Genomic DNA, 72089 nt, shown 5'->3' with positions numbered 1-72089 from the left:
TTCAGGCCTCAGTTCATATGAAGGTGGCCTTTGAAATTGAAGTCATCAAAATGTTTGTTATAATACAGAAATGGTTAAGTTATCTTACTGAAAGGGAAGTGCTTAGGAAAAAGAAATATGGATCACAATATGTTTAATGCTGAAACAATTTTGAGAACTAAAATATATTTATAAAAAAGTTGTTTAACTTCATCATTTGGCAATGTATGATTCTTTTTTTTTAATTGTCTTAGATTTGTTTTCTACCGTTAGATTTAAGAGCTATATGATTTCTTATGGTGGAAACAACTTCAAGAGAATTTAATGATTTCTTATGGTGGAAACAACTTCAAGAGAATTTAAATTTCGAATCTATTTACACAGTTGACGTCGAATATTGAGATCATTCGATGCAAAAGAAACCATTTTGCAAGACCAGCATCTACAAGCCATTCTTGAAAAAGAAACCCTTCACTTCTGAATAATTCTAGATCTAAGAACTTGTGAGGGACCACCTCGAAGAGTTTGCTGTAACATCCAAGTTTGTATCGTGCTTCATCATCACTTATCCAACCATTTGGACTAGCATTTCTTACAACCTGTACAGCCTTCTTTCCACGCGGTGAAGATGAAGAAGCCATTTGAGAATAGGATTTAGAGATTTATAGGAAGGATACGGTTTCAATATAAGTTCAGTAATAGATTTAGTTTCAATATAAATAAGCGCACCATTCTTCTATTCTTTTTTTTATTTTAAACAACTAATATTATGTCGGTTCTAAAGCCACTTGACGTGTTATTGTAAGCCAGAAACAAAAGAGTTACTCTCTTTTTAATTATTTTTTCTTTTTGGTTTTAAACCACCAAGAGTATGTTGAACTCTAAGAGATTTGACGTAATATTTGAAACAAAGAGATCAACGTCCAATATTGATACCACACAACGATGATTGAATGAATTTATTTACAACAATTCCACCGGTTATTGTTAACGTTGGTTGTTTTGTTATTTGACGTTGAACGCCTGACGTTGCGCACCCTTATATACATTGAATTTGAAAATCTTATGTACACTAAGTTGTTTCTATATTGCACGAGTGACTTAAGATTTCTGGAAGAAATCATATCCACTGATTCATTGTTCTGTAAGTACAAAGATACTAAACCCTAATACTGAGGAAAATTATTTGGTATCCAAATTCAAATGGCTTTTTCATCACATCCTTCAAGAGACAGAGGAAAGGTTATTGTGGCTGCAAGAAATGCTGATCTCTTCGGGTGGATCAGTCATGAGGAGACTCGTCTAGAGTTTTTGAGCTGGACGAAGTTTAAACATATTTTTCCTCGCAAATATCTGAACCTCGACTTATTTGAAAAAGAGGGATTTCACTTCCAGGAATGGATTGAAACTCAAGGTCTCTCTACACTTGTCCAGATGAAGGGTAATTGGTACCCTGACTTAGTAAGGGTCTTCTAACACAATATGAGAAACATAGATGGTGTCCTTCATTCTCAAGTAAAAGGAGTAAATGTTCACATTGATAAAGAGGTCTGGTTCCAAGTTGCAAGATTAAAAGCTAAAGGGTTATTCTCTCACTTACGGTACTAAAATATAAACAGATGGCTGAAGAAAAAAGACGTGTACAGTAACTGGTTAAGGTTTCCTGGGAGATACACAATTGAAAGATTATATGTGCATGAGGGACTGAATAAAGAATAAAAGATAACAACACACATTCTTGCTTGGGTGATTTTACTTGCTAGACTTCTACAAGACAGAATGACAACTGAAGATGTTTTTCTGCTATATGCCATCAAGAATGATGTTCCTACCAATTGGGTGGAAGTAATAAAAGATCATATGATTGATGTGATGACAAATTTATGAACACCGAAAAACGGCGCCACAAACTTGTTTTTCAATCGGCAAGTGTGACCGAATCGTATCAAGTAATAAAACAAGGTAAGACCAAGTATCGTTTTCCCAAAGGATTCACGGCCTAGTTTAGCTATGTGATTTGTTGATTATTTAAGACTTAAGAACAAATTGATTGTAGGTTTAAATGCAAGAGACAGTAATTAAATATGTATGCATGAATTTGATCAATGGAGAAAAACAGAATACAAACACTTCAATGAATTAGATGGATGAGTATGTTGTTGGGGTTATCAATTTCATCTTATCCACTCTCATATATTTTTAGGAATTCATCATTCTTATCATCAATGCTAATGCCACTCTCTAAATCACCTTGCAAGAAGGCCTATCCTTAATTACGAGTTCATACAATTCCTAGCATTCCTAGTAATTAGTTCTTAAAGTGTAGGAGCTTAAAGGCAACCAATATGCTATTGGGAGAAATTCCCCGGATCTAGACTTCCCCGTACGTTCCCGTATCGACAAAATCAATAATCATGGCAATGAATGAGTTAAACAAAGCAAGCAATAAGCAAAGAGGAAAAACCCTAGCTAAAGATGAAATAAAGCATATATCTTAATATAAGACGTTAAAATAAATTCCATATATGAGAGTTTCACAAGACTACATTGATTCCCCAACAACAATACAAGGTTTAGTTCACCATATTCATGGTGAAACTAGATGAACAATAATGAAAGAATGAAAGATAGAACCCTAGAAAGAGGAGGAGGTAGCCTGAGCATCCAAGATCTTCCTTCAAGGGGTGGAAAAGAGAGTGTTTGCTTCGTCTCTGCCAAAGATACAAACCCTAAGACATCTAGGTCTTTAATAGGACATAAAAATAATATAAAACGGGTCCAGGCCCAAACAGATCATAAAATCGTAGAAAACTGGCCCAAAACTCGTCTGGTTGACTTTTTTCGTATTCTGGTTGACTTTTCAGCATTCTGGTTGACTGTTGACTTTTCTGGTTGACTGGTTGACTTTTCTGGTTTTTGGTTGACTTTTCAGCATTCCAATCATTCGGTACTTCAATTCTTCTTTCAAATCATTCAATTAGCCTACAAAATCAAGGGAATCTTGCACAAAACCATTAAATTCACTTTCAACTCTCTTATTCACAAAACTAACGTAAAAATATGAGTTCAAGCTAGTTTCTAAGTCTTAAAGGTTGCTTTTGGTATCAATTTTAAGCATAAAAATAACGGTTTTTCAACCGTTATCATGATGCAAGAACCAAACATTCACGACATCTACCATATGCTCTATTTATCAGCAAAATCCTTACCCTTCAAGGTGTGGATGTTAGTGGTGAAAAGAAATGCTCTTGTAATTGCTCAAATGTGATAAATCAAAACACCTTGGCTTCCATTGGCCTTGTGAAGACCACAAAGGGATGGTGCTTCAAGGATGAAGATAATATGTTTCAAAGTTCTGGAAGCACACCTGCACTAAATGGAGACCGCACCTACTTCTTCCTTGAAACCAATTTTGAAAGATTTGTTGTTGAAAAACTCAGGAGACTCGAACAGAGGATAGACGCTCTACATCAGAAAAAGAATAAAAATGATTCTCCAACTGAAGATTCAAGTGAAGAGTCTAGTGAGGAGGATTCAATGGAAATTTTCTGAATCAGAATAGAGGCTTAGAATTTTAGTTTGGAGTCTGTTTTGTGTTTCTGTTCTGTGTCTGTTTTGGTTTATTATGTGTTTTGTGTTTGTTTTGTTATTGGCATTATATGCCACATCTTTTTGCTTCTATCTGATTGTAATCATTATGAATATGAATGAAATCCGATTTCCCTTTTAAATCAATGAGTGTGAATGGCTATTTTTTATTGTTGACTTAATTTGATTGCTAAGGGGATTTGATGAAGAAGCTATTTGAGAATAGGATTTAGAGAATAGATTTAGTTTCAATATAACTTTATAATAGCACGTCCAATACCATGACAACTTGACATAGTTGTAAAACTCAAACATCGAAGCCCCAAAAAATTTGACGTTCTATAGTTGTAATACTTGGACGTATTATTGTCAGACATAAGCCTTTGGCTTACTTCAATCACTGTTGGGAGCAATTGACGTCCAATCCCCAAAGAGTTTGACGTGATATGGGTGACCCTTTGGCTTCAACAACATAGTAAAACGTCGAACCCTTTAGAAATTCGACGTTGATGAAATTATATTATTGGGCTCCTTGTTTTTGAAAATTTTAATTGGGCCTAAAACTAATAAGATTTGATGCACAACTTTATATACTAGATTTGAAAACTTATTGTGCACTCGGTATTTTCTAAACTGAAGAGTTACAAACCCTAGAACTGTGGAAGACGTTCTAGAATCTGATCAGAAATGGCCTCTTCATCATCATCAAGAAGAAAAGGGAAGGTTGCCCGGATTGCAAGGAATGCTAATCCTATAGGGACTATTAGTGATGAAGACATTCGAGGGAAGCTTTTAAGTCTAAGGAAGATTAAAACTGTGGTTTCTCAAAGATATCTGAAACTAGGAAGGGTGTTATACTCCAACTTAAAGATGAGTGATGAAACATTTTGTTCCATAGTCAAGGGGGTTGATATAAAGGTTTGGATTGGTTATCAGTAAGTCTATCCCATCTCTAAATCTTGGAGTGTAAACAAAACAAATTTGACAAAAACTGAAGAAGATGAGTGGGCTAAATGGTATGCGGTGAAAATAAATTGTATGTTAGAATCGCTAAAAAGATTCTTCGGGCTCAAGTAAATTGAAAGTTGACTACAACAGAAGAATATGGATTTTCGTTGTTTGATTTTAATTTTCTAATCAGTGGCTTCTTAGGCCCTCTTTTGTTTTGCTGGTTGTAATCATCTTTTGTATGCCAGAATCGCTAAAAAGATTCTTGGGGCTCAAGTAAATTGAAAGTTGACACAATCATTGACAAAAGACTCTAAGGATTGAAAAATCACCGATCAAAATGGAAAGGAAGGTGATGTGAACAACCATAAAGGGATCAACAATATTTCTGCAACAGAAGAATATGGATTTTCGTTGTTTGATTTTAATTTTGTAATTAGTGGCTTGTTAAGCCATCTTTTGTTTTGCTGGTTGTAATCATCTTTTGAATATTAATGAAATTCTCTTTTGGCAAACATTAGTGAATGGTGATTGAATTGTTTAAATTGATTAAATCTGATTAAATTACTTTTATGATTGCAATTGTCCATTTTAATGTTACATCATTACAATGCATACAGTATAATCAATTTGGGATAATGGTTATTGCAAAATATACCATTGCTCCCTTTTCTGTTCTTGTTTTCTTTTAAAACACCAATATTACGTTGTTTGATAAAGCTACTCGATGTAATATTAAGATATGAATGTCAAACAAAGGGAAGTTCGACGTATTATTGGTGACCAGAGTATTAATATTACGCCAAAGGTCGCTCCTTTGTTTTTATTTTTATCCTTTTTTCTTTTTCCTTTTTAACCTTCAATAACACGTCGATTTTGAAAATATTTAAATTCCTCTGTTGGGTCTATTTTTGAAATTCTTTGAAGGAGTTTATGAATTTTATGAATGGAAGTTGTAGCATTTTGAAAGGCCTTGGAGTTGTTACAAGTTAACACAAAGAAACCTTGGAGTTGTTACAAGAAATTTTATAAATGGATTTCTACATAAATAATTACTGTTGGGAAAGGCCTGATATGAGCCTAATATGGGCTTCAATAATAAAAGGCAGCCTACTTAAATGATATATGGGAAAATGCAGTTTGCTGCTAGAAACGAAGAGGTTCGCATCAATTTCTTCAAACTTCCAAAGTGTCTTTTTGGTTTAATTCTTTTTTCTTTTAATCCAACAATAATTGTCGAATTCCTTGGGCATCTGACGTATTATTCGTTATCCAAAGGCAAAGGTCGCTCTTTTTTTCCTTTTTCCTTTTTAAATTCCCATAGAACGTGTAACTCTAGAGGGCTTCGACGTGAAAGGCATTGGAGTGGTTGTGAGCATTAATGTTGTGCTATTACCAGAGGTTTTGAATTGACTCTATAAATATAATGCTTAACTCTATACAAGTGCACAGTTTGATCATTTTTGAATGATTCATTTTTTAAAGTTTCTTGGAGTTGTTTTCTCCGAAATCAGATCCACTAATTCTGTAGAAAATAACTTCAAGAAAATTAAAAATTGAATCATATAAACAAGAAACTTCAAGTTATAAAAGTATTTTTGCCCCTCCAAGGGTTCTACAGATTTGAAAAATCACTTATCTTTGTACTATTTTTCTTTCCTCCAGATTTCTGTTGTTCAAATTCTTCTTCCCATCAAATATGTTGATCATATTTGGATGGTCAACAGGATGACAACAGAAGATGTTTTTCTATTGTATGCAATAAAACGAAAGTGGATGTGCTCTATCAGAAGGAGATTCATAACAATCCAGAAATAGAGGATTCTGATGAAGAGTCTACTGAAGAAGATTCTAGGAAGACGTCTGAATCAGAATAACGTCTTAGAGTCATAGTATTAAGTTGTGATGTCCTTGTTTTATTATGTGTTCTTTTTTTTATGGCGTTTTATTCATTGGTTTAAAAGACAAAAAATTATTTCTGCCAAAACAACATCTAATTCGTAAAAGAGTTCGACGTTCTTTAGTTGGTTTAAAAGAAAAAAAGAGGGACTAAGGTTATTGTTAGCGTTGTTTGTTCTGTTATGGGATGTTGAACTTTGATGTTATACGCGAGTACGGCACGTCAAAGCCAAATCCCCACATAATTTGACTTGATATGTGGCTTCATCCGCTTAATAAAACGTTGAGGCCACGAGTACAAGGACGTTTTTTCGTTTGATATAGAAGAAAAAATTAAAAGCATAATTTCTAGAAAATAAAACATCGAACACAAAGAAGAATTGACGTTCTGTGGTTGGTTTAAAAGAAAACGAAAAAATAATAAAAAAGGAACAAAATAGAAAAACGTCTAAGCTAGTATAAAACTGACAGTTGATTTAAATGAAAAATAAACAAATAACTGCTAGCTGTAATATACAACGTCCTTCTTTTGTTACGGTTGATGTCATATTAATTAAATCAATATTTAGTATTTATTTATTTTGTATTGGACGTCGGCTGTTTCCTTAGGGATGTTATGTGATTACGACCATCACGTCCAACCCCAACTTCTTCTACGTTCTATATTGTGTTAAAAGTCGACCCCATAAAGTTTGTGACGTTCTGTTTGGTTTATAAGAGAAAAGAAATAAAGAATAAAAAAGGTATTCACTCTTTGGCTTTATGCTGGCATATAAAAGGTCAAATATTTGTCATGGTTGACGTCAAATGTGGGTAGGAGAAAATTGTTGGAAGCAAACCCCTATTTCATTATTTTTTTATTTTAAATTGAACGTGAGATGTTTCTTAAGTTGACGTTATGTGATTCTAAGGTCATTGTTTTACGTCAATTTGGGCCTTATTTGACGTTAATACATTTTAGATTACGTCGATATGCTCCTTGTTTGACGTTAATACATTTTAGACGGCGAACTATTTTAGTAAATGACGTCGAGCGATTGATTTATTTACGAAAATTCCACCAGTCATTTTTAACGTTGGATATTGACTGCTTCGACGTTGACCGCGTGACGATTGAATGCACCTTCCTATCTAGAACGATCAGACTTTGTATATTGTTAAGACATCGACAAGTGTACTGAATCGTATCAAGTAATATAAAATGGTAAAACCAAGTATCGTATACTAGAGGACTCACAGCACTAAAGAGTTGTGTAATTGGTTACCTAATTAAGACTTCAAAATAATTTTTGGGGTTTTGAATGCAAATGCTATAAAAATAAACATGAATGTAATTTGATCAATTGAGGCTAAACACTAGAATGAATGGATGAAGTTGATAATATGAGATGATAATGTTGTTGGGGTTTAGATTTCACCTAATCACTCTCATGCATATATGAATTCTTCTTCTTCATTAAATTGTTAACGTCACCCTTTAAATTACTTAAAACCCGATCCCTCGACGAAGAAAGCCTATCCTTAATTACTAGACCACAATCCCTTGCATCCCTAATAATTAATTATGCATTACGATTAGGAGCTTAAGACAACCAAAACTCATATCCCCATCCCTAAGAAATACTACTTTTGGGAGAAATTCTCCAGATCATGATTCGTAAGATATCTCCCGATACTCAGACAAATCATAAAATATAATGGGATCTAAGCATATTTAGCAAGTTGTGGATTATGTAAGTTTATGACAACTTTTTAATATAAAATTTATCTATTAGATCATTTCTTCATTTCAGGTATATGTTTGGTATCAGTAAGAAAATGGGGTTCAATGATGTATATGGTTTCATTAACCCCTATATGACTCACGAAGGAAATAAATTTGATGAAATCCAATCATACATCACCACCTACTTTGCAATGGGGAAGGATATATATTTTCTCCCTTTTATAATTGGGTAAGTGATGTTTGTTAACTTTAAAGTTTCATTTATAAATTTTTGTATATGACAATTAAGTTATTACCAATTTCAGGCGTCATTGGCAGCTACTTGTGATCTCCTTACCGAAGAGCACTACTGTTTGGTTTTATTCATTGTAGAAGTCTCCTCCCAGCCCTCTTAAACTAGTAGTAGATTGTAAGAACCTTAATGTTTCAAATTTCTTTGTTATATAAATGTATGCTAAAGCAATTTTTTTTAATAGTTCCCTTGCAGCACATATGATGTTGTCTGGGAGATATACTGCTACAGCTAAAAAGCTTGCATGGATGACCCTTAAGGTTTGATATATTAGTCCATACGTTGTTATATTTTGTACCATTGCAATGATGTTACTTAACATTTTATAATTATGATGATATATTGTAGTGTAATAGACAAAATAGGTCATATGAGTGTGGTTACTACGTCATGTATTGGATGATGACCATTATTCGTGCATATATTACTAGTGAACGGAAAACAATAATATTTAGGTTTGAATTTTTTTTCTATAGTTTAGATTTCATATACACTAATTAAAATCATTGTGTTTTATGCAGAGATTCAATTCGACTACTTCAATTCTAAAGAAGCAACTTAAACTCGTGAGGAAAGCACTTGCTAAATATCTAATTCAACTATATAATAGTATTTAGTAGATATTAGGATATAATAAGTTCTAAGTTTATGTTTCTAAGTTGATTTATGTTTTTGTACATTATTATTAGTTTAACTTTGTACATTGGATTGATTTTGCTTCAAAGTTGATTTATGATTACCTTGAATTGATTTATGCTTCTAAGAAGTTGATTTATGATTACATTGAATGCATTTATGTTTTAATATAATTTTATTGAAAATATCTGCTTTCGAATTGTTCTGGACTATTTTGGTTGTAAAATATATGGAGGTCTGTTTCTACAGTTGGGAATGTTGCAGAAACAGACCTATTCTTAAAAAAACAGGAGAATATGCCTCGGTTGTGATCATAACCGAGGCAGAAAATCTTTTATGGCATCGGTTCAAGCCACAATCGAGGCATAAAAGCTGGCGAAAAAGCAAAAAAAAATTAAAAAAACACCCTAGTGCCTCGGTTCACTACCCAACTGAGGCAGTAGAGGCCTCTTGTGAAAAAGAAAATAAAAAAGAAAAAGAAAAAACATTACTGCTACGATTACCTTTAAACCGAGGCAAAATCCTACCCTTTTATGTCTCGGTTGTTAACCGAGACAAAAAGCGTTGGACTTCTTACCTCACATGGATATACCTCAGTTCAGAAATCGGTGCCTATGAACGAAAATAACCGCTATCGTTTCGCCTGTCTGACCTAGTGTCAAGATATACTCATATTTTAATATTTTATGATTCTTATAAAACAACAAAAATATTTTAAATTAAAAAAAAAAGGTACGTAGTGCCTAAGATTAATTAAAACTATATAAACGTGATCTAAAACCATAAAACAAGTAACATATAGTTTTCTTTTATTCTAGATTGGATATTACTTAAGGATGTATCACGTTTATTAGGTTTGTGAAGTATTCCTTTTAAGTTTTGTAAAGTGGGAAGGCAAAGAGTGGTATTTTCTTGTGTTTTTTTTATATATATTGGAGTTGCACTACCAGAAACACATTAATTACCGAAGGATTCATACCGACGGCCTTTTGGTCATCGGTAAAGATGTATTACCGAAGGATTTATCGACGGTCAATTAAGATACTTGGGCAACGAACTTACCGAAGGCTTTTGGCCTTCGGTATAGACATAGACTTAATGAAATCAGGAATTGGAAATTCCCTCCTCTGTTCTCCCAAAATCCCTTTTCGCAAAAGTAAGCTTCCCCTTTCTCTCGTTCACTGCTCCGCCCTCTCCCCTCTACCCACGTCTACCTTTCTCGTTCAGACTTCGAAAACACCATTGCCATTGTTTCCCACTCGTCTATTACGGTTTCGCCATCACCATTGACCGTTCTCGAGCTCCTCTCCATTGTTCAAAAGCGTGTGTGGTTGAAGGACGAAGGCATTGACGTGACGCCTTCCATTATGGACGATGCTTCTCTTAGGGTTTGTTAATGACGATCCTCTAGCGGTGTGAGGAGGTGTGTCTCCGACTCAGTGGGTGGTGTTGCGGCGTGCACACAGCTTCGAGTTCGCGAAGGAGGCTAATCCAGGGGCTGCGTGACGATTTGGCTTTCTATGCGTGAGAAGGGCTTCGCAAGAGAGGCTATTGGAGGTGCTAATACACCTAGGGTTGTTGCTGCCGTAGAGGTAAGTTATTGCTTCAAATTATGTACCTTTTGGTGGCTGCCCTGTTTGTTAATATGATTTTTTTCCCTATGTGATGTTTTAACATTTCTGAACTGGAATTGTTGTATGAGTCCGGAACGAGTGGGTATAGTAATATTGATTGAATAGTCGTAGAATAATGAAAAGAAGTGGGACTGTTTTGATCAGTTCTTGTTTGGATGTTAACTAAAAAAAATTGGGTTGGAAAGTAAACTGAAGAAGATAATGTTATGTTCGGTGGAAATGAAATTAAGTTGTTGATGTTTTGCGTTGATATGAGAGGGGTTGTGGAGTTTTGGAAAGGATATATGTGTTGGATGCTTTGTTCAGTTAATAAATCTGATATAGAGATTAGGAGTTCTTGTTGTATGGAATTAGTGTATTATTGTTTGATTCAACATGATTATATTGGATTGAATGTGATAGTTTTTGTAAATGTTTCTGGCTAGTCTGGGTTGCCACGATGAGGACTACCTGCAACTGAAGTTCCTCTGCTCCGAACATAGGAAGTGTGAGTTTTGAAAATATCTCCTAATTATAGAAGATTTTGATGAGTTGGAAAAATTATGAAACCTTTTTTAATTTTATGGGAATGAAAGGTGAATAGGAAAAATAGGTAGCATGATAAGTGTGTGGAGGATTGAGTGGAGCCACAAGCAAAGAGTGAAGGAACAAGAATGCTTTATGTAGTGGTTGCTATTGAAAAATGAAGGGTACAAGTCCATACTAGTGTGAATATTTTTCAAACCCACTCACTTTCCTATGTACTTTTGGAAGGAGTTTACACCATTTTCTAGATTATTTCAAGTTGATATAAGCATGTACAGAATAGTTGCTGCTGAGATATTGCTTCCTTTAAAATTAGGTAAGTTCATTGTGGTTTGAATTCTAAGTCTTGGCATCTCCATTGTAGACTTATAGTTGCAGTAAAACTTTCTCTTAAATTTGTTGTTGTTATATTAGATTGTAAATACTAAATACATTTAGTAAATAAATAAGGAAAATTATTATCTACTTTTTACTACAAAGATTATACAAGTGCTTGTAGACTATAAATGTTCATTAGATACAATATATACTCAATTTTTTACTAAAATTAAAAGGTTAAAACCATTAGACTTCAAATGAAAAATAGAAATTCTCAAATTCTATGATCATATATATATAACTAAAAAACCAGTAGAACTAGACTATGTTCTAGTAACTATAAGTTACCAATAACTATTTTAGGGGTTTTTCACATAGGCATTAAAGTATGTATGAATATCTATTATAAGGACAGAAAGTTGCTCCATATTTGGACAAATTAAAAGAACGTTGCAATATCACTAAAAGCTAAAAATAGTAGACAGTAGACTAGATTAGACCAGACACAAGTTTGAAAGATCAGGGACAAGTTAAAATGAGCACATACTGTAACATTAATTGACCATAGATTGACCTGTCTTTCATAATGTCTAAGAATCCAAAGTGCATGAAAGGAGCATATCACAAGTCCAAATCCACTTCATCCCAAAAGCCACAGTATATATCTACAAAAGAAACATCTAGCTAGAAAACAACACACATTCCAGTGGTTCCAATTCTGAAACATATTCAGTCATTATTAATGCCATATGCCATTCACCATTAAGCTTTCAATTTCACAATCCAAACATTAAAACAAATCAAACTTCCAAAGGGTGAGTGTTCACATCATAGAAAGCATCTGCAACATGCAATTAAAGATCCCCGACAATAACAACAGAGCTACTCATTCTTTTGTATATTAAATTAGTGTTTATAGACTAAAAACTTGTAGTAAATAATGGTTTTTTAGTTATACAAGTGGTTCTCATTCTTTTGTATATTTAAGCACATCTTCCTGTGGAACTATATATATAATTTTGTATCAAATAACGTTATTATAGCCAAATTATAAAAATATGGAACAAAATAAGAGAGAAATTTTTTTGTTAGAGGGAACACAGAGGTATGACCTCCTAAGATGAACTGAGAATGGATTTTTGAGATGTGAAAATGCACACAAGTTGCTCTAAGGTCAATTAATCAATTCCAGCAACTTTATATTATGAAATTAGATTTGTTTAAGCTGGGAATTGGTACAGAAACAACATAGATCATAATTATATAGATATAGATATAGATATAGAAATTATATAGATATAGATATATTCAAGCTGGAAAATATCAACTAGGTGAAATTAAACTGGAATTAGTGATTCAAAGCAAAGCTAGCATGGTGATAAGTTGAAAACTGTGCAGTCATATGGTTTAAGCAGTCAAGCTGTGGAAATGCACTTCATAGCTTATTCGATGTGCTTTCCTTGATGCAAAAGTATCCACAACTGATTTGGAATAGCAAGGGTTGATTTTGGGTTTATGCTTTCTAAACCATCACTTTTTGAGTTATAATAGAAGTGCTTTTCTCTAGTTGCAGTGCATTTGTCTAGTTTAGAACTTCCTGCTGGACATCTTTTAATTCATTCCTAGAGTCTTGTTCAACTTTTAATCATTGTCCTAGAGTCATATTAATAGTTTCCAAATCAGTTTGATTCATCTATTGAATTTTGGTTGGTGAATTAGCTTGAATTTTGGTGTTAAGAGCAACTCAAACAGTGAAATTCTGATTTGTAAGTATTTAGCCTCTGATGGCAGCTTAAACAAGTCTTACTTGGTAAAACAAAGTTGCTCAAATCATAAAATTAAGTGTCCAAATTCGTTTGAGCAAAATTGTCATTCAAACCATCAAGTTTTCAACACTTTTCTGATATGAGTTGCAGAATTTTTTGAATCTGTGTTGCTGTGATTATTGCACTGAATTTCATCTTAAATTAGTAGCAAAAGCTTGGTTCAATTGATTAAAAAGAAGTGCACAATTCAAAATTAACAAACAGCCTGCATTGTAAAAAGCGAGTGAACTAGTGCTAAGCTAAATTTTCAAAATCTGATGCACATTTTACAGTAGTTCTCTTAGGCATTTCATCAAACACTTTTGCCTATTTTAAAATTGAGTTCAAATTAGCTATATCTGCAACTTATAATTGTTTCTTGCTTTTTAAATCCACTTTAGAGTCTCTCCTAAGTTCATTTTGAGTGCCACCTTTTGTTGCAAGCCTATTAATTGCTTTATTTAATTTGTTGGAAAATCCTGCAACTAAATTGTTTGATGAAAGTCCAGTGGTGCATGACAGGACTAGGTTCAGAATGTCCTTTGGTTATTACCGAAGGCTTTTGGCCCTCGGTAATTACCGAAGGCTTTTGGCCCTCGGTAATTACCGAAGGGCAAAAGCCCTCGGTAAATGTTAGCGACAAGGGATTTACCGAGGGCTCTTTGGCCGTCGATAAGCCTTCGGTAATTACCTTTTACCGACGGTTTTTGGCTGTTTCCGAGGGCTTCTGGCCTTCGGTAATGCCCTTCTTTTTGGTAGTGTTGGAATAATCTCATAATTTTTTTATCAATATATATTGTTATCAATAAAAGGAAAAGTTACATATCTTTAATTCATTGTACTTTTTTCAAATAAGTATGAATTATACGCACTCGTAAAAAGAAATATATAAGCCGAACTAGATTGATTTTCAAAATTAAATTCAATCAATCCAGTGAAAAACTTTCTTTTTTCCAATTTTCAATTTATTTGAAACCTCACTATATTTATCTTTTTGGTTTTCTAGAATATTTTCATTTTTTTTATTAAAGGGATTAGGTTAAACAACTGCCACATATTGTTTGTATGGCCATAAAATACATACATCGTATTATATATATATATATATATATATATATATATATATATATATATATATATATTATCTTTATTTTATATCCACCTCTTTTCTCTTTTTTATCCCTCAATTTTAGTCACAATTACAATTTCTTTTTTCTTTTCCGTAGTTCATAAGGTATGTTGGAGTGTTGGACCGGGAATTAAATGTTTATATCCATCAATAATTAAAGATAAGATTTTCAACTTGCTTTTCCATATATTGTTAATATTATCAGTTTGTTGTATGTCATATTTCTCTGTCTTTTTTAACTTAATTATTAGACATAAAACTGCATCTCGACCTTGTCTACACTAGATTTTGGCTCAAGTGAGAAAACAAATTTGTGAAAGCTAGTTTTTCTTTCTTGTAGTATTTTAATGAATTGGATGTGAATAAAAAATAAACATTAATTTATATATTTAATTAATTTATGAGTTTTTTTTTAAATAAGTTTTGTGTGATACTGATTTTTTAGCATGATTAAAATTTTATAGGGTCACAGATCTAGGATGATATGCGAATCATCTAAGAGATGTGTATGATTCAAAGAAACTTATGTTGCAATAAAGATCTTATATTCCATGCTATATGTATATGTTGATGTGTAGACTTAGGTTCTTATGAACTTACATTGATCTATTATTCTTAAGTTTGCTTGCAAATCTAAATTTTAATTATTGGGTCTTTAACAATGTATATAAAATATATATTATATATTCAAATAGTTATATCACTACAGGAAAAACGTTCATTATCAAAGGATTATTTTCGAAGGCCTTTGGGCCGTCGGTATTGGCTTTGGTGAATTAACTTACTGAAGGATATATGACCTTCGGTAAGGTGTTGGTGTAATTAACCCCAACAGACTTGGGTTTCCCTCTACCAACTTTCATTTTTCGAGCCAAAGTTCCCCTTTCTTTCTTCGAACCCTCACCAACATTCCCCCTTTCTTCGAGCCATCGAACCTTCACCAACATTCCCCAAATCTGCGAGGTTTCATTCACGGACGTCGTCTCCCTCCTTTGTGCAAGCATTCTTCGGTGGCGGTTCGTTATGTGGTTGCAGGGGCTGTGTGACAAATTGGTTGTCGCTACGTCAGGAGGGCTTCGTGGAGGAGGCGACAACGATGACGAGGGGCTTCCAGGGGCTGCGTGACAAATTGGTTGTCGCTGCGTCAGGAGGGCTTCGTGGAGGAGGCGACAATAGTGACGAGGGACTTCCAGGGGCTGCGTGACAAATTGGTTGTCGCTGGTTAGGAGGGCTTCGTGGAGGAGTCGACAACAGTGACAAGGGGCTTCCTGGTGTGTTGAGAGCGGTGTGGGGTTCGTGGAGGAGGCTACAATCGAAGACAACACACCTGCTCGACTTCTCTCGGTCGATATGTAAGTCTCTTCACTCCTCATTTTTCCTATTTTTCATCTTCTTTTCACTATTTTGCTTTAATTTTTAGCTTTTATAATTTGTTCTGAACTTGTTCTAAACCATTTTACCATGGAAAATATTAGTGGAGCATTTTGAGTAAAGCTCCTTTATTAGTTGATTGTGTGGCCTGCCCAAAATGACAAACTATCTTCACCTTAGCTCCTTGATTAGTTGATTTTGTTTTGGAAAAGTGATTATATATATCTTAAGGATGACAACTCCTAGCTTCCTGCCAGTGTCTGTAAATTAAGAGTAGTCCCTTGATAACAGTTGAAAAACTGTTATTTTCATGATTAAAATTGACACTAAAAGCAACCTTTACACTTAGAAACTAGCTTGAAATCATGTTTTTCCTCATGTTTTTAGAAATAAGAGAGTTGGACAGGTTTATGCTTGATTTCAGTGTTTTTGTGCAGGTTTTAAGGTGAATTTGGTGAAAGAAGTGAAGAAGGAGAGAGATGAAATCAGAAAAGACAATAAAAAGTGCAAAAAGAGAAGCCGAAGTTACCGCTCAGCGGCAGTTTACCGCTGAGCGGCACTCAGGAGCTTGCGGGAGGTCCGCTGAGGGGCAAAATGGCCGCTGAGGGGAGCAAACAAGTCACGCACTCACCGCTGAGCGGCAGTTTACCGCTGAGCGGCACTCTGGAAGTCACGTAAGGTCCGCTGAGGGGCAAATGGCCGCTGAGGGGAGAAATCAAGTCACGTACTCACCGCTGAGCGGTATTTTACCGCTGAGCGGCACTTTAATGGGCTTGGACTTGACTTTTTGTAATTTACGAATGATATATAAGCTTTAGGGTTTCCTAGGGTTAGGCATCTCTGGCTGGAACAAAGCAAACACTCTCTCTTCCACCCCTTCGAAGGAGGATCTTGGATGCTGAGGCTTCCTCTTCACCTTTTTAGGGTTTATTCTTTCATTCTTTCATTGTAATTCATCTAGGTTCACCATGAATATGGTGAACTAAACTCTGTATGTTTGTTGGGGAATCAATGTAATCTTGTGAAACTCTCATATATGGAATCTGTTTTTACATCTTTTAATTAAGACTTATGCTTTCTTTTCATCATTAGTTAGGGTTTTTCCTCTTTGCTTAATGCTTGCATTGTTTAACTCATTCGATGCATGATTATTGGTTTTGTCGATACGGGCACGTACGGGGAAGTCTAGATCCGGGGAATTTCTCCCAATTTTATATTGGTTGTCGTTAAGCTCCTGCACTTATGAACTGATCATTAGGAATGCTAGGAATTGTATGAACTCGTGATTAGGGAGAAGCCTTCTGGAAAGGTACATTAGAGAGTGGCATTAACAATGATGATTTGATTGTTGAATTCCTAAAATATATGAGAGTGGATAAGATGAAATTGATCCCCAACAACATATCCATACATAAATTTCATTGAAAGTGTTTATCTTTTGCTTTTTGCCATTGATCAAAATTCATGCATACATATTTATTTTCTGTCTTGCATTTTAAACCCCAATTAATTAGTTTGTAAGTCTTAGTTAATTAAGAAATCACATAACTAAACTAGGCCGTGAGTCCTTTGGGAAGAACGATACTTGGTCTTACCAAGTTTATTACTTGAACGATTCGGTCATACTTGCCGATTGAAAAACAAGTTTGTGACATCATAAATTGGTGTTCATAAATTTGTCCATCAAGTTTTTGGCGCCGTTGCCGGGGACTCGTGGTTTAACTGGTTAATTTGTGTGATTATTGATTATCTTTGACTTATTTTTTTATTTTATTTTTAAATTTCGAATTTTTATTTTATTTTTCTGTTTTTTTATTTTTTTTTATTTTCTGAATATTATATCTTCTCTTATATCTTTTTGTGCTAACCAAATCTTTTCTAGGGTTTTGTGTTCTTGTGTATGCAGGAGGCAATTCGAACTAGGAGCAAGAAAACAACAGAACCTCTGCTTGAAGGATTAGAAGACAGTAGACGGAGGAGAAGAATCAGAACAACTAGAGAACTTTTCCCTCCTCCGGAAACTCTGTTGCAACCATCACCACAAGGTTCTGATAATAGCACAGAAAATATGGAGAATAATAATATCAGAAGAACTCTTGCTGATTACACCAATGTAGCTGGACCTCAACACTTTAACAGCATAGCTAGACCTAGAGTCAATGCAGCCAATATGGAGGTCAAACCAGCACTGATCCAACTGGTGAAGAGTAATCAATTTAATGGGTTATCTCATGAAAGCCCATATGAGCACCTTACTACATTTAATGAAATTTGCAACACAGTGAAAATCAATGGGGTGCCAGACGAAGCAATCAAACTTAGTTTGTTTCCTTTCTCATTAAGAGGCAATGCTAAGCTTTGGTTGAACTCTTTTCCAGAAGGAAGTTTCACAGAGTGGGAAGCAGTGGTAACAAAGTTTTTGAACAAGTACTTTCCACAATCAAAGGTGACAAAAGGCAAGCAAGAGATATCTTCATTTAAGCAGGGCATGGAAGAATCACTGGGGCATGCATGGGATAGATACAAAAGTCTGCTAAGGAAAACACCCACGCATGGCTTCAAAGAAGAAGAAGTAGTCCTAACTTTCCTTGGAGGTCTTGGTTCACAAGCTAAGATGATGCTTCATGCCTCAGCAGGAGGAAACATTAAATGGAAAACTCCAGAGGAAGCAACTGAAATTATTGAAAATATGGCTACTAATGAAAATGAACTCAACATTGAAAAAGGAGATTTTAGTCAGAAGGAGTTGTTACAATTAAATGAGGCTTTGCTTACTCAAAATAGAATTATCTCTCAACAGCTTGAAGAAGTAACTATGAAACTTTCTCAAATACCACAGGAAATACAACAGGTCTCAATGGTTCAAGTGCAACAACCAAAATGGCAGATGCAATTTACTCCAGTTGAGAAAACAACAAAGCTTGAAGAGACTTTCCAAAGATTCTTGAAGACAAATGCGTCTTATTGTCATAATGTGGATGTTGCATTTAAAAAAATGGAGGTTTATGTTGAGAGAATAGTTGACGAGATGAAACATGATAATCTTGGAAAGGAGTGTAAAACTATTGTGACTAGAAGTGGTAGAGTGTTAGAGGAGAGACAAAAAGAAAGAGAAGAGAAAGAAAATGAGAGTGAGAGTGAAAAAGAAACATGTGAGTGGAAAGAAAGAGTTGAGAGAGAGAAAAAGGAAAAAGAAGAAGAGGAGAGGAGAGAAAAAAAAAGAGAGAGAAGAGAGAGAGGAGAGACAGAAAGAAAAAGAGTATGAAAAGCCACTTCCTTATCCAAAGAGTTATTCAAGGAAGGAGAAAGAAAAGCAGTTGGAAAGATTCATGGAATTGTTTAAGAAGTTGGAGATCACTATACCATTCTCTGAAGCATTGCAACAGATGCCAGCATATGCGAAATTTTTGAAGGAACTCCTCACAAAGAAACACAAGTATATTGAGAAGGAAACTATCAATATACAGGGCAACTGCAGTGCAATCATACAGAAACTACCTCCTAAACTTAAAGATCCAGGAAGCTTCACTATTCCATGCACCATAGGAGATGTGAAAGTTGGAAGAGCATTGATTGATTTGGGAGCTAGCATTAATCTAATGCCGCTATCCATGTGCAGAACAATTCAGGGGCTGGAAATTAAACCAACCAGAATGGCTCTTCAATTGGCGGATAGGTCTCTTAAGTATCCATATGGAGTGGTTGAAGATGTTCTAGTGAAGGTTGACAAATTTGTATTCCCAGTGGATTTTATTGTGATGGAGATGGAAGGAACTAGTGATGTTCCTCTTATTCTTGGGAGACCTTTTATGAAGACTGCTAGAGTTTTGATTGATGTAGAGAATGGTAAGCTTAAATTGAGAGTTGACGATGAAGAAGTCACTTTTGACGTATCCAAGGCCATGACATATCCAAATGATGACAGGAAGCTGAATAAAGCTACTAGGAAAGATCATTTTCCTCTTCCTTTCATGGATCAGATGCTAGAAAGGTTATCAGGGCAGGCTTTCTATTGTTTTCTAGATGGATATTCTGGATATAATCAAATTGTGGTGGATCCAAAAGACCAGGAGAAGACGGCTTTTACTTGTCCTTTTGGTATCTTTGCGTATAGAAAGATGCCTTTTGGATTATGTAATGCTCCAGCTACGTTTCAGAGGTGTATGCAGGCAATTTTTGCGGATCTTTTAGAAAAATGCATTGAAGTATTCATGGATGATTTCTCAGTTTTTGGAAATTCTTTCCAAAGATGTTTGGCTAATTTGAACACTGTCCTCAAAAGATGTGTTCAGACAAATCTTGTTTTGAATTGGGAAAAATGTCATTTCATGGTAACTGAAGGAATTGTATTGGGGCATAAAATCTCTGCTAAAGGAATTGAGGTAGACAAAGCTAAAGTAGAAGTCATTGAGAAACTACCTCCACTAACAAATGTAAAGGGGATTAGAAGTTTTCTTGGTCATGCTGGGTTTTATAGAAGATTCATCAAGGATTTCTCAAAAATTGCTAAACCATTGAGTAATCTTTTGATGAAGGATGCACCTTTTGTGATGAATGAAGATTGTTTGAAAGCTTTTGACACATTGAAGAAGAAGTTAGTGTCAGCTCCAGTAATTGTAGCACCAGATTGGAATCAAAACTTTGAATTAATGTGTGATGCAAGTGATTATGCAATAGGAGTTGTCCTTGGCCAGCGGAAAGAACAAAAGTTTCATCCAATTTATTATGCTAGCAAGGTTCTGAATGATGCTCAATTGAATTATGCTACAACCGAGAAAGAATTTCTTGCTATTGTGTATGCTCTAGAGAAATTTAGACCTTATCTTATTGGGTCCAAGGTAACTGTCTATACAGATCATGCAGCTATCAAATATTTGTTGACAAAACCAGATTCTAAGCCACGTCTGATTAGATGGGTTTTACTATTGCAAGAATTTGATGTAGACATCCGTGATAAGAAAGGAAGTGAAAACTTAATTGCTGATCATTTGTCACGGTTAGTCAATAATGAAGTCACTAGCAAGGAGTCTGAAATCTGGGAATCTTTTTCAGATGAATCACTCATGTATATTCAGCAGAGACCCTGGTTTGCTGATATGGCTAATTTCAAAGCTGCAAGGGTCATGCCGGAAGACTTAACTTGGCAACAAAGAAAGAAATTTTTGCATGATGCCAAGCAGTTTGTTTGGGATGATCCTTATTTGTTCAAAATTGGAGCAGATAATCTTCTGAGGAGATGTGTTACAAATGAAGAAGCAGAAGGAATTCTCTGGCATTGTCATGATTCACCTTATGGAGGACATTTTAATGGAGAAAGAACAGCAGCAAAAGTCCTTCAATCAGGATTTTATTGGCCAACTTTGTTTAAAGATGCTCATAATCATGCTAAAAATTGTGACAAATGTCAAAGAGCAGGGACAATCACTAAACGTCATGAGATGCCTTTATAAGGTATTTTAGAGGTTGAGGTTTTTGATTGTTGGGGTATTGACTTTGTTGGACCCTTCCCTCCATCTTTCAACAATGAATATATTCTGGTAGCAGTGGATTATGTGAGTAAATGGGTGGAAGCATTAGCTTGTCCTAAAAATGATGCTAGCACGGTAATTAAATTCCTGAAGAGGCAGATATTCTCACGTTTTGGCACTCCAAGAGTGTTGATCAGTGATGGAGGATCTCATTTTTGTAATTATCAGCTAGAGAAAGTACTCAAACACTATGGAGTAAAACATAAGGTAGCTGCACCTTATCATCCACAAACCAATGGACAAGCTGAGGTATCTAACAGGGAGATAAAACGGATCCTGGAAAAAACAGTGACTTCATCAAGAAAGGATTGGTCTCTCAAATTGGATGATGCTCTTTGGGCTTATAGGACAGCAATGAAGACGTCTATGGGATTATCACCATTTCAATTAGTCTATGGGAAAGCATGCCATTTGCCTGTAGAATTGGAGCATAAAGCATTATGGGCTTTGAAATTCTTGAATTTCGATCCTTATGAAACTAAATGCACACGCAGACGGCAGATTTTGGAGCTTGAAGAAATGCGATTACATGCATATGATTCATCCAAGGCTTACAAAGACAAAATCAAATTTTATCATGACAGAAAGTTGGTGAATAGAGTTTCCAATCCAGGACAACAGGTATTATTGTTCAATTCAAGATTGAAGATATTTCCTGGGAAGCTGAAGTCAAAATGGTCAGGACCATATGTGATAAAAGAAGTGCATCCGCATGGAGCAATTGAAATATTTAATCCAGTTGCTGTTGATCCACAAAGAAGTTGGGTGGTGAATGGTCAACGTCTCAAACCTTATCTAGGGGGAGAGGTGCAACAATTTTCCACAATGATGTTGTTGGTTGATCCTTGAAAGTTTGGGTCAGGCTCGTGACGTTAAACAAGCGCTCACTGGGAGGCAACCCAGTGTTTTGTAAGTATTTTCTGTTTTTAGATTAGGGTTTGATGTACTTTATTTGAAACCTGGTTTGTTATGATGGTTTGCTATTAACTGTGATTTTGTGATAATTAATTCTGAATGATGCTTATGATTGATTGATGTTGAGATGATGTGCACATTAAAATGCTTATATAGGTGATTCACAAGCTTTGTGAACAAATGCATGATATCATGATTGTGATTGTGAAATTAAGCAGGATGTGTATGTCAAATGTGAATGAGCTTATATGTGAGATTTTGAGCTCCAGAGTTGTTATTGTTGAATGCTATTACTTTGAAAGCATGAATGATTTTGCCCAAGTTTTCTATGATTGAATTAATTGCTTGTTTTGCATCATATGATCAAGGCTGTTTGTTGAAACCCTTTTTATTGGCCAAATTTGTAAAAATTAGCCCACTAAAAGAGAACACTGTGTGTTATATCCTTTGAACCCTTAGCCTTGAATATACACTGAAACCTTTGATAAATCTTTACCTTGAGTTAAGTAGAAGATCTTGTGTGGTATTGTTAAATATTCAAGTTTGGGGTTGTTGGGAAAGCATGAAAAGCATTGAGCTAAGAGCTAAAAAGTAAGAATATGCAAAGAAAAAGAAAGAAGCAAAGCTCAATGCAAAGGCAAAAGAAAGTTGGGAAAGAATAAGATGATTGTGTTATTATGATTCTCTTAACTCAAGGATTTTGTGATCCAGAAAAACCAATTTTCTTGTTAGCCCAGCCACATTATAAGCCATAGAAAAGTCCTTGTGATGATGCATGCTTGTGAATGTTTTTGATTGTGGTAAAATGAAAAGCAAAGTTGATTCATGTAACATTGTGATAGTAGAGTGAATGAGTGATCATCTCTTATACACTTGAGTGTGAGTGAAACACTTGACTTAGTGAGGAAATATCACATGAACACATGAACATCCATGCTTAATTGATTGATCATTCATGAAAATAGCATTTGTTGGAATTTAAATGACTTTGTGAACACTAAAGCATGTGCACATCTTGATTGAACTCTTGGTCATAAGTTTGAGTGAAGTTTTTACTTATCTTGAAAAGAAGATTTTTGAATGAAGTGAACCATCATATGAATTGGTTTAAAGATGGAGTTACATCTTATTTGCTTGAGGACAAGCAAAGTTTTAAGTTTGGGGTTGTGATAACAGTTGAAAAACTGTTATTTTCATGATTAAAATTGACACTAAAAGCAACCTTTACACTTAGAAACTAGCTTGAAATCATGTTTTTCCTCATGTTTTTAGAAATAAGAGAGTTGGACAGGTTTATGCTTGATTTCAGTGTTTTTGTGTAGGTTTTAAGGTGAATTTGGTGAAAGAAGTGAAGAAGGAGAGAGATGAAATCAGAAAAGACAATAAAAAGTGCAAAAAGAGAAGCCGAAGTTACCGCTCAGCGGCAGTTTACCGCTGAGCGGCACTCAGGAGCTTGCGGGAGGTCCGCTGAGGGGCAAAATGGCCGCTGAGGGGAGCAAACAAGTCACGCACTCACCGCTGAGCGGCAGTTTACCGCTGAGCGGCACTCTGGAAGTCACGTAAGGTCCGCTGAGGGGCAAATGGCCGCTGAGGGGAGAAATCAAGTCACGTACTCACCGCTGAGCGGTATTTTACCGCTGAGCGGCACTTTAATGGGCTTGGACTTGACTTTTTGTAATTTACGAATGATATATAAGCTTTAGGGTTTCCTAGGGTTAGGCATCTCTGGCTGGAACAAAGCAAACACTCTCTCTTCCACCCCTTCGAAGGAGGATCTTGGATGCTGAGGCTTCCTCTTCACCTTTTTAGGGTTTATTCTTTCATTCTTTCATTGTAATTCATCTAGGTTCACCATGAATATGGTGAACTAAACTCTGTATGTTTGTTGGGGAATCAATGTAATCTTGTGAAACTCTCATATATGGAATCTGTTTTTACATCTTTTAATTAAGACTTATGCTTTCTTTTCATCATTAGTTAGGGTTTTTCCTCTTTGCTTAATGCTTGCATTGTTTAACTCATTCGATGCATGATTATTGGTTTTGTTGATACGGGCACGTACGGGGAAGTCTAGATCCGGGGAATTTCTCCCAATTTTATATTGGTTGTTGTTAAGCTCCTGCACTTATGAACTGATCATTAGGAATGCTAGGAATTGTATGAACTCGTGATTAGGGAGAAGCCTTCTGGAAAGGTACATTAGAGAGTGGCATTAACAATGATGATTTGATTGTTGAATTCCTAAAATATATGAGAGTGGATAAGATGAAATTGACCCCCAACAACATATCCATACATAAATTTCATTGAAAGTGTTTATCTTTTGCTTTTTGCCATTGATCAAAATTCATGCATACATATTTATTTTCTGTCTTGCATTTTAAACCCCAATTAATTTGTTTGTAAGTCTTAGTTAATTAAGAAATCACATAACTAAACTAGGCCGTGAGTCCTTTGGGAAGAACGATACTTGGTCTTACCAAGTTTATTACTTGAACGATTCGGTCATACTTGCCGATTGAAAGACAAGTTTGTGACATCATAAATTGGTGTTCATAAATTTGTCCATCATCCCTCATAACCTAAATTTTATTTTCAAGTTGTGATGGCAAAGATTCAATTTTTGTGACAATGGTATATTGTCACTTTCTCATATATAGTATATTGCTTGGAGAGTTCGTAAATATCATGCAGATTAACGTTGGCCTCTTGGGAGGGATTTGCTTTCTCTGTTTGTGTCTTTTTTAAAAGCAATAAGCTTTGCTTTAAATGAATGATGGAACGAGTTGTTTGTTATTAGTTTGTAGAAAATTACTGATACCCCTTTTGTTTATGTTACACTTCTATCTGATATGCAGCAATCAAAATATATTTAGTTATGTGAGAACATGAAGATCTTCTGGAACTGGAGAATTGTTACTGATTTATAGAACTGCACTTGTAAAAGGATGTCCTCTAAAGGGAGGGAACACTTTTCAGGGTAAAATACAGTAATTACTGTTGATTTAAAATCAACAGTTAAGATTATAATAAAATGTATGCACAAAATTTAAAATTTACCATGAAGTTCTTAGTATTTCAACCATGGCATTTCTCACCAAATTATTTGAACAAGGTATTTTCTGAGAATTCAGTAACATTGGAGCTATAGAAACAACACACGTTTTTTTCCCCTCATTTACTTCTTTTCCTTTTGAGAACTTCTAGGACAGATTATGCTACGCAGTAAGCAATAGCTTGAACAGTGACCATTGGATTCACTCGCAAAGCTATGGGAAAGACACTTGTATCAGCCACATAAAGGCCTTCCATTTCCCATGTTTCTCCTGTCTGATTCATCATTGATTGCTTTGGATTAGAACCCATCCTATAACTCCCCATTTGATGTGCTGAACACAATGGTGTTGAAATGTCTGCCAGTGGCCTTGAACTTTCTTCCTTAACGAACTTCTCAAACTCATGATAGCTCACTTGCTTTACATTTAAGGTCACTTCCTTAATGTCAGACAGGTTTATTATGTGTCATATCAACCATTCCGCAATATTGACAAGCGTGGTTGGGCTGTAGCAATACAAACCAAGCCTAGAGGTCGCATTGACTCAAATGAGGTTGAGGAAGATGTTGCCTACCAACTTGACCAAATGTCACAACCACAAGAAATTATTGAAGTTGAACGTATAACCGCATTGGTCGACCCTGATGGTGATGGAGATGAATTAGGAGCAGCAATACAAGGTGATGAAGAACAAGAAGAAGAAGAAGAAGAAGAAGAAGAAGAAGATGATGATGATGATGATGATGATGATGATGATGAAGAAGAAGAAGAAGAAGAAGATGATGATGATGACGATGATGAAGAAGAAGAAGATGAAGATGAAGATCATGATGACGACGATTGAATGTTGGACATCTATTGTAGCAAATTGAACTATCATTTCAATAGAGTTATCTAAAATACCATCTTAAAAGTTGTATGCAATTATTTTACATTCACTTTAATTTGTATTGATCCTTCCTTATTCATTTCTATTGTTTCGTTTTATTTGTAACCATTTCAATGCACTAATGATAGGACAAGGTTCAGAACGTCCTGATAAAGGAAAGGGGGTAGCAAGGCCTAAAAAGAGGCAACGGCAGGCACCAAAGTATTACTTAGGGTGCTTGCTAAACTACCTACCACTACTGCCCCAGTCCATCATCTGTGGGGCCTCCTCCTACCCCTACAATATAGCCTCCTACCCCTGCAGTAGACCCTACTCCTACCTCTGCAATACACCCTTATCCTACCCCTGCAGTACACCATTCTCCTACCCTTGCAGCACACCCTTCTCCTACCTCTACAGCTGACCCTCTTCCTCCTCTTGTGATTATAACCCCCACTCCTCCCCCTGTGCTTATTACCCCCACTCCTCCCTTGACCCTACTTTTATACCTTACTCATCTTGTATACCGCCTTCTGAGACTGTCACACCATCTGCTGATCCAGATTCAACTGGTGATGGTGAAGGTCTTGACTCGGTCCTCCATGATCGACCATGGATTGAGCCGTATGGTAAAGGGTAAGATTTTAATCCCTTATTTAACCATTTTGATGTTTAAAGATTGCATTAATTCAAATGACTTTTATTATGCAGGTTTATTCCATCCGCAGTTGCTTCCCAGACCACCACACGTTCAATTAAGCAACAATTTTTAAGTCCATGGCCTACTTGGGGAGCAATACCTGATGACAACAAAAAGCCATTCTGGGAGCGTTTTCAGGTGAACAATCCATTAAACTAATTGTCATTATTATTTTAGTATGTTCATTAATCAATGTTTGTTCTGTTTAATGTTACAGATGAAGGTGCAGTGGAAACCTGAACATGAAACACATATACAAAGAAATTTCCACATGAAAGCATCTCATCGGCTGTCAAAGATGTTTAGGGATGCCCGCAATGCAGGAGAGCGCCCTTACTGGTTGGGCGAGCAAATTTGGAACTCTTTACTGGCTTATTGGAATTCAGTAGAGTTTCCCAATAAGTGTGCCAAAGGCCACAGGAATAGAGCTTCTGAAAAGGGTGGCACCCTGCATACTGGTGGGTCGATCACGATTCATGAGCATGTCATTCGTATGGTAAACTTTCATTACTTTTCTGTTTCTTTCATATATAAGTTATGTATTTTCTATTTCATATGTACACTTGTAACTCTAAATTATGTTACAGGCACAAGCTCTAGGACGGGCGGTCCATGTTGATGAGGTCTTTGCGCAGGCTCATGTTCAGAAGGGCACTAATGAATTCGTTGATGAAAGATCTCGAAAGACTCATGTAATCAAATAACACTATTACTATTAGTAATTTTTCATTTATGTTATTCTATCATTCCCTAACATTGCTTTTAATGTTTGAACAGGAAGAATTTTCTGTGAGACTTTCACAAGTTAGATCTGAACATGGGTCAGCTCCTACACCAGATGATGTGAGTAATGCAGAAGACGACATCCATAGGACACAATGCTGGGTCGACATCCTTGGTGGCAAGAAAAAGGGACGAGTGTACGGTGCAGGACAACTTGCTGCAAACTATACAACATCGAGAGGAGGTACTCTGAAGCACCAACCTTCTTCTTCCACCACGACTACTGACGAGGCCGTTGTCCGCCTCACGCAGGCACTAGAGCAACGTGACCAGGAAATCACTACTTTGAGAGTAAAGTTTAGAAACTTTAAGGCCCTGATCATGAGAGTGTTGCCTGAAACTTCACAAGATCAATTCAATATCCCTCCGACCCAACCACGACCCTCCCCGTCACCCGCTGGCCCTCAGCAGCCCACATCAGTCCAACCCTCATCAGTCCAGCCGACATCAATCCAACCCACTGATAACGGTTGAAAAACCGTTATTTTTATGCTTAAATTTGATACCAAAAGCAACCTTTAAGACTTAGAAACTAGCTTGAATTCATATTTTTTCTTTAGTTTTGAGAATAAGAGAGTTGAAAGTGAATTTAATGGTTTTGTGCAAGATTCCCTTGATTTTGTAGGCTAATTGAATGATTTGAAAGAAGAATTGAAATACCGAAAGATTGGAGTGCTGAAAAGTCAACAAGAAACCAGAAAAGTCAACCAGTCAACCAGAAAAGTCAACCAGTCAACCAGAAAAGTCAACCAGTCAACCAGAATGCTGAAAAACCAACCAGAACGCAGAAAAAGTCTGACCGAGTGGCGCTGAGCGGAAAAATACCGCTGAGCGGCACTTTTCGGGTGCCGAAATCACCGCTGAGGGGCAAACCAGCAGCTGGGGGGCAAAATGGATCATGCGCTAGTACCGCTCAGCGGTAAAATACCGCTGAGCGGCATTCTAAGTGGGCTTGGACCGGTTTTCTTTTGTTTTTATGGGCTTGGACTTGTTTTATGTTATTTTTATGCCCTATTTAAGGACTTGCACGTCCTAGGGTTTGTATCTTTGGCAGAAACGAAGCAAACACTCTCTCTACCACCCCTTTGAAGGAGGATCTTGGATGCTGAGGCTTCCGCTTCACCTTTTTAGGGTTTATTCTTTCATTCTTTCATTGTAATTCATTTAGGTTCACCATGAATATGGTGAACTAACCTCTTTATGTTTGTTGGGGAATCAATGTAGTCTTGTGAAACTCTCATATATGGAATCTGTTTTTACATCTTTTAATTAAGACTTATGCTTTCTTTCATCATTAGTTAGGGTTTTTCCTCTTTGTTTAATGCTTGCATGGTTTAACTCATTCGATGCATGATTATTGGTTTTGTCGATACGGGAACGTACGGGGAAGTCTAGATCCGGGGAATTTCTCCCAATTTTATATTGGTTGTCGTTAAGCTCCTGAACTTATGAACTAATCATTAGGAATGCTAGGAATTGTATGAACTCGTGATTAGGGAGAAGCCTTCTGGAAAGGTACATTAGAGAGTGGCATTAACAATGGTGATTTGATCGTTGAATTCCTAAAATATATGAGAGTGGATAAGATGAAATTGAACCCCAACAATATATCCATACATAAATTTCATTGAAAGTGTTTATCTTTTGCTTCTTGCCATTGATCACAATTCATGCATACATGTTTATTTTCTGTTTTGCATTTTAAACCCCAATTAATTCGTTTGTAAGTCTTAGTTAATTAAGAAATCACATAACTAAACTAGGCCGTGAGTCCTTTGGGAAGAACGATACTTGGTCTTACCAAGTTTTATTACTTGAACGATTCGGTCATACTTGCCGATTGAAAACAAGTTTGTGACATCATAATTTGGTGTTCATAAATTTGTCCATCAAGTTTTTGGCGTCGTTGCCGGGGACTCGTGGTTTAACTGGTTAATTTGTGTGATTATTGATTATCTTTGACTTATTTTTTTTTTATTTTATTTTTAAATTTCGAATTTTTTTTATTTTATTTTATTTTTCTGTTTTCTATTTTTCTGTTTTCTGTTTTTATTCTGTTTTTTTTTTATTTTATTTTATTTTTATTTGATTTCATTTTATTTGATTTTATTTTATTTTGATTTTATTTTATTTTATTTTATTTTATTTTATTTTCTGTTTTTATTTTTTGGTTATTATTTTTTTTTCTATTTTTTTTTGTTTTTACTTTCATTTTTTTTTGTTTTGTTATATTTTTTTCGTTTTCTGTTTTTAATTTTTTCGTTTTCTGTTTTTATTTATTTATTTTTTTTTTTTTTCTGTTTTCTATTTTCATTTTTCTATTTTATGTTTTTATCTTCTATCTTGCTATCTTTTATCTTCTTATCATTTATTCTTTGTATCTTCTCTATCTTTTTGTGCTAACAAATATTTTCTAGAGTTTTGTGCCTAATGCTTGCAGGATGCAATTCGGACAAGAATTTAACTATATGGGCACTCAATTCTTCAAGGTCAACAAAGGAAAGCAAGATATTTCTTCATTCAGGCAGGGCATGGAAGAATCACTGGGTCATGCATGGGATAGATACAAAAGCTTGCTACGAAAAACACCCACGCATGGATTCGATGAAGTGGAAGTAGTCCTAATCTTCCTTGGAGGTCTTGGTTCACAAACCAAGATGATGCTTGACGCCTCAGTTGGAGGAAATATCAAATGGAAAACTCCAGAGGAAGCTACAGAAATCATTGAAAATATGGCTACAAATGATAATGAACTAAACAGTGAAAGAGGAGCTCCTATTCAACAAAAAGGAGTTCTACAATTACAAACCAATGATGCCTTGCTTGCACAGAACAAGATACTAACTCAACAATTGGAGAATCTCACAAAGATACTTGCACAACTGCCAAAAGAGTTAAAGACTGTTGCACAGGTTCAACCACAGATGTGTGAATTATGTGATGGAGACCATATAAATGGTCAATGCGCCTTTCCAGTGGAAGCTTTAGAGGATGTTAACTTCATGGCCAATCAATTTCCATACTGTCAGGGGAACTTCAATCAAGGGTGGAAACCACACCCAAGTATTGGTCAAGGACAAAGTGGGCAAGCTGGACAATCAGGGCCATTTCACAAACAACAACAGCAACAACCAACCTTATGGCAACAAATGTCTACACTTAATGAAAGATCAACAAGGTTGGAAGAAACTCTTCAGCAATTCATACAGAAAACTGAATCTTCTCAAAAGAGCACTGAAGCTGCTATCAAGAACTTGGAGATTCAAATGGGTCAGATTACTAAGCAGTTGGAAGAAAGGCCTGACAAGAATTATGGGGCTAATACTGAGGTTAACCCCGGGGAAGAGTGTGAAATGCTAGTGAGTGTAAATGTTGAAAAAGTTGAGTTGGAAAAAGAAGAGAGAGAAGAGAGAAAAGAGAGAAAAGAGAGAGAAGAGAAAGAAGAGAAAATTTGTGTGAAGATTGAGAAAGTGAGTAGAAAAAGAAAAGAAAAAAAGAAAGTGAGAGAAAAGAAAAAGAGGACGAGAGAAAAAAAGAAAGAATCATATGAAAAACCTCTTCCTCATACAAAGAAGTATCATAGGAAGGAAAAGAAATTTAAGTGGTTCATGGAAATCTTCAAGAAATTGGAGATTAAAGTTCCTATGATTGAGACACTACAACAGGTTCCTGGTTTGATCAAATTTCTGAAGAAGTTCAGTAGAAAGAAGAAAAAGAAGATGGAACATGAGCTTTATTGGGTCAAGCTAGTGACGTTAAAAGAGCGCTTGCTGGGAGGCAACCCAGTGATTTAAGAATTTTTAATTTTTGGTTTGGTGATGTAATTTTGAACTTTTGGGTATTTTTGTTTTTGTTATAAGTTTGTTACAGGGTTTACATCTACTGATGGATGTTAGGCGGAAGAGTATATACTGAAGGATACTATGTTTGTATACACCTACTGATGGGTGTTGGTAAGAAAGATTTGCATCTACTGAAGGGTGCTGGAGGATTTTGGGTCAGGCTCGTGACGTTAAACAAGCGCTACCTGGGAGGCAACCCAGTTGATTGATTTTATCTGTATTGTTTGTTTTGATTCTGCTTTAGTTGCATGATAGGGTTTGAATGTTTGAGTGATTTGAGAAATTAATTGCAGGGAGCAAGTGAGGGGCATGAGTAGAAGGCACCTAGGGTAAGCTAGGAAGAAGAAAAGCACAGCACGAAAGTGCTGCTGAGCGGTACTATCGTAAAAGGGGCTTAGGTTGCCCCTTAGCGGAACCCGAGCCCATTAGGGTATTTTTATACCCTAAGTCACGCTTTGGCCTTTATTTTTAGATTCTTCTCTGCACACACACTCTTAAACATTTTTCCAAAGGTTCTCTACATTTTTCCTTTCATTCCTCTTTAGAAAATCTCCCTTCCACTCACTTTCTCACTAGTTTTCCATCTAAGTTTGGGTTTGGGAGAGAGCATCATTGATGGGGCTGAGTTTTTCAAAGCACTAAAGTAGGATTTGTTTTATCAATCACTTTTGTTTTTAGAATAGGATTTGATGTACTCAATTGGAAACTTTGTCTGTCATGATGGTTTGCTTAGGATTGTTGTTTGATAAGTAATGCCTGATGATGCTTTGATATTGATTGATGTTGAGAATGTGCACATTATATGCTTATACAGGTGGTTCACAAGCATTGTGAACAAATGCAAGATGTTATAATTGTGATTATGATTCTAAGCAGGATGTTATATGTGGAATGTGAATGAGCTTATATGTGAGGTTTTGAGCTCCAGAGTTGTTATTGTTGAATACTATTACTGTGAAAGCATGAATGACTTTGCCCAGGTTTTCTATGATTGAATTACTTTCTTGTTTGCATCATATGATCAAGGCCATTTGTTGATAACCCTTCTATTAGCCAAATTCATAAATTGAGCCCACTAAAAGAGAACACTATGTGTTATATCCTTTGAACCTCTAGCCTTGAACATGATTTGAAAACCCTTGTTGAAAAGCTTTACCTTGAGTTAAGTAGAAAATATTTTGTGGTATTAACAAATGTTCAAGTTTGGGGTTGTTGGAAAATAGAAAGGGAAATTGAAAGCATTGAGCTAAGAGCTAAGAATTAAGTATGTGAAAAGAAAAAGAAAAAGAGAAAGAAAAGAAAAGAAAAAGCAAAGCTCAATGCAAAAGAAAGTTGGGAATAAATAAGAATGATTGTGTTTATATGTTTCTCTTAACTCAAGGGTTTTGTGATCTAGAAAAACCAATTTTCTTGTTAGCCCAGCCACGTTATAAGCCATAGAAAAGTCCTTGTGATGATGCTTGCTGATAAGTGTTTTTGATTGTGGTTAAATGAAAGGCAAAGTTGATTCATGTGATATTGTAATAGTAGAGTGAATGAGTGAATATCTCCTATACACTTGTGTGTTTGAGTGAAACACTTTATCTAGTGAGGATACATTCCATGAACACATAAGAACATCTTTTCTTAGTTAATTGATCATTCATGAAAATAGCATTTGTTGGATAGTATGTGTTGAGTGATCACTAAAAGCATGTGCACATCTTGATTGAAGTCTTGATGATGAGCTAAATTGAGTATTTACTTGTCTTGAAAGAAGGATTTTTGAATGTGGTGAACCATTATATGGATTGATGGAAGATTGAGTTACATCTTGTTTGCTTGAGGACAAGCAAAGTTTTAAGTTTGGGGTTGTGATAACGGTTGAAAAACCGTTATTTTTATGCTTAAATTTGATACCAAAAGCAACCTTTAAGACTTAGAAACTAGCTTGAATTCATATTTTTTCTTTAGTTTTGAGAATAAGAGAGTTGAAAGTGAATTTAATGGTTTTGTGCAAGATTCCCTTGATTTTGTAGGCTAATTGAATGATTTGAAAGAAGAATTGAAATACCGAAAGATTGGAGTGCTGAAAAGTCAACAAGAAACCAGAAAAGTCAACCAGTCAACCAGAAAAGTCAACCAGTCAACCAGAAAAGTCAACCAGTCAACCAGAATGCTGAAAAACCAACCAGAACGCAGAAAAAGTCTGACCGAGTGGCGCTGAGCGGAAACATACCGCTGAGCGGCACTTTTCGGGTGCCGAAATCACCGCTGAGGGGCAAAACAGCAGCTGGGGGGCAAAATGGATCATGCGCTAGTACCGCTCAGCGGTAAAATACCGCTGAGCGGCATTCTAAGTGGGCTTGGACCGGTTTTCTTTTGTTTTTATGGGCTTGGACTTGTTTTATGTTATTTTTATGCCCTATTTAAGGACTTGCACGTCCTAGGGTTTGTATCTTTGGCAGAAACGAAGCAAACACTCTCTCTACCACCCCTTTGAAGGAGGATCTTGGATGCTGAGGCTTCCGCTTCACCTTTTTAGGGTTTATTCTTTCATTCTTTCATTGTAATTCATTTAGGTTCACCATGAATATGGTGAACTAACCTCTTTATGTTTGTTGGGGAATCAATGTAGTCTTGTGAAACTCTCATATATGGAATCTGCTTTTACATCTTTTAATTAAGACTTATGCTTTCTTTCATCATTAGTTAGGGTTTTTCCTCTTTGTTTAATGCTTGCATGGTTTAACTCATTCGATGCATGATTATTGGTTTTGTCGATACGGGAACGTACGGGGAAGTCTAGATCTGGGGAATTTCTCCCAATTTTATATTGGTTGTCGTTAAGCTCCTGAACTTATGAACTAATCATTAGGAATGCTAGGAATTGTATGAACTCGTGATTAGGGAGAAGCCTTCTGGAAAGGTACATTAGAGAGTGGCATTAACAATGGTGATTTGATCGTTGAATTCCTAAAATATATGAGAGTGGATAAGATGAAATTGAACCCCAACAACATATCCATACATAAATTTCATTGAAAGTGTTTATCTTTTGCTTCTTGCCATTGATCACAATTCATGCATACATGTTTATTTTCTGTTTTGCATTTTAAACCCCAATTAATTCGTTTGTAAGTCTTAGTTAATTAAGAAATCACATAACTAAACTAGGCCGTGAGTCCTTTGGGAAGAACGATACTTGGTCTTACCAAGTTTTATTACTTGAACGATTCGGTCATACTTGCCGATTGAAAACAAGTTTGTGACATCATAATTTGGTGTTCATAAATTTGTCCATCACCCACACCAGTCCAGCCATCTATAGACGAGCAGGATGATGAAGATCATTTTGATGATAACTATGTACATTATTAGTTTTATTTTGTTATTAGTTGTTATAGAAACATTTGGATATTAGAACATTTCGAGTTTAGATCATTTGGATGTTAGATCAATTAGATGATTTGGATGTTAGAACATCATTATGTTACATTGTTTTATGTTTTATTTATAAATACATGTTTTATGGATGATTGGATGATACAGATGTTATATTGTTTTTCTGATCAATCATTGCATTATTGAGATGCACATTATGCAAGTCTGTATGTGATTGGAAAATGTTATGTAGGTCTGTTTGTGTTGTGAACAATTTATACAAGTTTGTTTGGTTTCATAAGAAATACAATTGTGCCTTAGATCTGCCTCGAACTTACCGAAGGCTTATGCCCTTCGGTAATTACCCACGTTAGGTAATTACCGAAGGCTTCTACCCTTCGGTAATTACCGAGGGCTTCCATCCTTCAGTAATTACCGAAGGCTTATGCCCTTCGGTAATTTTCGACGGTTTCGGGCTGTTTTTGAGGGTTTTTGGCCTTCGGTAATGCCCTTCTTTTTTATGTATTTGTGTATTATATGGTCGTATGATCATATGCACGTGATGAATCATATGGTCATCGATTCATCACTTGACTAGCTGAACAACCAAGTTGTCACCAGATTAACACTAACATTAGCTTAAAGCAAAACACGGATATTAACAATTGGGTTGTAATTAAGATGTCGTTAATTCAAAGTCTACCTGAAAACTATAAATATAGGTTTAAGGTAAAAAGGTAGATGATTGCGTTTATTACATATTAATTATTGTAACTACCGAAAGAATACTTATCACTGATTTTGGTATTAAAGTACCTTCTGCAAGTAATCACTTGCTTAACTTAATGAAGATCGAAGATGAGCAGTAAAAAAAGGACAAAACCTTAATGGAAAGACACACATAATACAATTATAGATAACTTTGATTGACCCATAATCGAAATATTTCATGTCTCCATAAATAAATCCTCCAATCACACTATTATTCTTATGTCATTAAGAGAAACAAAATTATTAAAGTATATTCTTTCAATAAGTATATGTTGATATGGATGGCTAAACCACTCATATCTCTTATCATATATAAGGTTATCATTAGTACTTTTTATTTATGTGTTGAAGTGTTATGATTATACTATGGGAATGAATAGATAAAGGCATAGGTGCAAGAGTTGTATCTAAAAGAGAATAGACATCCATTTATACTCTTTCTTTTAAAACAATTATATATATATTGTCATGTTTATGCTGGAAATCCCACATCGACTAGAGATAAGGACAAATTATAATATATAAGTGGGGTGTAAACCTCACCATACAAGCCAGTTTTGTGGGATTGAGTTAGGCTTAAAAACCACTTTCTAATATGGTATCAGAGTCATGGTTGGAGCCTATGCTAACAAGATCTATGTGGGCATTTTGTTCCACCTGATGTCGGGCCACTATTAGACCACCCATTAATTCTACTCTTACACTCGAGATGTCTATACCTCAGCGTGGAGTTCAAACCTCACCATACAAACCAGTTTTGTGGGGTTGAGTTGGGCTAAAAGTCATTTTCTAATATTTTAAGTACTATTATTTTAAATAATTTTTTATTTGTAATCTTATTTGGATTATGCTATATGTTTTTATGTTACAATTATTCTCTAAACCAAAGGTTTTACAAGTACAAAATAATGACATTGTTATAAGGATAAAATATTGTAGTCGAAATTTGTAACACTTTCAAGAGTGGTGTCTGTAATGATTTTTGTAGCTTCATTCTTTTCTTGTTCAAAATTATACTTACATGTCTTTTCATTATGTTTTAATAAGAGAACACATTTCTAGAATTTACGGATAAAATTTGTAATGAAATATCTTTAATAAATATCCACGGTTAAAAAGTATAAATATTTAATTAAATTCACTTTTTTTATGCTTTTTATATTTTTAATTTATATGATAAGACATGTCAATCAAAAGTGAAAAAAATATATAAATGTTAAACAATAATATTTTGACACCAAAATAACCTTTACACTACAAAAATATCCAATTTTACCAGTGTTTTTTTAAGTTACTGAGGGTTTTAACCCCCTTAAATACGTTTCCCGTGATTACAAAAATCATTGGGAAAAACAACATCATAGTTACCGACGATTTTTGAAGCGATTTTGGGGGGTTTTCAAAACTACCGGTACTAACAGAGGGGCTTTCATAAAAATCGTCGATAATTACTAGGGGTTTCAAAAACCGCCGATACTTGCAAGAGTTTTCACAAAACCGCCGGTAATTATTAGGGTTCTCCAAAACCGCCGAAAAATCATTTTTTTTAACCTTTAATCAATTTTCCTGTATTATGATCTCATCCAATCAATTTATAATCAATATACTCTATTAATCAACATATTCAATTAAACAAACAAAATAAAATTCATTTCATACATTAAATTGTGTAATAATATTTAATACATTATTTATACATAAAACTATATATTCAAGCCAAATATTACATTATCCTACATATACTTGAAGTGGTTGGGAAGGTGTTGTGGTATGGTTCTAATAGTGGAAGGTGCAGTGGTATGGTTGGGGGCGAACTCATCTTGATATACTCACTACTGGAAAAGCGCGATTTACAGACGACATTTTACCGAAAGCTTTGAAGCCCTCGGTATTGAGATGATTACCGAAGGCTTGTAAGCGTCGGTAACGTCCTGACTAATTTAAGTCCCAAATTGGGTTTTTCGTTCCCCAATTTGATTTTCTTCAGCTTCGTCGCTTTCGTCCATCTCATCCCTTTCTTCACACACTTCCCTCTCTTTCTTCACCCTCCGTCAGTTTCTCGGTTAGTCACCGGTGGTGGTCCGTCACGGTGGTGAGTGGTGCGTTGATCGCTCTTCGTTCACGGTGCGTGGTGGTTTTGGGAGTCTTGGGCTAGGGTTCGTCGTGGGTTGGTTGCTTCGTTGAGGGTTGGTGGTGTGGAGGTTGAGGGACTTTGTTGGAGGGGCCGTTGTGGGCTTCTGTTGCTGTCGTGCTCGTGAAGCGGTATCTTGGTAGAGGTAAGTTCCATAGAATTTCATTCACACTGTCATGTTCATATTGCTGAAGCCTAGAGTGTTGCTGCCTTCATCTACTTTTCATTCACTTGTTAGTATATGATTGAAGGAACTTGGTTGAGGGACTTGGCTGGAGTGGTTGTTGTGTGGTTGCGTCGTTGTCGTGGTGTACAAAGGTTGCCATCGTCAAGGGCTATCTCGGTTGAGGTAAGTTGTACATTTAAAAATTCATTATGAGTTACAATGTTCTTGAATCTGTTTGATGTTGTTGTGGCAGTAGTGTATGATGTTGTTTGATTGAGAAAGATTAGTTTTTAATTGGAATGAGGGGCAAGGAATTGGCATGGCAGTGAGAAGGTTTAAATAACCTTAACCGTAGTTTAGGGAAAATAAAAGCAAATGAGGTGGTGAAGATTGAGCAACAGTGCGAATTGTTGTAACTGTTGTGTTTGCTTCTAATGCCTGCAAGTGTGTGCTCTAAGTACGCAAAACTTCAACTATGAACCTTTCAACCTCTAACTTCCCCTTGATTTGCTTCCAATCAACGTACACATGCTTAGCTTCTCCCTTGTGATTCTGCACAAGATTTTGTATATCAAAGTACCAACATGTCTCCCAATTGTGATGAACATGATCTCAGAGATGAGGATATCCTTGGTACAAGTATTTCAATGGATTGAAAACAGGAACTTCTCTCTCAACTTTATGCAGAAATCTGCTTCCATGTCTGTAATATGCAGGATTGTACAGTGGAGACTCTTTCTTTGACATCAAATTTGCTCGGAGACACTTCTCTATAACCTTAGCCTCCTCCTTCAACATTTCTCCATCTCTTTAATATTTCTCTGAACTTTGTAACATCGTGTCGACCCATTGGAATTTCCAGGAACAAGGACTTTTTTAGATGTATATGGAATTTTATTGCTCTCAAAGCAGAAATTTTTAGATCTTTTTGAGTCAAAACCTTTCCTTTTTTTCAGCATCAGACAGACACATATATGCCTACAGAAATTATCCAATCAGCGTTTAATTAACTTCTTTACTCAAGAACACTGTGTATCAGAAACTCACCTCAGATATAAGTTTGAAAGCAATTTCAGCCTTTGGATGTTTGTTCTTGTCCGGATGAAGTTGTAGGGCTGAATCAAAAGCATCAGTTCTTGTTATACAGGAGAAAGAAACCATGAAAAAAAGAAGAAAAAAAGGAGTTAAGCCTACCAAGTTTATGGTATTGCTGGCGGATGGTGAGCAACCTTGCATTTTCTTCCACCTATGAGAACCCAATATGGAGAGATTAATTAGCATGATCATATAAAAGAAGAGAGAAAAGTGGTAGTATAATATGTATGAAATACTCACTCCAAGAATGCAATACCAATCTATGAAAGGTGGCTTAGCAGGGTTTGAGAGAAGTGTATGAATACAACCAAGTGAACGTGTGGAAATGGAGAAATCTCCAACACTAACTGGGTTTTGTGATGTGATTCTTGTCCCATTATGCTGTGATCTAAAGTGTAGAGGAAGAAAGGTGTTAGATATAGAGAAAGATGATGTTTGTTTTCAATGTCAGTAATAAGTAACTAACAACGAATGGAGTCATTTGAAATAAAGAGCATGCATTACGAAGTAGATTATTTTGAAGTAGATCAGTTGGTGGGAACAACAAATAGGTAGAAAGAGATGGAGAGATTAACGTTAATCTCTCCAAATGGCACAATTTCACACATCAAGACCTATTTTATTATTTGTTGCGAGTTTCAACCAATAACACATCCTGTATATGAAAATACATTAACACCAATCAAGTAACTGATATTGTTAAATTCTACTTTGATTAAGCATGCAATATGAATAAACGTATTGTTTTATCACCATACTCATGGTGTAATGCAAAATTTGTGGTTTAGATTAATGTAAATATACGTTTAATGAATTGATTTTATAACTAACAGAAAGGTTTTAAGTTTTAATTTTACAAAATTAGGTCAAAGGCTAAAGCAATATAGCAATGATGAAAACTTATATAGGTCCCTACCCTTATATGAAACTTCTGGTTGTAGGTAGATGTCTATATTGCTTTTTACTGTTTGATTAATTTGAGAAATGACACTTACTAAATGAAAAATAAAAACCCTATTCAAGAGATTTATAAATTTTTAAATTTGTAACTTAAACTAGCAATAACAAAAATTTATAATATAGACTACCTATGATTAACTGTTGAAGAAGGCGTGGGTCTGATTTGGTAATATAAGATATTAGATATAATGGTTGGTAGCATCCTAAGGTAAAAAAGAGAGAGGTATGTATGTATTATTGGTACCTATGCAAACAACTATGAAGATACAAAAGAGCAAAAGTTTGACCTACACCTTGAATGCATTAAGAATGGTTTGTTCAACACTTTATGACATTTTTAAAAGTTGATATCGGTATCCAAGGTGAATTTAATGAAAAGGAAAATGTTTTGAGTGTAAAAATCGAAACTATACGTTTTTTTTTTGGACTTTGCTTGCATCAATCTATGTTATCTAATTCTGGCCTCCATCTTTCTCAAATTACTCTTTCATCCACTCCCACACTTTTGTACTGTACTTTATTTATTTTTTTGTAATTTCTCATCTAAGTTCATATTTATGTTTTTATTAGCATCTTTTTATATCTTATAAATTCAAATGTCAATGTGTTTAGTGTGTTAAAAAGGTATTGATGGATATGTTGGTAGGCTGTTTTGAACTCATTTTAGAGTTTAAAGACAATGAAAATCATCAAACAAAGTTGCTTGAACATTCATTTGTGTTTAAATCACTTTATATATGGTTTTTAGTATGAAACCAGCAAACTAGGGACTTTATGTAGTGCAGAATTAGTTTTCCAGCTAAGGTTTGATTCTTTTGTGTAGTTGGAACATGTTTAATATCATTAAATTGAAGCCATTAGCCACATGGCTACCTCCTCTCATAAAGCATAAAAATGGTAGCTCAAATCTAATGATTTTCATTATGCTTAGTGTCCTGTGTGAGTCCACCAATGGTAAGAATTGAAAATCAAAAACATCAACTCCTTTCCACTGATCCCCAAAGCTATTAGGTGAAATGACTTTATTTGTTGTTAGGTGAGAGGTGAGACACAGAATGGCAAAAGGGCAGTGAATCAGTATAAGGCAAAAGCAGTTAAATTCCATAGACTGACACCATAGGCCAGTCATGCCAGTTTTAAAGAGACCAAACCAAACCTAAACTAATTAGTTTTGTGTTGCAGAATGGACTTTGATCAGTTCATGAGCAGAAAGGGTAGTACTACATTTGAGAGTGGGTAATACCAGTTTTAAGAACTGTTATTGAATGGTACTACATTTCTTAGAGGTTCTTGACTGTTATGATAAACTTTGGACTCAAAACTACAAATTAAAGTAAAACATCTTCATGAATGAGAACTCAAAACTACAAGCAAAACTGAAACAATTCGATATAAAAAAAAGGTAGAGTTAAGTTAATCATCACATTACCTTCGAAGGTCACAGCTAAAGTTTGTTTAATGATATTAAACATGTTCCAAGTAGTAGCAACCTGTATTAATCACTCCATCTTCTAACACTTGGACTGTTGAAATGGTCATTTTTATGCATATACGCATAATCATCTCTTAAACTAATCAGTCCAGCAACTTGATTTAGTGTTTTTAAAGTTGTTCAAACTTTGAATTGGCTCACATCCAAACTGTTACTGAAAAACACCTTGCCACTTCCCAATTTTGACTGAAAATTGATGGTTTAGTATACTATTATGCACTTAGACCATTATATCAGTAATTGAACTCTGTGATGCGTCCATCACTCTGCTACCAACTTTTAAAGATCACTTTAGACTTGCTAAAACTATGACACAACATACAAATGGTAGACTTCGAAATCTGACTTTGTTATGGCCAAAACTGCAGAATAATCACTCCCTCACACCACCAAAAGTGAGTTTATAACATTCAATTAACTAGGCAATGTTAAAAGTGACTGTAGAATGTGTAACTACACAAGACCAACCTGGAAAACAGCAACAAGGTGGAGTTAAACAGAAATTAGATGGAATAGCTAAAAATCACTACTCAAACCTCAAAAATATTGTGCTAATTTTGCAAACTGCACTAAACTAGGAAAATATACTACAAATAAACTATCCTAACAAGTTAAGAATGGTAGAACCTAGCTATTTAAGCACTCACACTACATAAAATACCTAAAACTCAAAATTTGTCAACTTAGAAACCTAAAAGTAGTACCTAAAATACACTAAGAGTGCAAAGTATATTAAAGTACTCACGAAAACAGTAAACTAACTATCTACACCACTTTTAAAAGATAAAAGAAAGATAAAATTGAAGTGTCAATTGAAAAATAAAAAGAAAAACAGAATTTGACTATTGAACACCTATAAATAGACTAAAGTAGATGAGAATTTTATTTCCTTGGACAAATTTGTTATCAAACCTGCATTTAGACCACCAGTGAATGTTCATCTATATGTTGTATGTTGATGTATATATTGTATGTTCCTGTATATTGTATGTTCATTTATTAGGCTACAACTTGATTAAGTTAAGTAGTCATTTAAATTCCTATGGTACTAAAAAGATTCCCAATAGAATGAGAAGGGTAATAGTACCTTAAACACTTACAATGTACAAAATATGTGAAAGTACTCTATAAAAGAGAACTTTAGTAATGTCAGATTATTGACTCCCCCAAATTTTATACACAACCACTTAGGATGTCAAAGGCATTTAAATACTGAGGACTTCTCTTTGGATGTCCTTATTGAATGCCTATGACAATAGTGTTGAAATTGCCTTCCATGTTTGACTTGAGTAGTAATAGGTTTATTACTTATGTCACATGGAGTGTTGTTGTTTTGGCTAAGTTTTTATTTGTTTGGCTTGTCACAGAACATGGCCCATTTTCCCAACCATCATGGATGGATGTACGACCGTTGTTATAGTGGAGGGAGAGGTTTGAAGGAAACTTTTGTCATCGAAGTTGAAGAGTTTGTGGAGACGGCCCGACGATATCACTATTATGCTGTTGATGGAGGGATTCGATGTCCATGCATCAAGTGCGAATGTACAAGGATTTTGAAAGATGAAGTCGTCAAACTTCACCTATACCAAAAAGGGTTCATGCCTAATTACACGGTTTGGACATTTCATGGTGAAGAAATTCCTTCGACCTCCACTGCAGCTGAAAAGCGGCTTGCATCAGGTTCGAATACTATTGTACACACATCTGAGATAGATCAATTTGTCGATATGCAAGAGATAGTCGACAATGCTCTTCGTCGCCTTCTGAACAAGAAGGAAACAATAGTCATTATGAAGAGCCTCCAAATGAAACCACTCAAAGGTTTTACAATTTACTGACATAGGCAAATCTACCTGTATTTGAAGGTTCAACTGAGTCTAAATTATCAGTGTGCATTAGACTCATGGCTGGCAAATCTAATTGGAACGTGCCCATTCAAGTAGTGGACTTTTATACAAAATTGATGTTAGATTTGACACCACCAAACAATTTATGCCGAAGAATTATTACCAAGCCAAAAAATGTGTTTCAAAGTTGGGACTGGAAGTCAAGAAGATTGATTGTTATGTTAATGGATGTATGTTATTCTACGACAATGACAATGGCAAACATGATGCATTGTTGGTTGAATGCAAGTTTTTTGGTTCACCTCGATATCATACGATGCATGCTGGACAGAGGCAAAAAAAACCCATTCCCTTAAAGTCCATGTTCTACTTGCCTATAATTCCAAGATTAATAAGAATGTTTACTTCAATGCAAACATCAGAACACATGACATGGCATGATGGTAACAAAACTGAAGGATTTTTGTGTCATCCTTCTGATGGTGAAGCTTCAAAGCACTTCAATCGTAAACATTCATCCTTTGCTAGTGAACCGCGTAACGTCAGACTTGGTCTATGCTCTGATCGGTTTACCTCGTACATTCAGGCCTTTGCATCACCATATTCATGTTGGCCCATGATAGTTACCCCATACAATTTACCACCTGAGATGTATGACAAAGCCTTACATGTTTTTATCGTGTATAATACCAGGTCCATCTAATCCCAAATCATTGATTGATGTTTATTTGGAGCCTTTGATTGATGATTTAAAGAAGTTATGGAATGGTGTTTGAATGTATGATGTTTCAAGGAAGCAAAATTTCCTTATGAGGGCAGCCTCGATATGGACTATTAATGACTTCCCAGCGTACGACATGTTATCTGGTTGGAGCACGCATGGTCAGTTAGCTTGTCCACATTGCATGGAACATACAAATTCATTCCAATTGAGTTATGGTCGGAAAAGTAGTTGGTTTGACTGCCATCGACGGTTCTTGCCCATTGATCACCCCTTTAGAAGAAACAAAAAGGCATTTCGCAAAGGGCAAGTTGAAACGGATTTGCCCCTGCCGAAGTTGATTGGATCACACATTTGGAGAAGAGTTAAAGACTATCCAAAAGTTACTGAATCTGGTCAGAATAAGATAAAAGGGTTTGAAGAATGACATAATTGGACTAAAAGAAGCATATTCTGGGAACTTCCCTATTGGAAAGACAACTTGCTAAGACACAACCTCGATGTCATGCACAGAGAAAAAAATTTCTTTGACAATGTCTTCAACACAGTTATGAATGTTATAGGTAAGAAAAAAGATAATGAGAAAGCAAGAAAAGATATACCTTTGTATTGTGGACGAAAAGACTTAGAGTTGAAGGCGCAAGGTAACAGCCGATTAGGGATGTGCCAATGTTCAGAACGGTACTATTCAAGGGTTGAAGAGTCATGATTGTCATGTATTCATGGAGACTTTCATCCCTCTTGCGTTCAGTTCTTTGCCAATGCATGTGTTAAATCCCCTGATAGAAATTAGTAACTTCTTTAAAGATTTGTGTTGCACGACACTAAAGGAGAATTCCCTTAAAAAGATGGATGAAAATATCCCAATTATTCTCTGCAAATTAGAAAGAATATTCCCTCCTGCATTCTTTGATTCAATGGAGCATATTCCAATTCATCTTGCATATGAAGCTTGGCTTGGGGGACCTGTGCAATACAGGTGGATGTATCCATTTGAAAGGTTTATGGGAGAATCCAAACGTTCAGTTAAAAATAAAGCTAGAGTAGAAGGCTCAATTTGTGCAGCTTACTTGCACAGAGAGACAAGGTATTTTGGTTCACATTATTTCAAAAACTTCATGTTCTCCCCCACTCATGTCAGAAATGAAATGCAATGGAAAGTTGAACCACGTGAAGGTGCATTATCAGTTTTCCGACAATCAGGTCGTCACGCAGAGAAAGAATTCACACATTGGTTAACTGATGCTGAATTCAATTCTGCTCATGTCCATGTCTTAATTAATTGCAATGAAGTTAAGCCGTACCTTGAGTATGTCGTCACCCATCTTTTATCTTTCCAAAGACACAATTGTTATACACTAATGAATTTCATTTCATTTCTTGATCCTTCCTTATTCATTTCTTTTTTTTCGCTTCTTTTGTAACCATAAAATGCAGTAATGACAGGACAAGGTTCAGAACGTCCTAATAAAGGAAAGGGGGTAGCAAGGCGTAAAAAGAGGCAACGGCAGGCACCAAAGTATGTACTTAGGGTGCCTGCTAATCTACCTACCATTGCTGCCCCCGGTACATCATCTGTGGGGCCTCCTCCTACCCCTACAATACAGCCTCCTACCCCTGCAGTAGACCCTACTCCTACCTCTACAATACACCGTTATCCTACCCCTGCAGTACACCCTTCTCCTACCCTTGCAGCACACCCTTCTACTACCCCTACAACAGACCCTCTTCCTCCTCCTGTGATTATAACCCTCACTCCTCCCCCTGTGGTTATTACCCCCACTCCTCTCCCTGACCCTACTTCTATACCTTCCTCATCTTGTACACCGCCTTCTGAGACTGTCACACCATCTGCTGATCCAGATTCAAGTGGTGATGGTGAAGGTCTTGAACCGTCCCTCCATGATCGACCATGGATTGAGCCGTATGGTAAAGGGTAAGATTTTAATCTCTTGATATAATTTGATGTTTAAACCCTACTGTAATTGAAATGACTTTTATTATGCAAGTTTATTCCATCTAGGGTTGCTTCCCAGTGATGGACGAGCGCCCGAGAAGATGACGATAGAAGTTGTGCCAGCACGATTCGGACTCCTCGAGGATTCGGACGCAGCGGAAATGGAAACGAAGCTCTAGATTGAGAGATGACTCGAAGGAAACTGAGAGAATTGAAATCGATTGCAGAAAACCCTAAAATCATGAACGAACCCTAGAAAAGAGGGAAACTCAAAATGAACCGATTAATCGGTTCAAACTCAAGATTGAACATTGGGAAAGATAGATTGTTCGGTGGAAAGTGGATTAAACAGTAGAAAGGGGAAAATAATCGGTGAAATCGAAAGGCAAAGTGAGAATGATGAAGGAACCCTAAGTTTGGATGTAGATGTTCGGTGGAAAGGTTTGTAATGGCTGAGACGAATCAAAGAAATGAAGGAAGAAGGAGATTCTAGGAAGACAATTGGCTTACTGTGAAGAACCCTCGAGAGGAAGAATGAGATATGGTTCTGCGAGATGGAGAAACGAGAGAGAGAATGTGGATGTGCGTGTCTGATGCGCGAGAGGTGAAATGCGAAATGAAGTGGCGTTTCTGTGCGTGAGAGGAAAAGCCAATGACGTGGAATGGAGGAGTTGACGCATGCGCTAACGAGGTGGCAGCAAAGGAGAAGTAGCGTGGAGGAGAGAAGCACCGTGAAATTTGGAAAATGAAAGTGATAGAGGTGCTTGGAAGGTGGCTAGAGGGAGTCTTTTGACTCTCTAGCCTATGACTTTCAAGAGAAAATAGTTTCTGATTCAGAAAAGTCAATTCTCATTAATCTCAAAATTCCCAATACAAGAGAGGAGAGCTGGGTATTTATAGTAACCCATGCTCCTCACAAGCTAAAATACGTGCACAATAAAATGTGAAAACCACAAAAAGAGGACACTAAGAAACACATCAGGCAGGATTCCATCATACCCTCTCTCTTAAAAAAAGATTTGTCCTCAAATCTGGCAATCGCCTTATGAAGAAGCTCCTCACAATCTTTGGGAGCATGGCCATCTTGGAGTGGCCTTATTCTTTTAGATCCACTTTTTCTTCCTCCTGGATCAAACACAAATCTACAATAAACATCAAATATATTTTCAATTAATATCAATCCAAGAAAAAAATTTTCTATAAAATCAAGGAAATAAGGACTTCTAATATTTTGTTTTATCACATTTGGAAATTCTAGAAGTCCAAATTCACTTTTGTCTTGAGTTATTTCTTTCCTAAAAGATAAGAATAATTCAAGATTTGAATTGTCATATTTTGAAAAAGTTTGCATAGAACATGAGATGACAATTTGTTTGAAAGAGAAGTCCATATTTGAAGAATAAAACATGATTGGAAAAGAAATAAAGATTTGGAAACCTTCCCTTTTTAGGTTCCATAGTCTTGGAAAGAATAAAATTTGTCATCAGCAACAATTTCTCCTTTTCTTTCTTCTCTCTTTCTTGCCTTTCTCTCTTTTCTTCTTTTCTCTCTTCTTCCTTTCTTTCTTCTTCTTTTCTTTTATCTTCTTCTCTTCTTAATTCCTCTCTTCTTCTCTTCTTAATTCCTCTCTTCTTTTCTCTTCTTCTCTTCTTAATTCCTCTCTTCTTCTCTCTTCTCTTTTCTCGTTTTCTTTTCTCTCTTTCTTCTCTTCTTCTTTCCTTTCTTCCTCTTCTTTTCTCTCAATCTCTCTTTCTCTTTTCTTATTCTTGAGCTCTTTAATTCTTTCCCCAAATTCTAATTCTCTACGAAGAAACCCATGATCATTTAAACACTCAAGAAATAATTTTCCATCATCAATGCAATCCCTAATTAGTTCTAGGTTTCTTTTAATGCTTGAAGGCACAAACTTTCTTCTCATGCAAGCTTTTAAATCATGCCAATTACGTATGAAAGACTTTCTACCTTTCCTAACATGATATTGTCTTTCATCCCACCACTCACTTGCATGCTCTTCTAACTTAGAGAGATATATGCTAATCATAATATTCACTCTCTCCATAAAACCAAGGATTTATTTTATCAATTTATTTTTCCCAAGCTAGGTATGTTAATGCTCCTATGTCTTCACCAAAGGATGGAAGATTCCTAGCTTGTTTAAACATTTCATCAACATTATCTAACCTAGAAGACCTATATGAACTACAAGAAGACATCTTTGTTTTTAAAAGTTTTCTTTGTGTGAAAGGTATACAAGATTCACACTTAGACAAGTCCCAAGTAAGAGAGGTGAGTCATGAAGACTGCTTAAGTACCAAGTCTTACCTTGCTAGAAATGTCTTAGGTTACTACTAGTTACCCTTTAAACAAAAATCACTTTAAAATCAAAGAACACAACTCACAAACAATCACAAACAATTAAGCACAATTAAAAGACTAGACTCTCGGACTCTAATGTGATAAGGCTTAGAGTTTAATCCCTTTTATCCTAAATCACCCCTAAACGTGAAACACAAAGCAAATCAATATTAAAGTCTACTCCTATGGTGAGGCTTGTTGCTTTGGCTAACAAGACACACTCACCTATCTAGTTATGCTAAAATTAAAGCAAGTAAAGTTGCCAAGAGTTTGAAAGAGCACCAAGGACCCTTCCAAAGCACTTGGACTTTATAAAAGGCCTTTTTACAAAACAAGCTAAAGCTAACAGTAGGCTAACACAAGCCTATTACAAACAAATTGAAAAAAACAATTACAAAAGAAAACAACTATGCTAGGTTGCTACGGTCCTAGTCCACTTCATTCAGCTTTGTTGCTCAACTTTGTTGTTGCTGGAATCAATTTTCTTGAATCTCCTTGCCAGTCTCATCCTACAATCAATTGCACAAAGTTTCTGTCACTTAAAAACCCTTAGCTAAGCAGATTGCACAAAAAGATATAGGGCAGTAAGAACTTCCCTTTCTCTTGGCTGCACAAGCTTTCCAAACTTTCTAATGAAATTCTGTTGCTGCTCAATTAAACTCGTACACAAATTGAATTCCAATGAAAGCAACTCTGCACAAATAATTCACACCAATTTAGCAGATCATGCAATCCAACAATGAACAATTTAAATCCAAAACAGTTTAAACAGTCAGAAGTAATTAAACTAAATAACTCCCTTTAGTTCAAAGCTTCCACATTAAGTGCTTAGGTTGCTGTTTTCCCAGTAAATTTCTGCTCAAGCTAAACTCTCAAGTATCAGCTCTGCACACATCAAAATCAAACCAGATTCCACTAGACACATGCAAATGGTCATTATACCAGATTCAAAGGGATGTAATTCTAAGCTGAAACCAAACTAATTAAACAACCATCCAGACTAATCAAAACCTGACCAATCCAATGCAATGTAGAAACAATTCCAATTCAGAATGGCTAATCCTAGTCTCCAAAAACTATCATACCAGATTAACCTTCAAATAATACTAAGCAATAGCAAGCTATAACAGGAATAGTTTAGCCAAAACAGAAGCAATTTAAGGTGAAAGAAACTCCCTTTAGTTCAACACTCCCACGTGAATTGTTTCTGCTTCTGGTTGCTTAAGCTAAACTCTGTTGAAGTTCTACAACTGTATCAGTGAAGGTTCTGGTCTGCACTCCCAAAGCCCATTCAGTTCAAGTTTCATGAGACTCCTTGTTCAACTTCTTCATTGTTGCAGCTTTTTGTAATTCACTCTTTACACAACACCACCTATTAATGACAATCAAAACAAAAACTGCACAAATCTAATTGATGAGCACAATTCAGATTCAAAACTTAAGTAAGAACACGCTCTCAACAAGGATATTTGGCTTTAGATGTAGCCACACAAAACTCACAAAAATCAGGTCTATCTTTGGAAGCTTAAAGCACTAAAAAATGAAAGGTTTGGAAGGGAGATTCTCCCTTGATAGTACAAAGTTGGAGAATCTTTCAAACCACCACCACCTAAGATGCTACCAAGCACACAAACCTTCTTTCAGATTCCAGAAACCAGAGTGTAACAGCTTCTCAAACAAGAATGGCTAGGCTAAGGCAAAGTGATATGCAGAACAGAGCATGACAGCCACAAAACAATGACAGCACAACAGATCTATTGCTTAAGACAACTCTAGACCAGATTACAAAAGCAAACAAAAGCTCAATTAAAGAACAGCAGATCAGAGTTTACACGTGCACTAAGACAAAACTTGAACATTCAACAATGACAATCAAGAAACAAAGCTTTTGATCAAAGTGAGCACTCAAACTGAACCTAACAATAGCTCTAGAAAAGATTTTAAGAGCAAATAAAACCAAACAAGAAGCTGCTGAAATGTTTAAGAGAAATCCAGTTTCTAACAATAATTTCTGATTTTGGTATTTCAAAAAATTACACACACTAGACTGCACTGACCTAATTGGTTTTTAAAATTGTTCAATGACTATTTTTATTGATTGTTCTCAATTTTTTTTATGGTCAAATCTGTTGCTACAGTCCAAATACAAGATTACAGAAATCAGAATTTAGCACACAAAAATTATGTAGCAACTTGTGAAGGAAAATGGTCAAAACTTGGTGGTCTCAAGAGTGTAAATATGTATGGCAGCTAGAACTTATAATACTTTTGCATCAACAATTTTAGAGCATGAATTAAAACTGGTTTAAACAATTTAAAGATGCAGAAACAAAGTCTTTCAAAAATTGCAATACAATTACATGTAATGGTTAGCATCAAAAAACTCAAGACAGCTTCAGATAAATGAAATGACATTAAAACTACTGTGAAGTCTGCATCAAGCTCATTCAATTGAATGTCACTGCTTATGACGATGGACAGATCTTACTCAAAGCAAAAACTCAATTGAATCAGTTAAACTCAGATTTAATTGACAATTAAAACAAAGTAACATGACATAGACAAAACAGAAATGGATTTAGAAATTAAAAGACTCAAACAAATTGGATTCACCGAATAAAATGATAAAAACACTGACTCAAGGTAAAGACTCAAACACAGAAAAAGCAACCTTATCATAATTTGGAAACCTAAACACATGAACACAAATTTCACTGAATGAAGATGCACGAACAAAAGTTAAACACAAGATAGTAAAGAAATTAACTAACAACGCGAAAATGAAAGAAATTAAACGCACACCGTTAAACCAGAACATGAATCAAGCAGCGGAATGGAAGAACAAACTCAGGATCAAGACAAAATCAAAACACAAAACTAGAACAAAGACAGAGACGCGAATCAAACTGAAACAAGAATCGAAACAGAGATACTTACCTTTGACGCGTGAAGCACGGACGAAACCTAAGCTCTGGTGCCAACTGATGGACGAGCGCCCGAGAAGATGACGATAAAAGTTGTGCGAGCACGATTTGGACTCCTTGAGGCTTCCTCCGATGAGTAATACGCAGCAGAAATGGAAACGAAGCTCTAGATTTGAGAGCTGACTCGAAGGAAACTGAGAGAATTGAAATCGATTGTAGAAAACCCTAAAATCATGAACGAACCCCAGAAAAGAGGGAAACCTCAAAATGAACCGATTAATCGGTTCAAACTCAAGATTGAACAATGGGAAAGATAGATTGTTCGGTGGAAAGTGGATTAAACGGTAGAAAGGGGAAAATAATCGGTGAAATCGAAAGGCAAAGTGACAATGATGAAGGAACCCTAAGTTTGGATGCAGATGTTCGGTGGAAAGGTTTGTAATGGCTGAGACGAATCAAAGAAATGAAGGAAGAAGGAGATTCTAGGAAGAAAATTGGCTTTCTGTGAAGAACCCTCGAGAGGAAGAATGAGATGTGATTCTGCAAGATGGAGAAACGAGAGAGAGAATGTGGATGTGCGTGTCTGATGCACGAGAGGTGAAATGCGAAATGAAGTGGTGTTTCTATGCGTGAGAGGAAAAGCCAATGACGTGGAATGGAGGAGTTGACGCATGCGCTAATGAGGTGGCAGCGAAGGAGAGGTAGCGTGGAGGAGAGAAGCACCGTGAAATTTGGAAAATGAAAGTGAGAGAGGTGCTTAGAAGGTGGCTAGAGGGAGTCTTTGGACTCTCTAGCCTATGACTTTCAAGAGAGAATAGTTTCTGATTCAGAAAACTCAATTCTCACTAATCTCAAAAGTCCCAATATAGGAAAGGAGAGCTGGGTATTTATAGTAACCCATGCTCCTTAGAAGCTAAAATACGTGCACAATAAAATGTGAAAACTACAAAAAGAGGACACTGAGAAACACATCAGGCAGGATTCCATCACCAAGGCCATCACACGTTCAATTAAGCAACAGTTTTTAAGTCCATGACCTACTTGGGGAGCAATACCTTATGACGACAAAAAGTCATTCTAGGAGCGATTTCAGGTGAACAATCCATTAAACTAATTGTCCCTCTTATTTTAGTATGTTCATTAATCAATATTTGTTCTGTTTAGTGTTATAGATGAAGGTGCAGTGGAAACCTGAACATGAAACACAGATACAAAGAAATTTCCACATGAAAGCATCTCATCGGCTGTCAGAGATGTTTAGGGATGCCCGCAATGCAGGAGAGCGCCCATACTGGCTGGGCGAACAAATTTGGAACTCTTTACTGACTCATTGGAATATAGTAGAGTTTCGCAATAAGTATGCCAAGGTGCAGAGAAACAGAGCATCTGAAAAGGGTGGCACCCTGCATACTAGTGGGTCGATAACCATTCATGAGCATGCCATTCGTATGGTAAAATTTCATTACATAACTTTTTCTTTCATATGTACACTTCTAAATGTAAATTATCTTACAGGCACAAGCTCTGGGACGGGCGGTCCATGTTGATGAGGTCTTTGCACAGACTCATGTAAGGAAGGGCACTAATCAATTCGTTGATGAAAGATCTCGGAAGACTCATGTAAGCAAATAACACTATTACTACTACTAATTTTTCATTTATGTTATTCTATCTTTCCTTGACATTGCTTTTAATGTTTCAACAGGAAGAATTTTTTACGAGATTTTCACAGGTTAGATCTGAACATGAGTCAGCTCCTACACCGGATGATGGCAGTAATGCGGAAGACGACATACGTAGGACACAATGCTGGGTCGATATCGTTGGTGGGAAGAAAAAGGGCCGAGTGTACGGTGCAGGACAATTTGCTGCAAACTATACAACATCGAGAGGAGGTACTCTAAAGCACCAACCTTCTTCTTCCACCACTACTCCTGACGAGGTCGTTCTCCGCCTCACGCAAGCACTGGAGCAGAGTTTACAAACTTTAAGGCCTTCGTTGATGAGTGCATATTTATGCCCACATTTATGCTTTAAAATTCAAATTTTTGATGGAATAATTGTGCTTAAATGGTTGATTTTAAGTGAATTTGTGATGATTGGAATTGTTGGGTTTGGGAAATAAAGAGACGTAAAAAGTGAGTTTTAGCGCATAAATTATTCTTGGATGTTCTAATGTTTATTTGTGCAGCTGAGAATATAAGTTTTATTGGTCCAAATGGCAATTCAAGGCCCAAAATCAGATTTTATTTGGAAAATTCAGAACCGGCTAAAGTGCAGATAGAAGAAATGTCAGGACATTTGTGCAATTTTGGAAAGTCAGAAAATCTAAAAGATAAAATTCAGTTGTTGAATTTAATTTGGGAATATCAACAGAAAATATCTTCCAAATAATTTTATCATTATCTAAATCTTTTAGTTATTTGGAAGATATAGGATATAAGATAATTAAGTTAATATCTATCAAATATTCTTTAAAACTGATTTAATCTAATGAATATTTGAAAGATATAATATATCAACAGAAAATATCTTATCAACAAACTATTCAAAGTCCAAGCCCAATCAAGCCTATATAAAGAGACCCAAGGGAGGCAGAAAGGGGGACTTCACTTCATATTTTCATTCTCTCATACTCCTTTCACTTTTCTTTCATCTTGTATTCAACTCCATTCATGGAGAGCTAAGCATCTAGGGCTATTCTGTTGTAATTCCATGACGGATTCTGAGGTTACGTTCAGTTAGTGCAATTGTTTACTTTGATTATTGATTTAAGTTGTTCTCTCTATGTCTTTCATCTCTCTATCTTGTTAAAAGCAAAGATTTTTGCATCATAATATGTTTGAATCTACATGCATATTGATTATATGAGTTTTAGGGTTTCTAGGTTTAAATTGAGAATCTACTTTGATTTAATTTAGGAACTTTCATATGATTAAATGGTTTTTACTATCAATTGAGAATGTACTTTGATTGACTAGTAATAATTTCAAGGGTTAAATATGTTTTTAGTCCCTAAACTATTGGCCGTTTTTGGTTTTCGTCCCTCTTTCAAAGTAAGGTACAATTTGGTCCTCATTCTTTTCGAAACGTTCGTTTTAGTCCTCAAAAACTAAACACTGTTTAAAAATTTGGTCCTCATTTAGCAACAAATGAGGACTAAAACCAAAATTCCGAGGACTAAAACGAACGTTTCGAAAAGAATGAGGACCAAATTGTACCTTACTTTGAAAGAGGGACGAAAACCAGAAACGGCCAATAGTTTAGGGACTAAAAACATATTTAACCCTAATTTCAATTATAATCAATTGAGAATTTACTTTGATTGATTAGCTTTTAATTTGGTTAGGAGATTTAAGAATAGACATGATTAAACACAATAGAATTTGATTGAGAATGTACTTTGGTTGAAATTATTATGAATAATCTAGAAAGGTTTTGCATTTGATTGAGAATTTACTTTGGTTAAATGCATGATCGCCCTCGAATTAATTAAGAATGTACTTTAATTAATTTGAAACTTAAACAATAATCAATTGAACAATTATCCGTGAATAACCGATGATGAATCTATCTTGGAAAAGCAGTAGAATTAGCCTATTTCATCGTAACTGTTTTTAAGTTTCTTATTTTCTTTAAACATTCTCCAAACATTACTTTTATTCATAAGCATTGCATAACATTCATAAGAGTCAGATATTTGAAAGCAATTCCGTGTTCGTTGGGAGACGACTCAGGGTTACGTTAACCCTATCTACTTTCTTAAATACTACTTGGCAATACTGAAGTTGCCTTGAAAAGTAATATTAATTTGATAGCCTCAACGACAGCCTATCAATGGTCATGGGAGTGTTGCCTGAAATTCACAGGGTGAATTCAATATCCCTCCGACCCCGCCACAACCCTCCACGTCACTCGCTGCCCCTCAGCAGCCCACATCAGTCCAACCCTCATCAGTTCAACCCACACTAGTCCAACCATCAATAGAGGAGCAGAATGATGAAGATCATTCGGATGATAACTATGTACATTATTAGTTTCATTTTGTTATTACTTGTTGTAGAAACATTTGGAGTTTAGATCATTTCGATGTTAGATCAATTGGATGATTTGGATGTTAGAACATCATTATGTTACATTGTTTTATATTTTAACTATAAATACATGTTCTATGGATTTTGATCAATGATTGCATCTTTGAGATGCACATTATGCAGGTCTGTATGTGCTTGAAAACTGTTATGCAGGTCTGTTTGTGCTTGAAAACTGTTATGCAGGTTTGTTTGTGTTGTGAACAGTTTGGTTTCATAAGAAATACAATTGTCCCTTAGATTTGCCTCCAACTTACCGAAGGCTTTTGCCCTCCGGTAACTAGCCACGTTAGGTAATTACCGAAGGCTTTTGCCCTTCGAAAAATACCGAAGGATTCTGGCCCTCGGTAATAATCGAAGGCTTTTGCCCTTCGGAAATTACCGAAGGCTTTTGCCCTTCGGAAAATACCGAAGGCTTCTGGCCCTCGGTAATTACCGAAGGGCGGAAGCCCTCGGTAAATGTTAGCGACAAGGTATTTACCGAGGGCTCTTTGACCGTCGATAAGCCATCTGTAAATACCCTTTTCCGACGGCTTCTGGCTGTTTCTGAGGGCTTATTATGACCTTCGGTAATGCCCTTCTTTTTTGTATTGACTTACATCAACATCTGAAGGGACAATCTTCATCATGCCACCAGCAAACTCTTGTGAAGCATTTATATCGGAGTATACATGAGAAGACAGCTGAGTTTGAGGTTCAAATTCTTTTCCGCTGCATTCGGCAGGAACCATTTCAGTCATTACTTGTTCGTTGGACTTAGAACTGGAAGCAAGTGGGATCGTGGGGTGCTCAACACCGTTAATCTCTTCAAATTGACTGAAAAGAGTTCAAAAGTTCCAAGAAATAAACAAACAATGCATAATTAAATTAGATAGATTCCGCGGCAAGCGTTAAGTAGACCATCCCTAGCATGAGGGTTAGTCTTAAAAAAATGTCGTGGGAATATCTTGTCAACACCAAAGATGAATTTAACATTGGATAGGAAATACGGACTAATGTGATTTCTGGATGCACAGTTTAAGAACAAAAAACCAAAAAAGTTCAGTAAATAAAACTAGCCAAGAAAAGTACCTGATGAGGTAGACATCAATGGGACCCATTGTGCTTCTAAGAATGATTCTATATCTCCTCTGAGGATAGTCTACAGCCTGATGCATATAGAAGCAATAATTCTCCATCAAGCATCAGAACATCAGTTTTATAACATGAACCTTGCATCAATTAATGCACTAAACTTACTTCTCAGGATCAGGGACTTCCAGGGTAGTTCCATGCGGAGCTTTAATTGCTATTAAAGTTTCATTCTGCTTACAGGAATATGCCAATATTAATAAAAGGAAAACCTTAACAATAATCAGAATATACATGAGAATACAGCTAAAGCAATGTTTATAAGCTGGGAGTGCTACGCAAGAAAAAAATGACTTGGAAGCAAGGTAGGCTCTTATAATGTCATCCTCGGTCACGAAAAGGCACCTAAAAAGATATGAAATTGGTATAAATTTATAATACAGTGACAACATTTTGTTATTTCTTTTCAAAAGGAGAACAAAGGGAAAACAAATCTAAGAAACGAATGAGTATGGAGAGTAGATTACTTCCGGTTTTCTTCATTTTCACTCAGCTTTCTCAATCTTTCTTGCATTTCCCTGCCAAAAATTTAGAAAAATAAGCATTGGCCAACAGTTTTGAAATAGCAAATTTGTGCTCTTTTTCAAAAAGCAAGCATATAAAAACCTTATTTGATCATCTAATCCCTGCTCCTCCAAAGAAAGTTTCTCAACTTCTTCCTACAAGACATAGCCACAAGGACAGTTACTTAGTCATTTAATCCTTTTAAATATCTTCATATGGTGAATCGTGAAATATAAGTTCTGGATCCAATAAATTTTGCTTGCCACACAAACAAAGGTACACGAGAAATGTTTGTGACACTAATTCTATAACAGTTAGCTACTTGGGTGTCAATAGGTCATTCGAAAATATACAACACCTACATTACTTACCTTAAGCACAGATATATCGCCATCCACCTCACCAGACGTGGAAGATTCAATTCCCTAGGACCTCACCAGACGTGGAAGATTCAATTCCCTAGGATCCACCAGGTTTGATGTAAGAACTTTTCTCTAATACTACATATTTGTCAAAATTCCAAGGAACATACATTAAAGAAAAAATTAAAATGTGTCACACTCACAGTACTTCCAATGTATTCTATTTTTAAGTTTCTTTTCAATGAGACCAATGCCTTCTAAAACATTCGTTATGTCATATATCCTCCTCTTGCACTTATGGAAAAGGAAAAAAGAAAAGTAAATCCATACATGATAGAGGAAGAATAAATATATAAGATATTTTGTTTTTAACTTTTTTTGCATAAAAAAGAGTGACCTCCAAAGTCTCGGCTGCTTTATATAGATTGATCAAGTGCATCAAGTGCCATGTTATAATCTTGCTTCTGTTAAGAGAGAAATAGGTAAGTAACAATAAAACACTAGCTTGATATATAAGAATTATTAGTATAAAAATGTTGAACTACTATTGAAGTAAACTGAAAAATGTTAAACTATCCCATTTCGAAAAGTCCATTTCTTGAAACTAGATCATGATTTTTATGTAGTAGACAATTTGTTAGGTTACTCGGTTTTGGAACCTAACAAGAACACACTCAAAAGATAGAAATAGTAATGGAAGAATGTGTTTTGCTATTATTCACTGTAAAAGAATCTCTTTACAAGGACTGGGTTTGGGAGCATAAGCTCCCTCTAGAGAGCCTAACCTCCCCCCTTAGGATGATAACCCTGTTAGAACTACAAACAAAACAATTCACACAACTAGAATTGTTTATTTGCTATTTATACAACCAATAACCTCGCTCCTCCTAACTGCTAAGGCAGTTAAGGCCGTTAGGCATTTAATGTTTTATTCCATTTCTCATAAACTTACCCTCTCCTAACATTACACCCCGATCGAACGGTCCCCGCAGCGAAAGAATCGCCCCTCTTCTCTTCTCTTCAGGAACTCATGATAGGGCAGGTTCCTCACCGTTCGGCTGCTGTTGTCGCTCTCCCCAATACCGTTCGGTCTGCCCATATGATAATAGTTGAAAAACTATTATTTTTATACTTAAAATTGAATTCAATTACAACCTTTATGACTTAGAAATTAGCTTGAACTCATGATTTTGTTGAATTGTTAGAAATAAGAGAGTTGAACAGGTTTTATACTTGATTCCCTTGATTTTGTAGGCTAATTGAATGGTTTGAAAGAAGAGTTGAAGTACCAAATGATTGGAATGCAAAAAAGTCAATCAGAAACCAAAAAAGTCAACCAGTCAACCAATCAACCAGTCAACCAGAAAAGTCAATCAGTCAACCAGAATCCAGAAAAGTTAACCAGAGTACAGAAAAAGTTGCGACCGAGTGGCGCTGAGCGGTAATTTCCGCTGAGCACCAGTTTTCAAGTGTCGAAATCACCGTTGAGGGGCAAAAACAGTAGCTAAGGGGCAAAACCAAAGTGTCGCACTTGCTGCTGAGCGAAACTTTATGGGCTTGGGTCTAATTTTCTGTATTTTTTAGAATAGTAGGAGTCAGTTGTGGTAACCTAGGTGACCATAGTCAAAATTTTTAATTTTTTGGCATAAATCCGCTGGTTTTCACTTGATTTTAGTGTTTAAGTGTGAGTAGAGGCTGGAAAGTCATGTTTGGGCACCCCATGATTGAGGAAAGGAACAATGTTTGTGAGATGAACAACTTAGATGAAGTCTTGAAACTTCTGCACCAAAAAATACACTTGTAATCGTTTACCGATGCTTGGTAAACGATTACACGAACAAAATCCAGGATTTGTACAGAAACTTGTATTGGAGGAGTCAGTTGTGGTAACCTAGGTGACCATAGTCAAAATTTATAATTTTTTGGCATAAATCCACTGGTTTCACTTGATTTTAGTGTTTAAGTGTGAGTAGAGGCTGGAAAGTCATGTTTGGGCACCCTAGTATTCACAAAAGTAATAATGATTTATAGTCGATTTTTTTGTTCAAAAGTCTATTACAGAACTTGGTTTATTCAAGTACGTATTTATCAACAATATAATCTGCAAAAGGTTGATGTATACATTCATGATGAGAACTTTAAATTTCCATAAAGCACTTGAGTATTAAAAACATTACAATAGTAAAGTAGCAACATAGTAATCCATGTCTCGTCGGTGTGTGCGGAAAACCAACTTCCACCTCGCTGGTGTGTACGAAATACCAAAACGTCACCATCGACGAACCTTCAAATAGGGGGAAATGATAGAACTTAGACAATGCGAAAACACAATACGGGTGTTTCTGAATAATCTTTGAAAGTAAAAAAAGACTGGCGGAGATTCTCAAAAGAGCGGAGAGCGACTTCGCAAAAGTGCTCAACTTTGAAAGAAGAAGACTCAAACAGGAGATTCGAAAGAGTGGCAGAGAACGGAGACCGACTTCGCAAAAGTCCAAAACTTTGAAAGAAGAAGACTCACACTGGAGAATCGAAAGAGTGACAGAGAACGGAGACCGAGTTCGCAAATGTGTCAAACTTTGAAAGAAGAAGAGTCAATCTACCAAAAAGGGTTTCTGAATATTCACTAGTACAAAATACATTTTTGGTTTAAACCCTCCCTTGGTCCTCAAGTTTGTATGGAAATCTCATTTGGGTCCTCAAGTTTTTTTCTGTCTCAATTGGATCATATTTTTTGTAAAAGTGAGCACATTATACCATAACTGTTAAGTGGTGTGAGACGGCGTTAAATTGATGTGAGCTGGATTTTTTCATTTACTGATGTGGCATTGTGCACTAAAATTGACTGTTTGTTGTGTTTATCCACGTAGGCTACGAAGCCCTAACATTTAAACCTTATTTTAATGTTTTTCAAAATGGGATAGTTTGATTTTGTAAAATTCAAATTGAAGTTAGAGTATATCCATAGCCAGAGGAATGGAAAAGTAACAGAGATCTCAGAGTAAAATAATATGCAAGGGAAAACCAAATAAATTTGAAGACTCAATCCGTGTTCGATGTAATTTTAGTGGCAGAAGAAAAATGGGATTGAGTTGAAAAAGGTGAAAAGTTGTGCTTCTGCGTCATCTACCTACGGGCGGCTATGGAGGTACCAAGCGTGGAAGCCAAACGTATTACAGTTCCAACATTATTTTATTTTGGTTCAAGCACACCAACAATCAAATCAAAAAACACAACTCATTATCTATTGGATAAAACATTATCTATATTTCCTATTGACAAACATGAACTGTGGCTTCCCAATCTCATTCTCTGTATATAAATATAAACCCACCTTTCTATTCTTTCCCAGTAAACCAGTTTCGTGCTTTTCCATTTTTCATCAAACATTTCGACACACATTTTTCGCATTGGTTTATTGGGTTGAAGTTTAACTAAGATGAGGCCTGGTGCGGAGTTGTATTTCTTTAAAGAACAGCCAAGGAAGGTCATCAATGGTCCTCGTCCTTCTCCGCAATCCCCAATTCCAATTTCAAATCCCTAATTCTGATATACCTAATATGAATAAAGGGTACTTATGCCACATCAGCACTATTTTTTTAAACAAAACAGTCCACGTAAGAAACCCTAAACACATCACCACATTCTCTGTGCTCCAGCTCACACCAATTTAATGCCGTCTCACACCACTTAACGGTTATGGTACAATGTGCTCACTTTTACAAAAAATATGATCCAATTGAGACAGAAAAAAACTTGAGGACCCAAATGAGATTTCCATACAAACTTGAGGACCAAGGGAGGGTTTAAACCTACATTTTTTATAGCGATATTTTATACCTGTTGTAATCTATCAAGTGTAAAAGGTGATGCGATGGCATTATCGTAAATAATATAATCGATTATAAATAAAATAGGTATTAAAAATAATAAGGTGGCAAAATTGTAATAAATGACAAAAACTTTTACACCGGTTATCTTCAAAAACAGGAATAGAAAGATATGTCTATACCTATTAAACTTATAACTGGTGTAAAAATAAAGCGGTGGCAAAAATGTAATATTAAATGCCAAAACCTCTTTTCCATTCGTAACCAAACCCCAACACCCATCGCTCTTTCCCTTCCTCTGGCCTCCGCCACCACCATGCCATTTACGCGGGTTGCCAACCTGGTTCAACTACCGTAGGTCTCTCCAGCCTCGATGGCCGCCTCCTCACCGTCCGTCCCTGCCCCAAGGTCGCCGATCTAGGCTTCGTCGACGAGGTCGCCAGAGTCAACCCCACAATCTTTTGCTCCCTCATCGACACCAACCACATCCCGGTCGTCACCTCCGTCGCCGTTGTCGTTGAAGATTCCGAACAGCCCTACAACATTAACGCCGACACTGTCGCTGGAGAACTGGCTGCAGCGCTTGGCGCGAGAAGCTAATTCTGCTGACAGACGTTGCGGGATCTGGAGGATCGGAACGGTTACAACAGCTGGTGAAGAAGATTGACATAAATTTTACCTTTCATAACATTATGGATTATATTATACTTGCATTTATTTATGTTTCTAATTTTTAATGTTCTTTTCTGTTTATGTTGTTTCATGAAGATATGATATGTCTAATATTCTTGCGCGTTTCTTGATAGTTGGACATGATTATGCTTCTTGGAAAAATTGAATTAATTTAATCAAACAATTAAAGTATTGTTTGTGAGTAACACCTTGCTTTTCAGGTTGCAGATACCTTGTGTTACATTCATGCTGTGATATTTTTGAGATAAATGAATCAACAAGATGAAGTACTATTCATATTGTGAAATGAGTGTTAAGTCCAGTAATGCAGCAAAACAGAATTCTCTTTCTAGTTCATTATTGAACAATTGGATGTGTTTTTTTAAGAGATATCCTATGTTAATTCTCTCTCTCTCATCTGAGGTAGGGTGCTTAGATTTTGATCTTATAAATGTTAGTTCCACTTTTACTGATAGTTGATGTCAGAATCAAATATGTGGTCTCTTTACAGGTTAAGGAAGAAGTTGAAGCAGTCTTAAAGAGACATTTAACCAGCATGAAACAGTAAGAACTAATCTCCTATTGATTATATAAATTCCCATGACTTGAACGTGGTATTGAGCTAAAGGAATGGACTGGAAAAATATGCTATAACTGAATGATTTAAAATTGTTTAGCTTGACTAAAATTCATTCTTAGGCATCCTTTTTACTTGTTTTCAGGACTTGTGGAAAGGAATTGCATGCTACTGAATTAAGAAATTTGCACCATTAGTTTACTTGGTAACTCTCTTTCCTTATTTTTATATCTTTATTTTTCATTCTCTTGCCAACTTCATTTTCAATTTTCTTTATATTTTATAAATGGTTTGTGGGAAATATAGTTGAGAATACTATTTTCGAAGTGAAAATGCCTGGTTGGAAATTTTGAGTGATGTCACAAGTCTTAAGGTATATGAAGCAATTTCTTGAGCCTGTGATGATACTCTGCCTCCTTGGAAATAGAAAAGAAAAAAAATGTACTTAACATGTTAGCAACCACTTCAAGTCTTTTCTACTGTTCACTTTGAGTTTTAAATGCAAAAATTCAGTTTGTCAAGTTTGCTTGCCAGAAAAGATAAAAGGTTATATCCAGTTAAGTTACCGACCAATCTGTTGTCTACAAAACATGATTTGCTTCCTATGTTTGCTAAGTATGATGTTGATCTTTTTACCATAGTGGGAGAGATCTTGCTTGTTCCCTCTAAAATCAAGCAATTATGGGAATATCAATTAGGTTTGAAAATGTGTTTAATAACAACTTCTACTCATAAAACAACGAACACATAGGAAATTTTGATATTACGCCATAGTTGTGCGGGTAGACAAAAGATGAGTAAAGAACCCGATCAACCTAAGTTGTTCAGCTCTTTCGTTAGTGTGTTATTTATGCTTTAGTATAGACAGGCAACAATGATAGATGATAATGCTACCCATTAGAAGAAAGTCTTTCATCTTTTTCAAACACATCAAAGCATATGGAATGGAAGAAGGGGAATGAAAGTATGAAAATCGAAACCACACCTTTATAAGTCCACTTTTCTTGTCCAACTCATACTTGACCATACTGTCTTTGCAAATTTCAACCACCTGCCATGGGAATTGATTTATTTCTCTAAGAAAAATCGTTGGGACACAAGATTCTAAGTTATAATATGTTGTTGAGATCGCCTTATTTAATCACAACCTTATTTAATCTGTTGTTGGGAAATTTCCTTCACTTTGGCCTTTTCTGCTTCCTTAGTTTTTCTGGTTTCTGGATAGACATTCAAAAGTCACAACTTCATACCCATCCCACTATATATGTGACGTATTTCTATGAAATTTGAAAAGCAAACAAAATTAGTGCTTGCTTATTTAAGGAGCCATTCAATTCGGCTTGTAATGAATATATGATTGGAATCTCAAACTGGTAATTATCATTAGGCACTGTTAATGGTTTACATTTACTTTTTATCACTAGTGCAGAACGGGCTATAGACGTCCGTTCTGTGGGCCTTTTGACGTCCGACCTCCAACGGACGTCTATGCAGGTGACGTCTATGTAGACGTCCGTTGTGCCAGGCCGGACGTTTATATAAACGTCCGTTGTGTCAGGCCACGTCTATATAGACGTCCGGCGCCTCGACCCTTAACGTCTACTTGGCTGTATTGTTAGTGGTAGGGGCTGGGGGGTTGGACGTCCGTTTGTGCACTGCCGGAACGACCTAAGAATTTAGCCCAAAAATAGTCAAAGGGAGGGAAATCGAGGAGGGAACGACATAAAACGTAGCCCAAAAACAGTCAAAGAATCCGCCCAAGAACACGCAAGAGACTGCAAAAAAACGTACCGAAAACGATTTTTAATCGGTTCAAATCAAAGGTATTTCACCACAGAGCAATGTAATCGGATTGAAAGTTAATTTAAATGGTCCAAAAAAGAGAAAACGCACCTAGAAAATCAATGGAGCAGACAGCGTTCGCGGGGGGAAGATGAGCGTAACTGCTCGCGGGTTCGCGTTTACAATATTAATACTGTTATAGACGTCCGCGCCCTCCCAGGACGGACGTTCAAGTGGCTGACATGGGGAGTTGAAAGTGTTCAGTCTAGTGAACGTCCGTGATGGAAGACCATCTAAGATGCACATTGGACCTCTTACTAGAGCAATGGCAAAGAGGATTCAAGAGGAAGAAGGACCACATACTATTTTGCTTCTATGGAAGGTTACTTATAAAAATCCTTCTTCTCTTAACTAAAGCACTTATACTTTGTTTTGTAGGAATTAATAAATCTTGGAGACTATGATTGAGCCATCCAAGAAGATTAATCAATAGAATCAAGCAAGGAGCCAAAAAGGAGGTGCTTACGGCATGCACCAACATTTTCCACGTGAAGTGGCTGATGTGGAAGGAAGCACACACCTTGCTGGATGAGCTGGACAGAGGCATGGACTTTGCTTGATCAAAATAAATCTGAATAATTTGAATTTAGGAGGGAATTAGAATTAGAAATTAGGCTCCTCTTCACCTATAAATAAGAGGGCCTTTTCCTTGTATTGATTCACTTTTGAGCTTAATGATATGCTGCAGAAATTGTTTTCCAGCTTTTGTGCTCTTAAGTCACCTTTGAATTGCTACTTCTTCTCCTTTCCTCAAGCTTCCTTCCTCTGTAGGAAGGCCCTCTGAGTTGTGAGGCTTCACCCATACACCTTTCCTCCATTAAAACACCTCAAACACTGCATCAATTCATTCATCCGCTGCACCATTATTCATTACTGGTTTCCTCTGGTCTGGAACCTCTTCCTACACGTTTCCAGCTGGGAATTGGATTCCATCAAGTGGTATCATGAGCTTAGGTCATCCATTTCTATATTCTGTTGTGATCTCTGTTTCAGTTTTCCAGTTCTGTTTTGAGTAATTTTGTTTCTGTTTTGTGCTTTTCCAGTTATTAATTTTGTGTTTCCTGTTGCATTCTTTGTGTTTCCAGTATTCATACATGTTTTTACTCATTTTAAACGGTGAATCATTCTTGTTTATATCTCTTCCATCTTTAATTTTCAATTCCAGTTATGTTTTAGTCTTGTGCAGTCCATATTTGCAGTTTTAATTCTGTTTCACTTTGGTTTTCTGTTCTGCTGGGTTTCATTTTGGTTTATTTGAGTTTAGAGTGCTGGAAAAGTTTTAAATCAACCAAATAAGGCAATGAGAACATGTTCTAGCCTTGGTGATGGAAGCAAAAGCACTAGAAACTAATTTTGGTTTCAAATTTGCTCAAGAAATTCAAATTTGGTTTTAAAATTTGAAATCTGTTTCAGCTGATTTTATTTGATTCTGCTGCTTGGTAAACATTTGTTTGCTGTTATTGGAAGTGGCTAAAGGTGTGGCAAACCATTAAAAGTAAGGAAATGCATCTAGCATAGCTTGGTTGCCTTAAAAACCAGTAGCCTTTGTTGTCCAGTTTGTTTTTTTTTTCTATTCTAGCTTTTCACCGTGCTACCATTCTTTGCTTAGTCCAGTCTGAGTTTATTCATACTAAGCACTTTAATCCTAGCTTAGTTCAGTATAATAACATTCTCTAGAGTCATTGTGTGTACTGTCCAACCTTATATCCACAAGGTTCTTAAATCTGGTGCTGTTTTGGTGGGAATTTGCTGCATAAATAGGCTATAGCAAGGGTGAATTGTTGAGTCTTGCTATTTCTGTGCATTTACAACATTTGAGCAAGTTTAAATTGTCATTCCAAAGTTGTTTGCACTGTTCATTTGGTCATTTTCTAGCCTATATGCAGATTTGTTTTTTTTAAACCTTAAAATTGCCTTTAAAATGGAAGTGCACCAGTGAATTCACATTGCAATCTGTTTTCTAGCTGTTTCAATGTTTAAACATCTTTAAAATGATGATACAAAGTTTTTTGATGCATCAATTGAACTGCTGAATCACTTCCAATCAATTTTGGGTTTAAAACCACCATTTCAATCCACTTTTTCTGGTGCAGAAATCATTTTCCAGCAACTGTTTTGGTCATTCTTGTTCAAATTCATTTCTGGATTGTAGTAAGAGCTGGTTCATTACTTTAAATTGAAAATAAATGATCAAAATAAGTTAGAGCAAGTGTTAAAAAGCCTGTTGAATCGTGCAATCCAGTTTTTGGCAGTTAAAAACCCTAAAACACCAAATATGGTTTTCATTGGGGCATTTTAACAAACACTTTGGTAAAATATCAAACAGTTTGGTCTGGATGAGTTTTGTGATCTGCTATTTCTGTTTTTGTTGCTTTCTTAATCTGTTCTAGTACCATTATTAGGTTCCTTTTGAGTGCTTTCTGTTATTCCATCCCTGTCCCCATTTGATTTCCCATTCTTGGCTTCCAAATTGTCAAATATTCAAAAAAAAAATCTGGTTTGAAATTCTGGTGCAGTTTGCTAATTCTGTTTGGTGTGTTTGACTGGAATCTTGAGGTGCTGTGGTAACTATTGTGAGGCATCCAGAAGCAGAAACCTTTCCCTACTGAGGCACCATATTAGGAAGTGAAAAGGGGGCTGAAGTGGGAACAAAAAGGGAGCTTTTGAGCAGCTGCAACTCTGCTGTTCCAGCAGCTAAAAATACACCAGAAAAGATTGAAGTGCAACCTGTTTTGGAGTAGCAATCTGCAGCAGCAAGAGAGTGAAGCTTACATTAATTTTAGGCCTTCTTTTAAGTTTGTTTACACCACATATCACGGAACCTTTGTTGTTTAAAGTTGATTTTCATTTCTTGGCTAAGTGACTTGGGAAAATGCTCTTGAAGCAATTCCAAGATCACATTTAAACATTGTAATAGTGCAATTTCGTTTTCTTAGTGTGGAAGTGTGTCAAGGGGCTCCAAGTGTCACTTGCACTTTCACTTAGGGTCGTTTAGCATTTACATTCTTGCATCTTTATTGCTTTCTTTAATTTCTTGCTTAATCTTTTTGTTTTTAAGTCTCCGTGGTATATATAGGATTGCATAGCATTTAGTCAACCTTTCTTTGGTTATAGGTCCATAACATTTGAAAAGAATTTGAAGAATTTCTAATTAGAAACTTAGGTAAAAGATAACTCTAAGGAAACTCTGGCTAAGGAAGAACTTGGTTTTTAAGCTTGTCCATTAGTGACTCACCTCTTCTTCCTGGGGGCTACTTAGATACATCTTTCACCTTTAGAATCTCTTTAAGAAATTTTTCACCAAAAACAAAGAAAAATTGTGAAAATCTTTTCATTCATTCTTTGTCAAATATTTTGAAAACCTTGTAAAAACCTTTTTCATTTGACAAGAATGAGTCAATCAAGTGTGCAAGGTAGCATCAAACCCAATAGTGAGAGTTCTTTAAGGGAAGAATTTCAACAAAAATTTGAACAAAGGGATAGAGAGATTAGTGAGCTAAAAGACATGATTAGTCAACTTTTGAATAATCAAGACAAAAGAAAAGAGAGATCTCCCCATAGGAGAAGAGAAGAATCATCATCTTCTAGTGAGCTTGAGCAATATAGTAGTCATCACAATGATGACCACTACCAAATGCCTCCTAGAAGACATCATAGAGTGAGAGAACACCATCCAAGAGAGCCCAAAATTGATCTACCTTCTTTTCATGGAAAGGATGATGTGGAAGAATATCTAGAGTGGGAAATGAAAGTTGAACAATTGTTTGAGTGCCACCAAATAGATGATGAAAGGAGAGTCACTATGGCTTCTCTAAGTTTTCAAGGCTATGCCTTAATTTGGTGGACAGCCTTGGTCAAAGATTATAGGCTAAGACACTTACCTCCCATTAGATATTGCAATGAGTTAAGAACTGCCTTGAGGAGGAGGCATGTACCAGCCTACTATGATAGGGAGATAATGGATAAACTCCATAAACTCCAACAAAGGAACATAAGTGTTGAGGAATATAGACAAAAAATGGAATTACTCATGTTGAGGGCTGGGATAAGAGAAGAACCTAGGATAACAATAGCTAGGTTTCAAAGTGGACTTAACTATGACATAAGAGATAGGGTTGAACTTATACCCTACAATGATCTCAATGAGTTAGTCCAACTTTGTGTGAGGGTTGAGCAACAACTAAAGAGGAAAAGCTCCACCAAGAAAGACTACCCTCATAGTTCTTACCATAAGAAAGAGTATAAGAGGGAGGGTAGTCAAACCAAGCCAAGATATGAAGACAAAGAGAGAGAGAGAGGAAAAGAAAAAGTCAAAGAACCTTCAAGAGATCATAAGAGTAAGGAGACTAAGTGCTTTAGATGTGGGGAAAAAGGGCACTATGCATCTGAGTGCCGCAATAGAAAGTCAACTTACATCCTTGAGCATGAGAGTGAAAGTGAGGGTTCTTCATATAGTGAGTCTGAAACATCCATTTCTGAAGAAGAAGAAGCTTTACCTTGTGATGGTGACTTACTTATGGTAAGGAGACTCCTGGAAAGTAAACATGTAGAATTAGAACAGTCACAAAGAGAGAACCTATTCCACACAAGATGCAAAGTTTTAGAAAAGACATGTTCAATGATAGTGGATAGTGGCTCTTGTTGCAACTGTTGTAGTTCTAGAATGGTAGAAAAACTTGGCTTAACCACTACTCCTCATCCTAAACCTTACAAACTTCAATGGATCAAAGAGGATGATGGAATAGTAGTTAAAGAACAAGTAAGTGTACCTATTTCCATTGGCAAATATGAAGATCAAATTGTTTGTGATATAGTACCAATGGAAGCTGGGCACATATTACTTGGAAGACCTTGGCAATATGATAAACAAGCTTTACATGATGGAGTCACCAACAAAATCACCATTCAACACAAAGGAAAGAAAATTATTTTGTGTCCTCTTACACCTTCACAAGTAAGACAGGATCAGATCATTCTTAAGAAGAAGTTGGATGGAGAAAAGAAAAAAGAAAATAAGAAAGAAAGAAAGAATTTGGTAACCCATGCCTCAGCCCATGAAGTTGTCCAACCTCAAACCTTGAATATTTCCAAAAATCTTTTTCTTGGACAACCTCATTTCCTTCTTTATTGCAAAGAGGCATTTGTTTCAATCATTCATGAACTTGGTTCTCTACCAAAGGGGTTGCAAAAACTTTTAAAGGAATTTGATGATATATTTCCCAAAGAGGTACCAAGTGGATTACCACCTTTGAGGGGAATAGAACATCAAATAGATTTGGTGCCTGGGGCAAGTCTACCCAATAGGCCAGCCTATAGAACCAACCCTATGGAAACAAAAGAAATAGAGAAACAAGTTAATGACTTGTTGAACAAAGGGTGGATCCAAAAGAGTTTAAGTCCCTGTGCTGTGCCTGTGTTGTTGGTCCCTAAAAAGGATGGGTCTTGGAGAATGTGTACAGATTGTAGGGCCATCAACAACATAACTGTCAAGTATAGGCATCCCATTCCTAGGCTAGATGACATGTTGGATGAATTACATGGAGCAAATCTCTTCACCAAAATTGATCTTAAAAGTGGATACCATCAGATAAGAATTCATGAAGGAGATGAATGGAAAACTGCTTTCAAGACCAAGTTTGGTTTGTATGAATGGTTAGTCATGCCCTTTGGCTTGACCAATGCTCCAAGTACATTCATGAGATTAATGAATCATGTGCTTAGGGAATGCATAGGCAGATTTGTAGTGGTCTACTTTGATGATATCCTAGTCTATAGTTAAGGCCTTCAAGAACATCTTAACCATGTCAGAAAAGTCTTGCTTCTTCTTAGAGAACATCATCTCTTTGCCAACTTTGACAAATGTACTTTTTGTCAAGAAAGTGTGATTTTCCTTGGATTCAAAGTGGGAAAAGAAGGTGTACATGTTGATCCAGAGAAGATCAAGGCTATACAAGAATGGCCAACCCCTAAAAATGTAGGAGAGGTGAGAAGTTTTCATGGGTTAGCAAGTTTTTATAGAAGATTTGTGAAAGACTTCTCCACCATAGCTGCTCCTTTAAATGAGCTAGTCAAGAAAGATATGCCTTTTATTTGGGGTGATAAGCAAGAGTTGTCTTTTGAGACTTTGAAACACAAGTTAACACATGCACCTATTCTAGTTTTGCCTGATTTTTCCAAAGCCTTTGAACTAGAATGTGATGCATCTAGGGTAGGAATAGGAGCTGTTTTAATACAAGGAGGACATCCCGTAGCTTATTTTAGTGAAAAACTTAGGGGGCCTACCTTAAACTATCCTACCTATGACAAAGAGTTGTATGCCCTCATTAGAGCTTTGAAAACTTGGGAGCATTACTTGGTAACTAGAGAATTCATCATACACACTGACCATGAATCTCTCAAGTACATTAAAGGGCAAGTAAAGCTAAACAAAAGACATGCAAAGTGGGTGGAATATCTTGAGCAATTTCCCTATGTCATCAAACACAAAAAGGGGAGTACTAATGTTGTTGCGGATGCTTTATCTAGAAGACATGCATTATTAGTAACCCTAGGATCTCAAATATTAGGATTTGATGACATAAAAGAGTTATATGAAAATGATAAAACATTTGCATCCACTTATTCATCATGTCTTAAGAAGCCTTTTGATGGATTCTATCTTTCTGAGGGGTATCTTTTTAATAAAGGAAAACTTTGTATACCCCAAGGATCCATTAGAAAACTTCTTATCAAAGAGAGTCATGGAGGAGGACTCATGGGCCATCACGGAGTTGATAAAACTCTAAACATTTTGAAAAGTAAATTTTATTGGCCACACATGAGAATAGATGTTCAAAGGCCTTGTTCTAAATGTATAGCTTGTTTACAAGCTAAGTCCAAAATTATGCCTCATGGACTCTATACACCTCTTCCTATAGCTAATACCCCTTGGGAGGACATAAGCATGGACTTTGTCTTAGGATTGCCAAGAACTCAAAGGGGGTATGATTCTATATTTGTGGTAGTAGATCGTTTTAGTAAAATGGCTCATTTTATACCCTGCCACAAAGTAGATGATGCTAGCTATATCTCTAGACTCTTCTTTAAAGAAATAGTGAGATTGCATGGCTTACCCAAAACTATAGTGTCTGATAGAGATGTGAAGTTTCTAAGCCATTTTTGGAAAACTTTATGGGAAAAGCTTGGAACTAAACTTCTATTTTCTACTACATGTCACCCACAAACTGATGGGCAAACTGAAGTAGTAAATAGATCTTTATCTACATTATTAAGGGTAATATTAAGAGGAAATAACAAATATTGGGATGAACATCTACCTCATATTGAATTTGCTTATAATAGAGTAGTCCACAAGACTACTAATCTTTCTTCTTTTGAGGTTGTTTATGGTTTTAACCCTATCACACCTCTTGATTTACTACCTCTTCCAGAATCATCTTCTTTTCTTCATAAAGAAGGTGCTTCTAAAGCGGAGTTTATCAAGAAGTTACATGAGAAAGTTAAAATCCAAATTGAAAAACAAACTCAAAAATATGCAGAATACAACAACAAAGGGAGAAAGAAAATAGTTTTTGAAAAAGGAGACCTAGTTTGGCTTCATTTGAGAAAGGAAAGATTTCCCTCTCAAAGGAAATCCAAACTTAGTCCAAGAGGAGATGGTCCATTCAAGGTGGTCAAAAGGATAAATGATAATGCATACATATTAGACCTTCCTGAAAGTTATGGTGTCAGTCCTACTTTTAACATCTGCGATTTAATT

At 36.0% G+C, this 72089-nt stretch overlaps 2 pseudogenes; both read right to left on the bottom strand.

The window, feature by feature from the left end:
• Positions 1 to 38585: 38585 nt before the first annotated feature.
• Positions 38586 to 39445, bottom strand: LOC148190996 (uncharacterized; annotated as a pseudogene).
• Positions 39446 to 52464: 13019 nt separating this feature from the next.
• Positions 52465 to 61557, bottom strand: LOC148190995 (transcription factor E2FA-like; annotated as a pseudogene).
• Between the last annotated feature and the right edge of the window lie 10532 nt (positions 61558 to 72089).

This window comes from Vigna umbellata, chromosome 11 (genome assembly GCF_029865625.1).
Source record: "Vigna umbellata cultivar VRB3 chromosome 11, Vumbellata_1.0, whole genome shotgun sequence".
Classification (NCBI taxonomy): Eukaryota; Viridiplantae; Streptophyta; class Magnoliopsida; order Fabales; family Fabaceae; genus Vigna; species Vigna umbellata.
Note: the sequence above shows the minus strand (reverse complement) of the source record. Positions and strands in the feature narration are given on the sequence as shown.